Below are 72,089 nucleotides of genomic sequence, written 5' to 3'. Positions count from 1 at the left end.
CAATCCTTAGTCCTTACCTTTTCTTTTAGCCATTTTGTTATAATTAGTGGATTTTAATCTACATTGTATGTGTTTTTCTCTTGATAGATTGATACCCTTTTTAGTTTCATTGTGTTTGTCTATTGATTTTTTTTATGCAGAAAATTTTGTATAATTTGGGTATTATAGTTTGTATTATGTATTTAGCTATTTTCTAGATTGCCGACACGACTACGCTGACGACTCTATACCAGAGGTCTATATAAATAGACTTATGAATTTAGTAGGAATAACTTAATTATAATCTTGTGATTTGTTCCATGTCTGATCCACTCCTAAGATTCACTCGACATGCCCCCAGTTATGTGTAATTAAAATTTTATTAGACTGTTGATCCTAATGAGTCTACCCTAAGTCCACAACTAAACAAGGAACATGTCAACTATGAGAAACACGCATATGGACTTGTGAGTTATTTGTAAATTGATTAGGGAAATAAAGTTTTTTTTTTTAGACATTGTTGGGTAAAATAATTGTAAAACACTTGTTGGGCCATGGTTAGGAGTGTTGGGCACCTTTTGGGCTTTCCATGGTTACTAAATGTGAAACATGTAGCACTTGCGTGGGCCCCCACAAAACTAAGTTTTCACATTTCTTTCCCACTTCTAGGCCCATTAGGGAACTTAATAGTCCAATGAGTTGGCCATTTTGGAGTGTATCCTTTCGGATACGTTTGATAAGGTCGGGTATTTTGATGGCTCAAAAGTAATGTGAATGACGCGCTTTGGCCTATAGGTTTGGGAACTCTCGCCTTTGGTCCCCAGATAAGCAAACTGGTCCCTCGGTTGATTGGGATGTATACGAATGCTTACCTAGTCAGGACTTTCGGGCTACCGACACCTCCCCCTTCCAGTTACTACGCGTCCATTACTATGATCCTACCTAACTAGAGTGGATGACTTTGAATTTCCTATGAGCTCTAAGGAATACATATATGTATATACATTTTGTTAAACAACTTGAGTATGTGTGTGATTTTCAGAGAAAGTGGAGAATATTCACAAGTGTATGCACACATATAAGTGTCAGGAGTAATACGTATGCACATAAGGGAGCAATTAACACACAAAGTTATTCCTAGGATTTTCTAAGTGCGAATTGCATGCAGTTGTGTGTGCATTTTATAAACTAGCATACGAGAGGACCCTAGAGGCTATAGACTAGGTCAAGGCAATTAACCTAATTCCCTATAGTCAAGGGCTCTGATACCAATCTGTCACACCCCGATCCTTTTCGGAATCGATCGAGGCGTGATATATTGTTCAAAGTCTCATGACAACTATGTTATAATATGATTAGATTCAATTAAGTACTAAGTATGCAAACAAGATCCACAACATACAAATACAAATCCAAATATGAACAACATTTATTACATCAAATTTAAATAGTCTTGTGGATTTCTAAGGCACAACCTATTTTTCATCAACTTCATTCTTCAAATCTGCATCATGGGTAAAAACAGGTCAACTACGAGAGTTGGTGAGTAATCTAATTTTAGTAGAGAAAATTGTGAAGTTGAAACCTTTATAATTGGAAGTTTGTTTTCTTTTGAAGTCGGCAAACAATTGTATTTGAGATAACGGTTTATAAATCAAAAATTGATTAACAAATGATAACAACAACAATAAGTCCTCACCCTATATATACATATGTATATATATATATATATATATATATATATATATATATATATATATAAATATATCGGATGGAGCATCTAATCATCATACACACTCAACCACGTGCAATCAATCACCTTAGCGTCCCAAGGCGGGGTGGTCAACCCAATAGCGCTATTATTGTCCATAACGTATCTCAAGAATACGGGCATAGTCATGGAGATTAGACTAAAAATGATAATGCACTACAAGTACATGTAGCGTAAACAAACAATAGTTATACAATTAATGACTCACGTATAAATGTCCCAACAATGTCTCAATTGTGATAAAACAATAAAATGAAGTTGGAATATATTAGAACCACATGATACACCCCAAAAGTATTGAAAATTATAAAGTATGGGGTAGATTACTCACATTAGTCCCAAAACGAAATGCGTGTGTCGTACGATAGACGATTCGGGTTAAAATGGCGTAGAACCTAATATAATTAATAGTTTTGGTTTAGGAACTGCTAAACGAGAATGGAGTATTAATACAAATAATTAGACACATATTCTTATATTAGATGAATTAACAATAATTCATTTTGATTATAATATTAATGTATTTATTTGTTAAATGAATTTTAAATTGAATTACTTACTTTGCATAATTAATTTATATTTTCAATTTAGGCCAGATTTTAATAATTTCTTATTAAAATAATAACTTGCCCAATTATAAGTATTTACAGATTTTAACAATTATTTATATGAAATAATCATTAAAATGCATTTTTACATGCTTAAATACTTAGGAAAATAGTTTTAAATAGTAAACAGTCTTGAAAAATTATGAAATTATTAGGAAATCATTATTGCATACAATATGAATTACTGTAAAATTTGTATATTTTTCTGAACTGTTTTAGTATTTATTTAATATTTTAATGATTAAACAACACAAAATTCGGGAAAAATAGTAAATGATTCTCAAAAAATCTGTAAAATTAACCATAGTTTTATAACATGATGTAGAGCTCAGTGTATAAGTTTCAGATATTTGTGACTATGGGAAGTATTTTTTATATATTTCATTATTAATTAATCAATAAAATCATAAATAATAGTAAAAAGTAATATAAATGCATGAAACTTCATATATAATGTTTAATCAGTATACAGGTCATCCCAAAATTTTCTCAGAAGTTATTGAATGCAAAAAGTATTTTATGTGAATTATTGCCCTACTTTATTGCAATAATTATAGTAATTCAATAAAAATAAATTATTTTCTGAAAATTTCCAGAACTTCTTATTTTATTGATGGGATTCTGAGAAAAATCAGGTTTATGCATAAAATGAGTTTTAGATATTTTGGTGGATTTAATTTGTTTCTTGTATGAATATGAAACTTTTAACAACATACCTTGATGAATGCTTCAAGAGGGATGAAGATTTGAGTATAATAGATTGTTCTTGGATGGAATATGAGTATTCTTGGAGGAAATTTCGAGATTGAGAGTGAGAGAAAGAATAGAGAAGGTTTAAGTGGTGAAGAGAATAAGGTGTTGGGAGAAAAAGGAAAGGAAAGTGGATGGGAGGTGTGAGTGGGAGACCATGGGAATAATCTTTTTGCTTTTGGTGGTCTTCATAATTTCCCACTAACACAAGCATCTTTTACATAATTAATATAAGAGTTTTATAAAATTTAATGTAAATTTTATAAAAATAGAGTTTTATAAAATTTAATGTAAAGTTTATAAAAATGGAGTTTTATAAAAGATGAGTTATTATTTGATTATAACAATCTACTTTGATTTGAAGTTTAATTATAGCATTCAAGTTTGATTCTTTTAAATTTAATTAGAGCATTATACTTTGATTTGATTTTAATATGGTATCATAATTTAATTTGATTATAGTTATAACGTTGTACTATACTATGTTGCTATTAACGTCAATTTATATCGTAGTGTATGAGTTTCGATCCTATTAGCGTCAAGTAATCTTGAGTAGGGTTTGAATGAGATTGCGAGAGGTTTCGTTTGTGATCTTTTTGAGTGTCCGGCTTCGCAACGCAAGGTCCATAGACCCCGTTAAGCCATGATTTAGTGTCCTACACAATCCCGATGATTGGGCAATAGTGTTTTATCGCTTTGGTTCATTGTTTAGCACTGTTAAGGCTAAGGAAAATCAAACACATGAACTTTCCAAATGATGTTTTCTCATTAAAATAGCGAATTATACAGTGATTACATAACGTAAACCCTATCATACAAGGGTTAATGGAGTTGACCGGTTTGACTAGTTGACTTTGTTTGACTTTGACTTGACCGAAATTTGATGGTTGTCACACTCGTCAAGTCCATACTTCTCTAACCCAAACCAATCCCCGTCTTTGCTCGTCGAGTCTAGCAAGAACTCGACGGGTTCTTCTTCAATCATACCATCGGGACCATCTTCATCCGACTCGCCGAGTTCGACCTTGAACTCATCGAGTTCATCTCCCTCATAAGAATGTGTCCAGTCTATGACTCGCCGAGTTGTATGAACAACTCGTCGAGTCCATCTTCAAAGATTGGAAGATGCCTTGGACTCGCCGAGTCTGCTCAAACACTCGTCAAGGCCCATGATTCCCAAGTCTATAATCTCGTCCATCTTTGTTGAGTCCTTCTCTAGACTCAACCAGACCCCCAAAACAGCAAGGGCTGGAGAACCACTACCCGACTCGTCGAGTCCCAAGAACAACTCGCCGAGTCCACTAAAGTCCATGTCCATAAACTCGATTTCTGTCAAGCTCATCTCATCCAATGGGTAGATCTGACCTCCTAGGGCCGATATAGCACGTAAAGCCACGAACTTTACGTCCATGTATGGGTCTTTTAGCCCTAAAGGACTACAAATGATGTCTAAAAGATGCATGGGGCTCTCATGGCCATAAAGTTGGCACCTTTATGCCATGAGACCCCCCCAATGACCAAGATCTGAAGTCAATACTCCCTATAACACTTCACAACCCGAAAATGGCTTAGAAAGCCCTAAATATACCCAAATTCCAAGCCCTAAAGATGAATAAACACATGGAAGATCAAGACAGGAGCTTTTTACCTTAAATGAGCTGGAAATGGAACACAATCTCTGGATCTCCAAGCTCCAACTTGAACTCCCAAGCTCCTTTCCCCTTCTCAAGCTTCACAATCCACCAAAATGCACCAAAATGGCCTTAGAATACTCAAACAAGGCTAGGGTTTCGATATGATGTCTTCTGGGAGTATAAGGGACGATGGAGGCTGAGATAAGTTGTTTAAATAGGGTGCAAACCCTCAAATTTAGGGTTTCACTCAAACAACACCTACTCGCCGAGTCGGTCTCCCGACTCGTCGAGTAGGTCACTTAAACTCCTCGCGGATCATGACTCTACTCGACGAGTTGGGCCACCAACTCGTCGAGTCCCAGAGAAAAATACATGAAATTCTTGAATTAAATACGTACCAGGAATCAGGTGTTATAGGATGAGATGTTGCTTCTGGATCTACAATCTTCTCCTGGAGTCCTCTAGCTTCTTCTTCTTCTAAAAGCTTTAAAACACACAAATTTCACTCGAAAATGGCTCACAAACTCACACAAAGCTCTAGGGTTTCGTGGATTAGGGTTTGGGACTTGGAGGTTGTAAATGAGACTGAGGGGGTGGGGATTAAGATGCTTAAATAGGGTGCAAAACCTTGAAATTAGGGTTTCATCCTGATAGCCCTACTCGTCGAGTCGAGACTCTCAACTCGTCGAGTAGGTGACTTTAGATCCGCGTCCATTCTGATTTCTACTCGACGAGTTTGGGGCTTCCAACTCATCGAGTAGCTCTACTAAAGTGAATAAGTCATAAATAATGCGTACCAGGAACCAGACGTTACAATTCTCTCCCACTTGTCTTAGAATTCGTCCTCGAAGTCTGCTGCATCGGGAAATAACATCGGGTAGTGCTCCCTCATCTCCTCCTCGGGATCCTAAGTCCACTCTGAACCCTTGCGGTGCTGCCACTGCACCTTCACCAGCTCAACACTCTTGTTCCTTAGCTCCTTTGTCTTCTTGTTGAGAATAGGTACTGGTCTCTCGATTTAATTCAGGCTGTCATCAACCTGAATATCCTCTAGGGGTACAACCGCCGAGTCGTCTACCAAGCACTTCTGTAACTGAGAAACATGGAAAGTGATGTGGATCTGGCTGAGCTCTGATGGAAGATCCAAATGGTAAGCGACCCGGCCCACCCGAGCCAACACCCTGAACGGTCCGATGTATATGGGGACCAACTTGCCCTACTTCCTGAACTGAATGACACCTTCCCACGGTGAAACCTTCAGAAGGACCATGTCGCCCACCTGAAACTCCAAGTCTGAATGCCGCTTGTCAGCATAACTCTTCTGTCGACTCTGAGCAGTAGGAGCCTGCTCCGGACCTGCTGGATCCTCTCAGTAGTCTTGAGTACTACTTCAGTACTCCCCATGACTCTATGACCGACCTCGCCCCAACAGATTGGGGTCCTACACTTCCTTTCGTATAACATCTTGAAGGGAGGTAGGTCTATGCTGTCGTGGTAACTGTTGTTATACGAAAATTCCGCTAACGGAAGACACGTATCCCAAATGCCACCGAAATCCAAGACACATGCGTGTAGCATGTCCTCGAGAGTGTGTATCGTCCTCTTGCTCTGTCCGTCCGTTTGAGGGTGGAAAATGGTGCTGAGGTGGAGACGAGTACCCATCTCGTCGTGAAACCGCTTCCAAAATCTGGAAGTGAAACGGACATCTCGGTGTGACACCACTGAGACAAGCACTCCATGTCGTGCCACTATCTCACGCACGCAGATCTCGGCCAACTTCTCGACCGAGATACTCTCCTGGATCGGGATAAAATAAGCACTCTTGGTCAACCGATGCACGATGACCCATATCGAATCTACTCCACGTGTGGTCCTAGGAAGCTTTGTAATGAAGTCCATAGTGATATCTTCCTATTTCCACACGGAAATATCTAGCGGCTGTATCTTTCCATGTGGCCTCTGGTGCTCGGCCTTGACCTTTCTGCAGGTCAAGCACCGCTCTACATACCATGCTACGTCCCGCTTCATACAGGGCCACCAGTAATCAGGGCAAAGATCCCGATACATCTTCGTCGCCCCGGGATGGATGGAGAACCCCGACTTGTGGGCCTCATCCACCAGAACCTGTTGTAATCCGACCCAATACGAAACCCAGACCCTCCAATGCAGGGTCAACAACCCACGACTGTCATAATCAAAGGAGGCCACCTGGCCTGTGATTCACTCGCACTTCCGATGCTCCTCCTTCAGGCCCTCGACCTATGCCTCCCGTATATGCTCTAGCAATGGGGTAATCACTGTCATCCGCAGACAGATGTCTCGAATCGTGGCCCCTACAACCTTGCGACTCAGTGCATCGGCCACCACATTGGCCTTTCCCGGGTGGTAAAGGATCTCACAGTCGTAATCCTTCACTATATCTAACCACCGACGCTGCCTCATGTTCAGATTCAGCTGATCCATCAGGTACCTCAAGCTATTATGGTCCGTGTAAATGGTACAACGAGCACCACAGAGGTAATGCCACCAAATCTTGAGGGCGAAAAACACAGACCCCAGATCTAAAACATGCGTCGGATAGTTAGCCTCATGAGGCTTCAACTGCCTTGAAGCGTAAGCTATCACGTGACCCCGCTGCATCAATACCGCACCCATGTCTGTGATCGAAGCTTCACAGTAAACCATGAAGTCAGAATCGGTGCCTCACATAACCGCTGTCTGAGAGTCTCGAAGGCTGCCTGCTGCTTAGGCCCCCAGCGGAATGTCATCGACTTCTTAGTCAGTCGGGTCAGCGGAACAGCGATCTTGGAGAAATCCTGGATGAATCTCCGATAATAACACACTAACCCCAGGAAACTCCGAATCTTAGTTGGAGACCTTGGAATCTCCCACTGCATCACAAACTGAATCTTGGCTGGATCGACTAGAATACGCTTCTGGTTGACAAGGTTCCCCATAAACTGCACCTCGCGCAACCAGAACTCACACTTGGAGAACTTTGCGAAAAGTGTCTCCCTCTTCAGTGTCTCCAGCACCTCCCTCAGGTGCTCATCATGCTGCTCCTGAGTCTTGGATTAAACCAAGTTGTCATCGATGAAAACTATCACAGACCGATCCATGAACGCGGCAGGAGCATTGGTGAGCCCAAACGGCATCACCACAAACTCATAGTGACTATAGAGAGTCCTAAAAGCCATCTTCTGCACATCGTCGTCTCTGACTCACATCTGATGATAACCCGACCGTAAATCAATCTTGGAGAACCAAGAAGCACCCTGTAGCTAATCAAACAAATCATCAATCCTCGGGAGAGGATAATGGTTCTTCACCGTTACCTTATTCAGCTCCCGATAGTCTATACACATGCGATGTGACCCGTCCTTCTTCTTCACAAACAGGATCGGGGCTCCCTATGGCGAACTGCTCGGCCTGATAAATCCCTTGTCTAGCAGCTCTTGCAGCTGCATAGACAACTCCTGCATCTCGGGAGGAGCCAACCAATATGGTGCCTTGGCTATCGGAGCCGCACAAGGGACTAGGTCAATCCTGAACTCAACCTGTCTCTCCGGAGGTATCCCAGACAAATCCTCTGGGAATACATCCGGGTACTATCGCATGACTGGTACATCATCCACTATCGCCTTACCCTTATCCCGGGTATCCATAACATACGCGATATAACCTACGCAACCCTGTTGGAGGTAGCACCTCACTCTCGCTGTTGAACATAGAGTCGGTCCACCCTGCAACTTCTCTCCCTGAATCACTAACCCTCCCCCACTAGGAGTCTGAACCCTCACTTGCTGCTGCTCACAGTCGATCACTGCCCCATTGTGGCTCAACCAGTCCATACCAACTATAACCTTATTCCCTCGCAGGGGAATATGAACTAGATCCATGGAAAACTGCTCATCAAACAACTGCAGTGTACATCCTCGATGAACCCTCACGACCCGAACGATCCTATCATCTGCTATCTTTACGTCAAGTGGGCAATCCAGATCCCCTGGAGCCCCTACAAATCGCTTGCTGAGTGCGAGCGACACAAAAGATCGGGTAGAACCCGAATCAAACAGCACCAAGGCTGATATACCGTTCACTAAGAATGATCCCGTCACCACGTCGGAAGCTGCTCGTGCCTCCTATGCTATCAATTGAAACGCCTTGCTCTTCGCCACAGGCACCTCTCCTCGGCCATGGCGGCCGTCTGTAATCCTCAACGTAGCAGGAGCGGGTGCTGCCACCTGCCCTGCCGCTGCTAAACTCGAGCACTGGGACCACTTGTGTCCCCTCTGATTGCACTGAAAACAAATCAAGTTTGATAATGTCATGGTGGTGGTGGTAGCTGTACAATCTCTGTTCAAATGTCCAGTTCGGCCACACTTAAATCAGCCCGAACTACCTGCCCTGCATACTGTAGCACCTGGTTCTTGGTACGCATTCTTTATTTAATTCCTTAAAGATTTTACAATTTTGGCCTCGGACTCGGCGAGTCAAAGGACCGACTCGCCGAGTAGAAGCAGGAAGGGACACGGGGCTTAAGTCGTGGACTCGCCGAGTCGGGTCCCGGACTCGGCGAGTAGCCGCTGTCTGGACAAAAACCCTAAACCGGGTGTTTGCACCCTATTTAAACACTCTAACTCGGCCTCCCTTGTCCCTAACACTTCCAGAGAGCTGTAGAGCGAAGCCCTAGCCCCCATATTGTTCTTGTGAGTGATTTTTGGCTTGTGAAGGAAGTTTGGAGCTAAGAAGAAGAAGGAGGAGGTTGAAGAGTGCAAGGAGGGGAAGTAGATCCGAAATCTACACTGTGAGAAGCTTCCATTCAGGTAGAAAAGTTCCTACCTTGATCACTAGTTCATTAGAACCCCTTTTTGTCCCTAATTTGTGGTTTTCAAACCCTAAAACCTCAAACTCCATGTGTTTATGCTCTATGTTCTGAAAGGACTTCAGATATGGACCTTATGGACATCTTAGAAGTGTAAAGTCTCTGTGGTTGAAGTGATTGAGGTCCCTATTGAATCTTTGACCTCATAAAGAGCTTGGAATTGCCTTTTTAAGTTCATAGGGCCATGCATGCACGTAAAGTTTGCAACTTTACGTGATAAGCATGCCCTAGGAGCTTAGATCTATGGTTTGGAACCGTTGCATGTCGCAGATTTGGTCTGTATGGGAGGAGGGTTGAAGGGACTCGGCGAGTTCCAAAGTGCACTCGGCGAGTTCTATGAAGATGGTCTTAGACTCTACGAGTTGGATAAACAACTCGGCGAGTCCTATGAAGATTGCATGGAACTCGACGAGTTGTTCTTCAACTCTGCGAGTCATATGAACTGTTACTGAGTTAAGAGGGGTTTAAGTGTAGAAGGTCCAACCCTTCGTAGCTGCATGCGGAATTAGCAATTTATCGAGCAGCAATAGTCCCAGAAACCCAAATCCTCAAGATGGATGCTTTGGTGAGGATTTGGAAACGAGTAGGAGATCTGCTCGTGGGGCTCGGCGAGTTGTTCTCGGACTCGGCGAGTCGGATCGCGAGTCGGTCGAATCGTCCCAAGTAGTGAGTTAAGGGTGACTCAGTGAGTGGGAAGAGGGACTTGATGAGTTAGTACTGGGATAGTAGGAGAGGGACTCGGCGAGTCTGTGCCATGACTCGGCGAGTCCAGTCAACTGGAAGTTGACTTTGACCAAGAAGTTGACCTTGGACCAGGGGTATGGCAGTCATTTGACCTAAGGGTATTTATGAGTGTCTAATCTATGTTTATGGATTTATAGCCGGAGGATTACCGGTGCAGCAGTCAGACGTCTAGCAAGCAGACTTTCATCAGCTACTTTTTGAGGTGAGTTACCTTCTAGTAGGGGTGGGTCTAAGGCCATAATGCTGGCCCACCAATGAGGAGTATTTAGAAGATGATTGTCTTTGTGATAATTATCTTGGTCTGGTATGTGTTTGGTTATGAGTTATATATGTATGATATGTTGCATGATAGGGATAGTCTCCCTGATAGTGGTCCTTAGGACCAATGGGTAGGTCAGTACCTGGATATGCCTGACTATATGCTTATATCTTGTTATTGTATGCTAGTGGTAGGGGGCGGAATAGTCCCCAGTTACCGGTTGAAAGATACCGATGATGATTACTGGTTGAAAGCTACCGATGACGATTACCGGTTGAAAGATACCGATGATGATTACCGATTGAAAGATACCGATGGTATTGTATGGTATGTGGTATGATGGGGGAACTCACTAAGCTTTGTGCTTACGGTTTCAGTTTTTGGTTTCAGGTACCTCTTCGTCTAAGGGGAAGGAGCCGGCGGCGTAGCATGACATCACACACACATCTGATTTTCCGCACGGTGTTTTCTGGGATTGTACTCTGATATGATATTTGTTTATGTTGTGGGTTTCAAACATGATACTTGGTTTTATGAAGTGACGTGTTTATACAATATTTTCTAATGAATGTTTTATGAGCTAATTAATGAAAAATGAAATTTTTGGGCTTGATTTTGGGATGTTACAAGTTGGTATCAGAGCCCTGGTTTGAGGGATTCGGACACACCCTCGGGGGTGTCTGGACTCAAACTGAGGGGCTAAGAGATTTTTGCAATAAAATGGTTTTCTAAAAATCTAAACGGAAGGATTTTAAAAAAGACAAGGTGTGTGATGCATGCGACCGGCCGGGCTCAAGTAAGTTTTCCCCAAGATACCCATATACATGTTATGTTATGCTATATGGCTTTGATTCAGAACTGCATGCTAGAATTGGACTAAGGATCTAGGAAGATGCCTTGTGTGCCTAATATATGATTTTGATAATTGCATGCTAGTTAGGGCTAAGGATCTAGGAGGATGCCTTATATGCCTGTTGTATGAGCTGTATGCTAGGACTGTTTAGTCAGCAGTAGGATGGCCTGTATAGGTTATGCCTGATTTGGTTACTCGATGCACGAATGCTGCTTGCTTTGTGCTATGGGGGTCCTGGCTATCTCCAACTAACTGAGGAGCGGATATGTAACAGTACTTGCAAGTTAGTTAGGGGGAAGTAGTAGGGGCTCCTAGTGCAGCTGATGGTGGAGGGTAGGTCGGAGAGTGCCCTAGGTGAGCCTAGGATGAGGTCAGTGGAAAGGGTATCGGTAAAAGGGACTTGGTGAAGTCGAAGCAATCCCTGAGGAAAGTACAGGTAGATGTGGAAGGTAGTATGGGCCCGTACTACTGAAAGCAGAGGACCTGTACTCGAATCAAGGAGGGTCTAGATGGAACCAGGGACCTTGGAGAGTGTGTATGATCCTGACATTTATGCGTGTATTTTCAGCATGGTGACCACACGACATGGAGCAGGAGGTTCCGGATCATGATCGGGACCAGGCTCGGGTGCAGGATCCGAGCAGGTCGATGACGGGCTGCGCGAGTTCATCGCGTCTGAGATCACGAGAGGCATCCTTCAGTCGACCCCTATCATCTTCGGGTCAATCAAGGAGGGGATTGTTGAGCTGATGGAGGATCGCCTCCGAGCATTCAGGATTGATATGGCGTCTAGCCAGGTGGGTACGCACACACTGTCCTTCAAAGACTTTCGTGGGAGTGGTGCGTCGGATTTCCATGGGGTGAAAGACCCCATTGCTGCTAGGAGATGGATCGCAGACATTGAGTCTGTGCAGCTGACGAGCTTCTGCCCAGAGGGTTCGAAGGTGAGGTATGCAGCAGGATGCTTGCGAGACAGGGCTAGAGATTGGTGGGAGTCTGTTGGTGACTCATTGGGAGCCTCGGCTGTTGAGGCTATGACATGGTCAGACTTTGTGACCAGATTCAGGGCGGAGTTTGCGCCAGCTGTGGAGCTTCAGCGGCTGGCCAGGGAGTTCTTGGATATGAGGCAGACTACGGAGACTGTGGCAGAGATCACCGCCAAGTTCCGGGAGAGGGCATTGCTGGTGCCCCAGTATGCGGGAGATGAGGATATGAGGAGGACCCGCTACCACGACATGCTACGAGATGACATTCGGGAGCATGTTAGTTTTTCAGCTTGCCCTACCTTGGATTCCATGATTGCCAGGGCTAGGGAGAGGGAGATTGATATGGAGCATGTCCAGAAGAGGAAGGCAGTGGAGGGGCTGACGACTGGGGCTTCGGGGAAGAACCCCAAGGGATCTGATGGTAGGCCGAAAGGCCAGGCAGGACGGGACCGCTGTGGAAAATACAGTCGGTCACATGAGGGAGCTTGTCGCACTGGGCAGGGTTCGGGCTGCTATAAGTGTGGTAAGGTGGGTCATTTTGGCAGGGATTGTACCACCCCCGCCCCTGCGGTATAGATGACAGACCTGATTTGCTTCCATTGCAATCAGAGGGGCCACAAAAGGGCCAATTGCCCGAGGTTGACAGCAGCGTCAGTAGCAGTGCCAGCAGCGACGCTGGTCTCAGGGACGGCGCGAGTTACAGATGGCCGGAAGGTCAAGGCAGAGGCTCTAGTGGTGCGGAGCCGAGCATTTCAGCTGACAGCTGAGGAGGCACGCGCTACACCTGATGTGGTGACGGGTATGATTCTTTCCCTCTGATTTATTTTTATGATGTTTGTGATATTGATATGTGCTCTGTTTAGGATCGTTCCATGTGAACGGTATCCCATTTCAGGTGTTGTTTGATTCGGGCGCTACCCGATCGTTTGTTTCTCTTGCGCTCAGCAAGAGATTTTCCGAGTCTTCAGGCATGTTGGATTGCCCTCTAGAGGTAGAGATTGCAGACGACCGATCGGTGCGAGCATCGACGGTATTCCGAGATTGTGTGCTAAGATTATTCGAGGAGCGCTACCTGGTAGATCTGGTTCCCATACCTTTGCGAGGGAACAAAGTTATTATTGGTATGGATTGGCTAAGCCCCAATGGGGCAGTGATCGACTGCGCGCAGCAGTTGGTGCGGGTCAGGACCCCAAGTGGGGGAGAGCTGGTAATTTCAGGCGAGAGGCCGCAGCGAGGACCAGCTTTATGTTTAGCAGCGAGAGCTAGACGTTATCTGCAGCAGGGTTGCGCAGGTTATGTCGCCTATGTTACGGATACCCGGGAGGTGGGTAGGGCGACGGCGGGCGATGTGCCCGTGGTACGAGAGTTTGCGGACGTATTCCCCGAGGAGTTTCCTGGGATACCTCCGGAGCGACAGGTGGAGTTCAGGATCGACCTAGTCCCTGGTGCGGCTCCGATAGCCAAGGCACCGTATCGGTTGGCTCCTCCTGAGATGCAGGAGTTGTCTACACAGCTGCAGGAGCTGTTAGACAAGGGTTTCATTAGACCGAGCGGTTCACCCTGGGGATCCCCGATTCTGTTTGTGAGGAAGAAGGACGGGTCGCATCGGATGTGTATAGATTATCGGGAGCTGAATAAGGTAACGGTGAAGAACCGCTACCCACTCCCGAGGATTGATGACCTCTTTGACCAGCTACAGGGAGCATCTTGGTTCTCGAAGATTGATTTGCGTTCAGGGTATCACCAGATGAGGGTCAGAGAGGAGGATGTGCAGAAGACTGCGTTTCGGACGCGTTATGGCCACTATGAGTTTGTGGTGATGCCTTTCGGGCCCACCAATGCTCCTGCCGCGTTCATGGACCTCATGAACCGCGTATGTAGACCGATGTTAGACCGGTCTGTGATAGTGTTTATCGACGATATCTTGGTTTACTCCAAGACGCGAGAGCAGCATGAGGAGCATCTGCGGGAGGTTCTGGAGACTTTGAGGAGGGAGAACCTATATGCTAAGTTCTCCAAGTGTGACTTCTGGTTGCGCGAGGTGCAGTTTCTTGGGCACCTTGTCAACCAGAACTGGATTTCGGTAGATCCGACCAAAGTGGAGGCCGTGATGAGTTGGGAGGTTCCGAGGTCTCCATCTGAGATTCGGAGCTTTCTGGGATTGGCAGGCTACTATCGGAGATTCATTCAGGACTTCTCCAAGATAGCAGTTCCGCTCACCCGACTGACTAAGAAGTCGGTGGTGTATCCCTGGGGGCCTGAGCAGCAGGCCGCGTTCGAGGCACTGAGACAGAGAGTGTGCGAGGCGCCAATCTTAGCCCTGCCAGAGGGCATGGAGGATTTTGTTGTGTACTGCGATGCATCCATCGCAGGTTTGGGCGCGGTATTGATGCAGAGAGGGTATGTCATCGCCTATGCGTCGAGGCAGCTGAAGCCTCACGAGGCGAATTACCCGACGCATGATTTGGAGTTGGGGGCTGTTGTATTCGCCCTCAATATTTGGCGTCATTACCTCTATGGGGTTCGTTGTACGATTTACACGGACCACAAGAGTTTCAGGTATCTCATGGATCAGCCAAATCTGAATATGAGACAGCGTCGGTGGCTTGATGTGGTAAAGGATTATGATTGTGAGATCCTTTACCATCCGGGGAAGGCCAATGTCGTGGCCGATGCGCTTAGCCGCAAGGCAGCGCCGATCAGGGATATCTGTCTGAGGATGACAGTGGTGACTCCACTTCTGGAGCGGATCCGGGAGGCTCAGCAGGAGGCTATGAAGGAGGAACATCGGAAGAGTGAGCGGATTGTGGGGCAGGTTTCCTCCTTCGACTATGATAGCCGAGGGTTATTGACTCTTCACCATAGAGTGTGGGTCCCTTATCATGGAGGCGTGCGCCAGGTCCTGATGGAGGAGGTGCACAAATCCCGGTTCTCCATTCATCCCGGGGCGACGAAGATGTATAGGGATCTTCGTCTGGACTATTGGTGGCCCTGCATGAAGCAGGATGTGGCATGGTACGTGGAGCGGTGCTTGACCTGCAGGAAGGTCAAGGCCGAGCATCAGAGACCACACGGCAAGATGCAGCCGTTGGATATTCCGCTGTGGAAATGGGAAGACATCACGATGGATTTTATCACAAGCTTCCCAGGACCGCACGGGGAGTGGATTCGATCTGGGTCATTGTCGATCGATTGACCAAGAGCGCCCACTTTATCCCGATTCAGGAGAGCATCTCGGCCGAGAAATTGGCCGATATCTATATCAGGGAGGTGGTGGCGCGGCACGGAGTGCCCGTTTCGGTGATTTCAGACAGAGATGTGTGGTTTACTTCCAGGCTTTGGAAGAAGTTTCATGACGAGCTGGGTACTCGTCTACATTTTAGCACCGCTTTTCACCCGCAGACGGACGGTCAGAGCGAGCGGACCATCCAGACTCTGGAGGATATGCTGCGGGCATGTGTTTTAGACTTCGGAGGTAGCTGGGATACCTACCTTCCGTTGGCGGAGTTCTCGTATAATAATAGCTATCATGCGAGTATCGACCGTCCTCCCTTCGAGATGTTGTATAAGAGGAGGTGCAGGACCCCGATATGCTGGGGCGAGGTTGGTCAGAGGGTCATGGGGAGCACCGAAGTAGTGCTCAAGACGACAGAGAAGATTCAGCAGGTCCGGAGCAGGCTTCAGACTGCTCAGAGTCGGCAGAAAAGTTATGCCGATAAGCGTCGATCAGACCTGGAGTTCCAAGTCGGGGATATGGTTCTCCTGAAGGTGTCGCCTTGGAAGGGCGTCATCCGATTCAGGAAACAGGGCAAGTTGGGACCCAGGTATATTGGACCGTTCAGGGTTGTAGCCCGGGTGGGCAAGGTGGCGTACCGGTTGGATCTGCCAGCCGAGCTCAGTCAGATCCACAACACTTTCCACGTCTCTCAGCTGCGGAAGTGCCTGGTGGACGACTCAACAGTGGTACCTTTGGAAGACATTCAGGTTGATGACAGCCAGAATTACATCGAGCGGCCTGTAGCGATCCTCGACCGGAAGTCGAAGGATCTGAGGAACAAGAAAGTGGAACTCGTGAAGGTGCAATAGCAGCACCGGAAGGGGTCGGAATGGACATGGGAGCCGATGGATGAGATGATGGAGCATTACCCAGAGCTGTTCCAGGATTGAGCAGCAGACTTCGAGGACGAAGTCTAAAATAAGTGGGGGAGATTTGTAGCACCTGGTTCTTGGTACGCATTCTTTATTTAATTCCTTAAAGATTTTACAATTTTGGCCTCGGACTCGGCGAGTCAAAGGACCGACTCGCCGAGTAGATGCGGGAAGGGACACGGGGTTTAAGTCGTGGACTCGCCGAGTCGGGTCCCGGACTCGACGAGTAGCCGCTGTCTGGACAAAAACCCTAAACCGGGTGTTTGCACCCTATTTAAACACTCTAACTCGGCCTCCCTTGTCCCTAACACTTCCAGAGAGCTGTAGAGCGAAGCCCTAGCCCCCATATTGTTCTTGTAAGTGATTTTTGGCTTGTGAAGGAAGTTTGGAGCTAAGAAGAAGAAGGAGGAGGTTGAAGAGTGCAAGGAGGGGAAGTAGATCCGAAATCTACACTGTGAGAAGCTTCCATTCAGGTAGAAAAGTTCCTACCTTGATCACTAGTTCATTAGATCCCCTTTTTGTCCCTAATTTGTGGTTTTCAAGCCCTAAAACCTCAAACTCCATGTGTTTATGCTCTATGTTCTAAAAGGACTTCAGATCTGGACCTTATGGACATCTTAGAAGTGTAAAGTCTCTGTGGTTGAAGTGATTGAGGTCCCTATTGAATGTTTGACCTCATAAAGAGCTTGGAATTGCCTTTTTGAGCTCATAGGGCCATGCATGCACGTAAAGTTTGCAACTTTACGTGATAAGCATGCCCTAGGAGCTTAGATCTATGGTTTGGAACCGTTGCATGTCGCAGATTTGGTCCGTATGGGAGGAGGGTTGAAGGGACTCGGCGAGTTCCAAAGTGCACTCGGCGAGTTCTATGAAGATGGTCTTAGACTCGACGAGTTGGATGAACAACTCGGCGAGTCCTATGAAGATTGCCTGGAACTCGACGAGTTGTTCTTCAATTCGGCGAGTCATATGAACTGTTACTGAGTTAAGAGGGGTTTAAGTGTAGAAGGTCCAACCCTTCGTAGCTGCACGCGGAATTAGCAATTTATCGAGCAGCAATAGTCCCAGAAACCCAAATCCTCAAGATGGATGCTCTGGTGAGGATTTGGAAACGAGTAGGAGATCTGCTCGTGGGACTCGACGAGTTGTTCTCGGACTCGGCGAGTCGGATCGCGAGTCGGTCTAATCGTCCCAAGTAGTGAGTTAAGGGTGACTCAGTGAGTGGGAAGAGGGACTTGATGAGTTAGTACTGGGATAGTAGGGGAGGGACTCGGCGAGTCTATGCCATGACTCGGCGAGTCCAGTCAACTGGAAGTTGACTTTGACCAAGGAGTTGACCTTGGACCAGGGGTAGGGCAGTCATTTGACCTAAGGGTATTTATGAGTGTCTAATCTATGTTTATGGATTTATAGCCAGAGGATTACCGGTGCAGCAGTCAGACGTCTAGAAAGCAGACTTTCAGCAGCTACTTTTCGAGGTGAGTTACCTTCCAGTAGGGGTGGGTCTAAGGCCACAATGTCGGCCCACCATTGAGTAGTATTTAGAAGATGATTGTCTTTGTGATAATTATCTTGGTCTGGTATGTGTTTGGTTATGAGTTATATCTGTATGATATGTTGCATGATAGGGATAGTCTCCCTGATAGTGGTCCTTAGGACCAAGGGGTAGGTCAATACCTGGATATGCCTGACTATATGCTTATATCTTGTTATTGTATGCTAGTGGTAGGGGGTGGAATAGTCCCCAGTTACCGGTTGAAAGATACCGATGACGATTACCGGTTGAAAGATACCGATGATGATTACCGGTTGAAAGATACCGATGGTATTGTATGGTATGTGGTATGATGGGGGAACTCACTAAGCTTTGTGCTTACGGTTTCAGTTTTTGGTTTCAGGTACCTCTGCGTCTAAGGGGAAGGAGCCAGCGGCGTAGCATGACATCACACACACATCTGATTTTCCGCACGGTGTTTTCTGGGATTGTACTCTGATATGATATTTTTTTATGTTGTGGGTTTCAAACATGATACTTGGTTTTATGAAGTGACGTGTTTATACAATATTTTCTAATGAATGTTTTATGAGCTAATTAATGAAAAATGAAATTTTTGGGCTTGATTTTGGGATGTTACACATACCCCATCATGTGCTCTGCCACACTTGCCACAACGGCCTCGACCCTGCTGGCCCTTCCCTCAGGAATCTACCTTGGGCTTCTTGCCCGCACTCCCTGACTGTACCCCTTCTGGTTTCCTCTTCCTCTCCTTCTCTAAATCTAACTCTCTCTCTCTCTCTCTCTCTCGCCCTAGCAATCATGTCCTCCAGCGTCTTGCAGCTGGATCAGCTCACAAACTGGCGGATATCACTCTGCAACATCTCATGATATCTGGTCTTCTTCATCTCCTCGTCTGCCACATACTGCGGAACGAGAAGGGCCCTCTCCCTGAACTTGGCGGTAATGTCCGCCACTGTCACAGTTGTCTGCTGGAGATCCTGGAACTCCCTAGCAAGCTACTGCACCTCAATCCCAGGTGCAAACTCGGCCCTGAACCTGGCCGAGAAATCACTCCAAGTCATCACATCTAGAACTATATCATCTGCAATTTCTCGTTCGATCTCCTCCCACCAATCACGTGCTCTGTCCTTCAGGCGATAGGAAGCAATTCGGACCTTGTCACCCTCAGGACATCTGCTGTTACGGAAAGCATTGGCGACATCAGCCAACCATCTATTGCTAGAAATAGGGTCCCGAGCCCCATGGTAATTAGGAGTTCCACAAGCCCTGAACTCCCTGAATGTCAGTGTGCGCGATCCCATCATGGCCACCACCTCGGTGTGGAAAGCACTCAGTCTCTCAACCATAAGCTCTAAAATGCCCTCCTTGATCGTACCGAAGATCACAGGAGTCTGATCCAGAATACTATGCGTGATCTCTGAGGAGATGAACTCGTTCGTCTGGTCATCTAGCTGCTTGGCTCCAGAGCCCGAGCCTGATCCCTCACCAGCGCCTGAACTGCCGACTGGTCTAGTGCGTAGCGTCACCATACTGAAAATACACCATAACAAATGTAACACCCCGAATCTCAGGTATAAACTTTATAGTCTTTTATTTATTTTGAAAGGTCTACTCGACGGGTTGGATGCCCTGAATCGTCGAGTAGGAACGAATTTGGCTGCGTGTCTTAAGTGACCAACGCGACGAGTTGGAGGACACAACTCGATGAGTTGGAGCTGGAGGATGAAACCCTAATTTCCAGGGTTTTGCACCCTATTTAAAGGGTCATTAGCCTCCCATAGCCTCCCTTACAGCCCCCTTGAGCTCATAAACCCTAAATCATATTTACTATCCATATTTGTGTGTTATTAAGCTTGGAAGGTGGATCTTGGTGAGAAGAGCTTGAAGAGCAAGGAGCTTGGAGCAAGGAAAAGTTGTGGATCTGAATTCTACTCCATCTTAGCATCACTTTGAAGGTAACAAATTGTTACCTTGACTTCCTTCTAGCTAGATCTCTCCATGCTTGAGATTAGGGCCATTTTAGCATGTTGGTGATTCATTTCGGGTGTTGGGCATGATCTGAAGTTGCAACTTCAGATCTAGGCTCATCTTGGTCCTTATAGTCATAATGCTTCATCCTTTAGCAAGATAATGCCTTTTTCCTCATCTAGAACCTCTTCTTTAGCTTGATTTTGGCCCTTATCACCTTGCATGTACATAACATTTGCAACTTTACGTAGGAAGTATGCCCTAGGAGCTTAGATCTGCAATATGGAGCTTTAGGGTGGCTTATAAACATCTGAATGAAGAAAGGACTGAAGGGACTCGATGAGTTGCATGGCCAACTTGGCGAGTCCGATGAAGATTAGCCTTCGAGTGTTTCTGCATGAACTCGGCGAGTCAACAAGATGACTCGACGAGTCTGTTAGGGTTTTCTCGACTTGTGTACACGCATGGACTCGACGAGTTGTCTGGAAACTCGATGAGTCAACTGGGGGTTTCACGACTTCTCGAGTTATGGAAGGACTCGACGAGTCACTGAGCTGCACTCGACGAGTTGGGTCAACATGGACCGTTGACCTTGACTTTGACCAAGGATTGACCAGTTCGACTTCTGGGGGTATTTTAGTAAATTGGAAATTTATGGAAGTGGTCTTATGGTAAATATAGGTGGTGGAGTCCGTGGCTGTGATTCGAGAGTTTGAGCTTATCACTTCAGTTCGACATTTGTGAGGTGAGTTTTTCCTCACTATACTCAGGGGTCGAAGGCACCAAGGCCAGCCTTTTTGGATTGTTATCCTGATATGTTATGCTAGTATGATCTGTTAAATCAATATCCTGGTAGATAGGATGGTATTATGCTATTATGATATGTTAGATCAGTATCCTGGTAGATAGGATGTTATTATGTTGTTATGATCCGTTAGATCGGTTTGTCTGTCTATAGACTGTTATGTGATTATCTATTATATGTGCACATGTTTGATTGGTGGTTGAGGCTTATCTGCTTTGTGCGAAAGCTAATAGACCTGGGCATTCCAACCCGATGGTTGTGGGCCGTGAGTATTCCATCCTGAGGATGATTGGACTCATAGTATGTGGGCATTCCAACCTGATGGTTGTGGGCATGGGGTATTCCATCCCGAGGATGATTGGACCCATAGTATATTGGCATTCCAACCTGATGGTTGAGGGCCTGGGGTATTTCAACCCGATGGTTGACTGGACCCATAGTATGCTATTTGTGATTATATGTATATTGTTGTGTCTATGGGTATTTTGGGGGAACTCACTAAGCTTCAGGCTTACAGTTTCAGTTTTGGTTTCAGGTACCTCCGATGATCGCGGGAAGGCAAAGGCGTGATCTTACAGCTCCTCACATTTTCTAACTTTGTTTCTGGGATTCTCTTATGTAGAACCATTTTGAAAACAAAATTGTAATAATTGACAGTTTTTAAATGTTTCAAAAAGTTTAAATTTGGCATGATTTTTATGGATGTTACAACAAACATCAGAATACTCATCATATCTCTAGGGATCACACATACTACAAGTTTCCTAGATTCATCTCATCCTTCCTTGATTCGAGTACGAATCCTCTGCTTTCAGTAGTACGGGCCCATACTACCTTTCACATCTATCCGTACTTTCCTCAAGAACTGCCTTGACTCCACCAAGTCCCTTCTACTACTACTGCTTCACGCGCTAATCTCATCCTAGGCTTTCCCTAGGGTAATCACCGACCCACTCTCCGCTATCAGCTACATAAGAAGTCCCTGCTATCTCCCCCTAACTAGCTCGTGAATACTATTACATATCAGTAAGACTAGATAATTCTTCGAATGATAGGTCCTACCCTACAACGGTTGGACTCAGACAAGAGTTGCGAAATAGAGCTAGACCTAACCTTCTGAAATTATTTAGTCCTTGCAATAGTAACTTAACATATTCGTTTACTAGTTAGTAAAAGATAACTAGAACTCCTAAAATCACAAAGAAAACTACATTCGAGCATTGAGTGAACATCATCAAGCATATCTCATTCAGGCCATCCTTGCCTAATCTGTACAAGCATGCAGTTTATAAAGCTGAGATACATATAACAGGCATATAAGGCATCCTTCTTAGATCCTTAGCCCTAATCTAGCATGCAGTTCTCATAAAGCTGATACACATATAACACGCACATAAGGCATCCTTCCTAGATCCTTAGCCATAATCTAGCATGTAATTCCCTTAAACATATCATAACATAACTTGTATGGGTAATTTGGGGGTACTTACTTGAGCTCGGCTGATTGTATGCACCACACCCTTTTCTCTTTTCAAAGTTCTTTTATAAAAATGATTATCTTTATAAAATTTTCATACCAATTCCTTAGTTTAAGTTCAGACACACCTGAGAGTGTGCCCGAATCCCTCAAACCAAGGCTCAGATACCAACTTGAAACATCCCAAAAATACGGTCCAAAAATTTCGTTTTAAATAATTTATGAAAAACCATAATTCATAAAACATCATAATAAAATCACAAGTCATGTGTCCCAAAACATCATATGGAAATACTGTGTCAAAATCATGTGTCAAAATATCAGAGTCTAAACATCCCAAGATAAAAGCTGTGGTGTGTGCCATGCAGTCATCCCGAGCTCTTCCCTTTGCTAGCGGAAGTACCTGAAACGAAAACTGAAAACTGTAAGCACGAAGCTTAGTGAGTCTCCCCAAACTACCCATACCATACACATAAAACATAACATGTAGCTAGGAGATACGAGCCTTACCCACACTCAAGGAGATACGTGCCCTCGCCCATACTCGACTAACTATGAGATACAGGCCTCGCCCACACTCAGTTATCTCAGAGATACATGCCTCACCCATACTCTGCTAACTAGGAGATATGAGCCTCGCCCATACTCAGCTGGCTAGGAGGTACGTGCCTTGCCCACGCTCCACTATCCGGGAGATACGAGCCCCCGCCCACACTCCGCTAACGACACATACATACAAGTATCACGCAGACAACAAGCATAACCATAATCCACTAGTTCATAAACATACTCAGATACTACTAAGATATGGGTCCTGCCTACACTTAGCTACTAATCATAAACAAGTCTAAGATACGGGCCCAACCTACACTTAGCTACTAAACATAAATAATTCTAAGATACGGGCCCGACCCACACTTAGCTACTAAACATAAATAATTCTAAGATACGGGACCAACCCACACTTAGCTACTCTACAAGGGACGGCCTTGGTTCCTTTGACCCGTTCCTACTGAAGGAAACTCACCTCTCAAGCTGGCTGCTGAAATCTCATGTGAGGAATCTCTGATGGCTGCTCCAATGACTCCCCGACTATCATTATCACAATAAACACTTAGTCAAGAATCTGATAATCCTTCTTAGGGTAAAATGACCATTTTACCCCTAATCAAAGTCAACACTCTGGTCAAGGTCAACGTCCTGGGGTTGACTTAACTCGCCGAGTTGACTCATTAACTCGCCGAGTTGACTCATCAACTCGCCGAGTTGACTCATCAACTCGCCGAGTTCTATAACTCAAAAATCCTGAAATCGCGATCCAACTCGTCGAATCATCCCTCTGACTCGCCGAGTTCCCTGGCTGCTCATAGTCGCGATAAAGCGAGTCAACTCGTCGAGTCCCTTCGCAGACTCCTCGAGTTCTACCTTAAACTGGATCGAGACATAACGACTCAAATCGTCGAGTTCCTCTATGTACTCGACAAGTTCCTCTATCTGTTTGGGCCATCGTAATAGATTAAGCCCCTATACTTCAGATCTAGGTTCCTTGCTTCTCACATACACTGTAAACGTCCTTTTAAGGGTAAAGTTTCCAACCTTACCCACTAATACCCCCATAAGACGAGTTTGGCTCAAACCCTAAACCTTGGGTACATAGATCTTGGTCCAAAAGCCATAATACTCCAAACTAAAGCATACTAACATAGATCTAGGCCTTGGACACCATTTGATCACGTAAAGCTCCTAACTTTCCTTCCATGCATGGCCTTTTGGGGCTTAGTAGGCCAAAATAACACCTTAGAGCTTGCATGGGGGTTCCAATGGCATAAAGTTTGCACCTTTATGCCATAACAACCCTTAATGATTCTAGATCTGATGGTAAACCCACTTGGGACGTCCATGTCCCAATGATCATGTTTCTTGGACCAAAAACCCCATAAAGTGAAGATAATAAGATCTAAGAAAATAAAGCTTCTCTTGGAGTCCTCTAGCTTCTTCTTCTTCTAAAAGCTTCAAAACACAAAAAGTTCACTCAAAAATGGCTCACAAACTCACACAAAGATATAGGTTTTCATGGATTAGGGTTTGGGACTTGGAGGCTGTAAATGAGACAGAAGGGTGGGGATTAAGATGCTTAAATAGGGTGCAAAACCCCAAAATTAGGGTTTCATCCTGACATCCCCACTTGTCGAGTTGAGGCTCTCAACTCGTCGAGTAGGTGACTTTAGATCCCGCGTCCATTCTGATTTCTACTCGACGTGTTTGGGTTTTCCAACTCGTCGAGTAGCTCTACTAAAGTGAATAAATCATAAATAATACGTACCAGGAACCGGGCGTTACAGAATGCTAAGCGATGACTGTGAGATGAGTGTATGCTATATTTAGGACGTATATGCCTAAATAGACACGAGCACTAGCTTATTTAGGGAAGATGCCTGAATTGCTTATATGTGTTAAATGATTTATGGTATAAAATGTCTTATATGCTTTATGATGTTATCGTTTGATCAGATCTATGGCCTATTTCTGACCAGATCTGGAAATTTTATGTGCTCAGGTTTGTAAATGTTTAATGATGGTATTAGAACTGGCAGGTAACTTTTTAGAGTAATATGGAAGATTACGCGTCTAAACCTTCTCTATCTTAAATGTCTTGTCTCGAATAAATATTACAGTGTATGGAACGTCATGATAAGGACTCCTACCAGACTGAGTAAATAGAGGAAATAAGAAAGTTGATGATAGTGAATGATACCTATCGGAAGATACCGTAAGAGAGGTATCTTGCCTTTAGAATTCGTCTAATAAATAATATGTATAGTACTGGAGAAGTACACTTTATATTAGCAGAAAGAAAGATTTTTGGTACAATCCATGAAGTTATCCCATCATCTGGAATTTCCACCACCAAGTGAGTTGAAGCAATATTGATGATTGATGATAGTGAATGATAGCTATCGGAAGATACCGGAAGCACATGACTCGCACTTGGATCAGGGAAAGTCACAAGGTTAACAAGGTGCAAGTAATTGATTTTGTTTTGTTCGTATCTGTCGTTATCATTGTTTTGGTAATGACTAAGAAGATGATTGATATTCCGACCCTAGTGATCATATCAAATCGAGTCCGACTAATATAAGTATGTTACATGGTTCGAAGAACCAAGTTCGATGTAACATCCGACTTAAGCCAGAAGATTGAAGTGAAAGATAATCGAAGCGATCAATACAAGTATCACGGTTCTTGTTAATGTAAGAAACTTGTAGCTAGAAGTGTAGCATGCTAGAATGTGATTATATCACATTAGAACATGAAGGAAGGTATATTCCATTTTGGAATTTGGCTCTAAAAGACCCGAGTCTAAGCATTGCATCATACGATAAGAGATCCTTAGGACATGACCCATCGGTTTGTTACGATAATCGAAGTAAAGAACTTATCTTAAGTTAAGTCTGTTTAAGAAAGTGCAGGAGTCTCCAATAAAGATCGAGCTCATAACTCGAAGGTTATCATTGAAAGTCCAACATAGTACGAAGAGCGGGTGTAAGATTGAGCACCGCCAATAGTTAAGAAGTCCACGGGTTAGATACTCATTTGAAAGGACATAAGAATTATAGTTATTACCTAGGATGAAGAAAAGAAGTATGGAGTCATTATACAAGCCCTGTCTCGTTGATGATTCCGGGACGTAATCATCCTAATGGGGAGATAATTGTAACGACCGTAGATTCAGGCTGATCATTTTAGAGATAATAAGCGTTAAAAATGACTTTTTGATAGAACATTATTTAGAATAAATAATCCTAACCAAAGTATAGTATATGTCACAGGGATTTCGTACATATAAAGAACGCTGAAATCCGACATATAACGAAGAAGTTATGACTCGTCGAAGTTTTGCGACAAAACCGGCACGGCTTCGCGTATCGTAAAAAGTAAATTTTTGACAAAATAATTTTTAGCCTTAGCGATCTATAGAAATTCGTAGTATTTGTTAAACCGAGAGCGTGCATATAGAGAATGTCCAAATCTGACTTAATTTAAGGAAGTTATGAATTTTCTAAGACTTTGCATAGTAGTATACAACCCGGAAATTGAATTTTAGATCGATCAATTTTAGCCGACACAACCTAAACGAGAATCGAAGATCTCGTTATTAGGAGCTCAACGATATAAAGACAGTCGAAAATGGACGTCGGATGACAATGTTATGAATTTTTAACGGACTTTAACTATCTAAGCCTGTTAAAATATATAACTTTAAAAATAAATTCAAAACTAGCCGACAGAGTCTAAATGAAATTTGTAGATCCCGTCGATACCTACGAGTGGATATAAAGAACATCAAAAACAAATCTCATATGCGAAAGTTACGGATTTTAGAAGATAACTAGTTTTTGGAGTAACCAGCAAGTGACACGTGGTGTGAGCCATATCTTCTGACTGTCAAACCGAATCAGAATCTCATCATAGATCTGGAGCCTTGAAAATATGAGCTATATCTTCTGCCGATGATCGAGTGTCTCAAATAATCTCTGCTGGTTCATGCTCTAACAAAAATGGAGGATGTTCCAATGTCCATTCTATCCAGGGCGTATTCTTCCGCAAGCTACATCAAGGAGGAAAACAAGATTATATTCGATATCCACGATCAGAAAACATCAATCACCAAAGCCAGATTCTGTTCTCTCCTAGGGCTTCCTCAATTAGAAGATATGATCAACCCTGAAACGATATCCAATGCTGCTCTCTTGGAGATGTTTTATCAGATGGGGTACAAGGAGACTCTATCCACGCTCTCAAATTTCGCAAACCCAATCTACCCCCACAATGGAATGCTTTATTCACTCTTCTGTTCAAAGGGTTTTCTGAAAGGATTACAGGGTCAGACTGTGCTAGTAAGTTGTTCATGACTCTTCTTTATGGCCTCTATACAGGATTGAATATGGATTTTGGAGCTGCTCTCTAGGCTCAGGTGATACAAAGTACTCTATCAACAATTCGTCACAATGAGATATCTTGTGCAAGATTCTGATCCTTGATTATTCGCAGGGCTATTGTCAATCACAACATTCCGACGATGAAGGATGCTCTTGCTTTCTCTGTTTCAACTTTCCACACCACAGGGATAATCGTCGCAGATAACTCTAAATTCTCATTTATTGGATCTATACCAGAGGTCATGTGTCGTGATGTGCCTGCTTCAAGCAAAATTTTGGAATGGTTTCGTAAACTTACCCCTTCGGGGTTCCGTCCACTAACTCCAGAAATGCAAGCAACCATTGATGTTGCCGATAAACCAAAGAAGGGAGCAAGGGTTCTAAGAAAGGTGAGACGAAGACTGCTGCCAAAGAAGGTCCATATGGTGCTGCGAAACCTTCTCCTAAAAAGTGAAAGGCACCAGCAACATCTTCTACTTATGTTCCGAAAAGATGGAAACAACCTGCTCGCAAAAGAAAAACTCTTACACCATCTGCGAGTGAAGGATCATATTCTGAGACTGAATCCGACATTCGGATTGATGAAAATCAACATGTTCGTAATTAGGAGGAAGAGCCAGTTCGTAATGAGGAAGGAGAGCATGCTCGCAATGATGAGCCTCCAACTCGCAATGAAGAAGAGACTACGAATCTAGAGGTAAAAAAATCTTTCAATGACTCTGTTCCTTCCCCTCCTCCTTCACCAAAAACTAATTCAACCCCTATCACAATTGCACCCTGTCCACCTCTTGTTTCTTCATCTCAAACAACAAGTATTCCTCTCTCCACTCCCATCTTAACTGATTCAACTAAACCACCCATTTCTTCAACGAACCATGAAGTCACAGTCAACGTATCTGATACGGGGGCTAACACTTCAGTCTTCACCACCCATGTTTCTCCACTATTCGCAAAGATGATCCAGAAATGATTTTTTGGGGATGATGATGATGATGATGATGATGACCTTAGCGGATTCACATATAGTCCATTTCAGATAAGGATTGAAAGTGAAGATGAAGCCATAGTTATGAAAGGGCAGCTTAAGTCCCTTGATGAGAAAATAGACCAACTGCTTCTTGCCTCCAAGGCGTCCTCTTCTGAAGCTTACTCAAAAGCAAAGGTTGAGTCTTTGTTCGAACGAATCACGAAGGAACATGCAGAGAATGTTGCGAAAATGAACAGGGAAGTGTCCGAGTCTGCTGATGTCTACAAATCTACGACCGAAAAAGTCGATAAACTAATCTATGAAACAACCACTTTCATGGAGAATTACCGAACCACCTACAACAACAACACGACATCTGCGAATGAAGCTCTTCAGAACTTGGGTGCTATGTTCAAAACTGAGAAGACAAACTTAGAGAAGATTCGCACTGGCTTGCATCAGGATCATGCCTCATTTCAAACATCCCTCACCTCGCAAATTACAAAGCTTCAGGATGATTTGGCGATGGAAAGTAAGGTTATGGACGCTCTTGCCAGAAAAACAGAGAAGGTCAAGGTGTTAGATCTCAAGCTTCAACATTCTGAGAAACAGGTCAAGGATCTGGTATCTGAGTGGGCAGTTGTGCGAAGCTGCATTTCCGATGTCACTGGCTTGCTCTCAGATATCATTGAGACCAGGGACTCAATGATTTCTATCACTGTCCAGACGCACTTGGCTGACAAATTAAGCCCCGTATTAGCTATGTTGCACCTTCTGCAGGGTGTTTCTCCTTAAAGTTCTGATCAGAAACAAAGGGGAGAAGGTGTATCTAGAAATGATGAACCTCCCAAAATCCCTGCCAAGCCCATTGTCAAGAAAGAACCTAAGGGCAAGGAAAAATTGATTGAAGACGAGCCCATAATTGATGATGACAAAGACGAAGAGCCTGATGAAGCTGAACTTAAAAGGTGGAAGGCTCGTGATGCTGAGCTGAATGAAACTCAATGAATCGTCAAGGAGGCTGAGGAAAAGGAAAGGGCAGAAAAGGAAGCTTAGGCCACATTCAAAAGCAAAATGTTATTATTTCCGAAGTGGACCCTGAAGCGAATCCAACATGATATTGAGGAGTTGCCCAACCAGTATTGGTTGGATCCTGTTGCATCCTTTGATCGTCAAAATTCTCAGGATTCGCAGCTCGATCTTCCCATTACTCCAAAAGCTTTCAGGTTTCGTGAAGGTTGCGAATGCTCCTTTAATAGACAGTGGAGCTGATCAACTGCTGTTCTCCTTCTACTTGAAGCACATGAGGCCCCAATATGAAACTTGGATTGCGCACAAGATAGTTGCCGTGAAGGTCACTGGGCCAATCGAGACTGAAAGCTTCCCCAATGCGAAGTTCAAAGTAGCGAGAGGTTCGACTTGTCAAGCCTACAAATTCACCCTCGCATACTTGCCCTGTTTGAATCCTAATGACTGTATCGTGCATTACAACATGTTCCTGAGAGAGAAAGAGAAGTACGAACCTATTATGTCCCATCTCCAACTGATGCTCAAGTCTTATATTCAAGAAGTTGGATTGATGGATGTGGATATTGCTGCAGTTCTGAAGAAGAAGCCGACTATCGTTCCCAAGGAAGCTCCGAAAGACTTCGAGAAATTAAAGCCAGGGAAGATATACAAGGAAGGATGGTTCGTAGTGTACCAGTCTAGAGAACAAACAGGAGCTGACTTTTGCAAGTCTTACTTCTATCTCGAAGACAAACATCTGTACAATACTACCTGTATGGAATTTATATTGGACTTGATTACCAAATTCAAGGGCAACCACAAGGATGACGTCAAGTTCTTTTCAGATATGATTCTGTGGTATATCTAGGTTCGCAAGATGTTGCTATGCTTTATTCCCGAAATCTATGAAGTGCAGAAGCGAATCACTGGCTGATGGGCTATAGCCTCAATTGACGCAAAGGGGGAGATTGTTGAGTATTTAGTTGTTGCGTCATTAGGCTTTGTAATTAGTTTGTTTTGTAAATGGGTTGGGCTTGTCCTCCCGTATTTAATTCTAGGGTTAGAGTATATATGGTGCATGCATGCATCTTATTTTGGTTAACTCTTTTATTCGTCTTGTAACCCTAGCTCGCCTCTACAGTTGAAATTCTTCACCGAGTTCAGCTGAGGTGTGACTTTTAATCATTCAACATCTATTTGATTATTAATGTGTTATTTCCATACCTGTTTGAATCTTATCAATCTTTAAGATTTTAATCTCAACAGATCCGAGAGCATGGATTAGACATAGTCATTCATCCTTAATCAGAGAGTATGGAAAGGGCATAGTCATTTAGCATTTATCCGAGAGCATGGATTACACATAGTCATTCATCCCAAGTCCGAGAGTATGGAGTGGGCATAGTCATTTGTCATTGATCCAAGAGCTTAGATTTGACATACCTGATCCGGGAGTATGGATTAGGTAAAGCTGTTAATTTTTTATCTGAGAGTATGGATCGTGTCGTTGTGAGGATCGACGGGGTGGGGTAAAATTTCTTATATGAGGGGACATTGCATAATGCGAGTTCTATTATATATATACATATATATATATATATATATATATATATATATATATATATATATATATATATATATATATATATATATAATATAATATAATATAATACAATATTGTGGGATTGAAATCTCTATGTACTCACTAGGTTTCCCAACCTGACCCACTCAATTTATTGTATCACAGGTGACTATATGAAAGATACATTCTGCTGAGAGATTCAAGGAATATTAGGCCACTAGTTTAATTACTGTAAGGCTTGTAAGATTTCGTTATGCTTATGTTTCATTATTAACGATGACATGCTAATGTTTTAATATAAATAAAATACATTTCTTAGGAAATGATATGGTAATATAATTATCATGTTTTCTGGGAACAAATTCTGCAATACTACTTTTCAAAAAGGATTCTCTGATTTTTAAATAAGCATAAACGAATCGTCTTTTCTGGCCGTGAAATTGGGGATGTCACAGTTGGTATCAGAGTATTAGTTTAAGCGAACTAGGAATTTCAGAAAATTTCTAGACTTAAACTTTAAATGCTAAGTGATGATTATGAGATGAGTGTCTGCTATATTTAGGAAGTATATGCCTGAATAGACACGAGCACTAGCTTATTTAGGGAAGATGCCTAAATTGCTTTTATATGCTAAATGATTTATGCTATAAGATGCCTTATATGCTTTATGATGCTATCGCTTGATCAGATCTATGGCCTATTTCCGACCAGATCTGGAAATTTTATGTGCTCAGGTTTTTAATGTTTAATGATGGTATTAGAACTGACATGTTACTTTTCAGAGTAATAAGGAGGCTTACGCGTCTAAACCTTCTCTATCTTAAATTTCTCGTCTTGAATAACTATTACGGTGTATAGAACGTCATGATAAGGACTGGTACCCGACTGAGCAAATAGTGGAAATAAGAAAACTGATGATAGTGAATGATACCTATCGGAAGATACCGTAACAGAGGTATCTTGCCTTTAGAATTCGTCTAATAAATAATACGTCTAGTACTGGAGAAGTACACTTTAGATTAGCAGAAAGAAAGATTTTTGGTACAATCCATGAAGTTATCCCATCATCTGGCATTTCCACCACCAAGCGAGTTGAAGCAAAATTGATGATTGAAGATACGCATGGAAGAAGTCCTAGTAGAGTCTACAGAAAATTTTATGATTGTTTAGACACATTGGTATGTGTTAGAAATTGTTTTTGTGATAATGACTTGGTGAACTGAGAGGGAATACTTGGGACGAGTATGAGTAGGTGGGAAAGGTAGTAGAGGCCTATACTACCGGAAGCACAGGGCTCGCACTTTGATCAGGGAAAGTTACAAGGTTAACAATGCACTAGTAATTAATTTTGTTTTGTTCATACGTGTCGTTATCATCGTTTCGAAAATGACTAAGAAGATGATTGATATTCCGACCCTAGTAATCATATCAAATCGAGTCCAACTAATATAAGTATGTTACATGGTTCGAAGAACCAAGTTTGATGTAATATCCGACTTAAGCCAGAAGATTGAAGTGAAAGATAATCGAAGCGATCAATAGAAGTATCGCGATCCTTGTTAAACCAAGAGCATGCATATAGAGAATGTCCAAATCTGACGATGACATCCCAATGTTTTAATATAAATAAAATACATTTTTCGAAAATGATTTGATAATATCATTATCGTGTTTTCTGGGAACAAATTTCGCAATACTACTTTTCAAATAGGATACTCTGATTTTTAAATAAGAATAAATGAATCGGTCTTTTCTGACTGTGAAATTGGGGATGTCACAGTTTTGTAAACAATTATGGTTTTTGGTTGTTTTTGAAAAGTTAAAATTTATTGTGATTTTTGGGATGTAACATGGACGCTGATGAAAGGTAGAAGATATAAAGTTAAGGATGTTTAAATAGGGTCCAAACCCTAAATATTAGGGTTTGGGACTTATGCACGTACACCCAACGTACCAATCTGTACATGCAGCGTACTCAAGGTCTGCCTAATATTACGCAAATGCCATTGTGGGCCAATTTTGCAAGTAATTCACATCAAAGGGCTAAAATGCAATAAATTCTCATACTTAGGGTTTAAAATGGAAATACCTCAATATCAAGATGTTACATATGCGTTCAACGAAGTTTACCTAAGAGGGTGTCCATTTAGGGATGAGTGGACGAGGTGATTCTAGTACTTTTTTGAGAAGGAGTTGTTGTGGAAACAAACTTATCCCCTTTTACTATTGAGACACTTCCTTCGTGATGAGGCAAAAAAATGTATTTAGGTTTTCCTGACCCGACGGGAGGTCTTTTATCACCCTGGACTATTTAGAGTCCGTGGTGTGCAATATGATATGCCTTTTGGGTGTATGAGAGGGAATGGTTGAATCTTTTTGTTTCCTGTCTTTCTTCTTCTTCTTCTTCTTTGATATGTGGTTTCCTTTTGGAGGAGTTTTTTCGACTTCGGACCTAGAGGATTTCTGGATAGTTTGTCGAGGATGGTGTAGGACGTTCCGGTACTGGTTCATATGTATCCTTCATATGTTGGGAAAGAATAGATGAATCTCTTGGAAATAGATCCAGAAGAGCAGTGGGCGGACATTTGGTGGCTCCAAAGACAACTTAATCCGGAACAAAAATCCTTTTCATTTAACGAGTTTGAAACATATCCAAAGATTCATCAACATGAATCTTGGAGGGATTATAGAGTGATTCAAGGCAAACAGCTCATAATCTCGCCTGTCGAATCTCTATCTTTTTGGTGCCAATGTATTCCTTGAAATCGTTCCATAGACACGTTCGGCAGTCGACTGACCAGCTGATTGAAGTCATGCAATGCTTAGTTGATCAATTCCTCTAGTTTTCCTAGTAAGTCAACAAATGATCAGATGAACAAGAAAGTTCCATGTGACTAGAAGCTTTGACTTCTTGATTTGCTAGTGGTTTCAAGTGGTGTTTTATGGCATATTTCAAGAATTTTGCAGAAGACTTGAGTGGTCGAGGGTTTTTCATACCGTGATCCAATGACAGACCTAGCAAGACTAATGGATTCAAGGAAGCCGTGCTTGTTTAGGTTGCCAATATCATCATTGATCAGTTGGAATCTAATTTTATCAAGATTATCATCGACTTTAGCAGAGATATGTGCTTTTACCATATTGTCGAATGGAATATTGGTTACGGTGATGGTGAGTGGAACAAAAAGAGGACGGAATTTTAAGGCTTTGACCAGGGGAACAAGGAAAACATCATAAGGAGCGGTATCAAAAACTACTTGGAGATTGCATGAAAAACTCTTGAAGACTGGTTTTGACTATGATGAAGGTCTAGGGTTTATAGAGGGGTCCACCCTTAGAGAGTAAAAAACTTCTGAGATGAACATGTGTCTTTTATTTTGAAAAAAGATTGTAGTTTTGAAGAGAGGATGATTTGAACGATTAAATGTAATCAATTGTGATTTCGAAAGCAAGATTGTTTATAAGGACAATGATTCCAAAAAAGAATAAAATTGATTAAGAATTTAAGACAAATCATAAGAACTCTATTTATTTTACATTTCAACACCTGGAAACGACTTCTTCTGATGGGATGAACTAAGTAACACTTGAGGACAAATTTTTTCAAGAGAAGAAGGTTATATTAAACAAAAATTATATCTTTGGTTCGAAGAGAGAATCTGAGGACAAATTGATAGCACTAAAGTGAGAGTCACACCTTTACTTTCTCCTCCCACCACTCATACGATGCATCTATTATGTTTCTTGTCCCACCAATTCCGGTTTCAAAGGCTTATTAGGCGGTCATAAACCTTTCAATCTTATTTCATGTTGTCCCATTTATTTTTAAGTTGTTTTTTAAAAGATTTTGCCTGTTTTTTCCTTCATGTGTTTTCCTAAATTCTCCCACCCAACCTTGATGAAGTGAGTACCAGTTTTATGCCATTTTTTTTCTTTCTAAATTCAATCCTTCGCGTATTCTCGGTTACAATTACACTTCTATATATTTTGTAAAATAATGCTACTTATATGTTCTTACAAATTTATTTGTTCTTTACTCCGTTTTCAGATAGAAACTCCCAAATCTATAACATGCTTTTCTCACGTCTCAACTTAACACATAAGTGTTCTACGAATTTATCCAATCATGTTGACAAAACAACTAGATATATCTATTCGAATACACAAAAGTCGAATAAATCATCTCTTCAACTAAACATGTTAGCTACATCCATTGCTTTATCAAAATACTAAAGATCTCAAGATCAAATATTTTATTATTTTTATTCACCTCTCATCACACAATAACAAATCAATGCATAAGTAATCACTCGACTTTTTTCGTATTGTGATACAGTAAATAAAATTTGTGAATAATCAATATAAACAACACAATTATCTCTATCCCACAGTAGCTCCAGTGCTAAATCTTCACACAAGGCATTTCCACCTTCCATAGTAACTCTATTAATGATGTTGCTACATCAGAATTATTCTCTGTAAGTCGTTGAAAATGATCGATTAATCAAAGAAACTATGAATCTTATAACTTTCATGACAAATTCGATACTCAACTCGGTGTATTAAGCCCATGAAATCTTTTTTCGTCCAACATCATTATTAATATTTGTAACACCTATAATGGTTGCAAAAGAAATCTTTGGACTATCACAACCAATAATTGTGTTTGTTAGTATCCTAACTCTTAATTCAACTTTATAAGGAACAACGTTCATTAATTAAAGATCAAATACATCTTTAATTCTCAACAAGAATATCGATCATCTAATGATATCTTTGTCAACTTTCAATAATTAACGCACATACGTTTTAACTTATCCGTCTTTCTTACAACAATATAAGTGTACCCCTAGAAGACGATTGGGTTTAAATAAATTATAACCCACCCACTCTTGTATTGGTGTAGTGTACAAACAATAGAATCAACTTCTACATTGATCAACTTTTTCGCTTGAGTAGTAATCCGATAAGTTTATCGAAAAGTACATTAAGATCTCTTTTTACAATTTTTATATCTTTCACTAATAAGTTCCTTAATTCTATTTGTGCTACCAAATATACCCCTTTTACTAGCCTCAACTCAAGTTTTTAGCCATAGGATTTATAGTATTTCCATATAACACCATTTATCCTACACTAATACCTAGTATTTTTTAAAACTTCAATTGCAATAATATCTTTATCAAAACTAATTTAGGCGTTATCTCCAATAGTTAATCCACTGTCACCATTATATTTGGCCTTTTACAGTAGTGATATATTTCAAATCGAAAGGGAAACGATCCCCTTGATTTCAATCTAACACCTCTGTTTTTTCTCTTCATTCATAACATTACTTCTCTAAGTCAAGTCCATCACAATACTCTCGAACAAGAAAGTCAAAAGAGAGGTTTGTTTTTGTGTTTAAATTAGTGGTCAATTTCTAGAAGGTTTTACCGTACATGACAATTGTTATACAACTAGATAAGTGTACCCAGTAGTATAAGAATATAGCTATGGTAAGATTGGGTTGTCGAAGTCAGGGGTAAAATGTATGATTTATTAAAGATTTATAAATTTTAATTAAACTAAGAATAATTAATTAAGTAGGGATCAATTTTGTTTGAATAAAACCAAAAAAACTAGATAAAACGAAACAAAACTAAAGAATTGATTTGAAAACAATAATAAAAAGATAACTTCTCCTGTTCCGGCACACGTCATTCATAAATCTTTGGATTCTATGGAATTCGGGAAGTTCTTGATGTAAATAGAATGCATATTAGACTTTAGGGAGTGGATCATGTCATGTCATGACGACACGTTAGCTTTGAAGCCACAGACTATTTGTCATGTCCTATTTGTTATGTCATTTACATATCATTTTGTCATACAACATAAATGACATGCCATTTCGAGAGGTGAGTAACTTGGTAAAATAAAAGAACAAAGAAATAAAGAAAACAAAAAAAAAATAAATCTCTCTCTCTCTCTCTCTCTCTCTCTCTCTCTCTCTCTCTCTCTCTCTCTCTCTCTCTCTCTCTCTCTCTCTCTCTCTCTCTCTCTCTCTCTCTCTCTCTCTCTCTCTCTCTCTCTCCTGCACAAACATGCAATTTACATTTGCCATTTTGTCATGCCATGTTTGAGGGGTAGTGTATGCAACCCACGCCATGCAAATGGCAAGCAAATGCCACCCCCACTCCCCCAATCCTTTTAAGTATATTTATGGTGCAATTTAACTTTGGCGTCCGATTTTTACCCAAGTTGGAATCATGAGGAGATGAATCTGCCTTGTATCGAACCCTTTTCCAAGACTCCCCCCCCCCCCTTCGTGTCGTACTCATGGCAATAGCCGATCAAACTGATGTAGTCACACTGTGGGAATATTCAAATTTCTCCCCTCCCCGACGTCTAATGTAACTGTAGGGTTTAGTCAGAATTCGCTATAGTAGCCATTATAGTCTCTATAGCCGTCGTAGGGTTTAGCCGGAAGTTGCCATTGTCACTATAGTCGTCGTAGTGGCCTTAGTAGTCGTTGTAGTTGTATCTTCCCATCTCTACGTGAAATAATTAATTAAAAGAAAACATATATATGACATTTAAAATAATAAAACAAATAAACTAATAAACAATGATTATTGTAAGTGGTTTATATTCGAGTATCATGCATTTCGACCATTTTTCATCGACTGGCACACATGCATGTATATACATACATGTCTATGTGTGTATGTTTCTTTTGTTTAGACTAGAAGAAAAGTTCATTTTCTCCTTCCTTCATGATATTTCTATCATTTCATTTTCGTTCTTGTGTAAACATGCATACTTAATATTGAAGAACCTGATACGTTAAATGTTTTTTTTTTTTCTGGAAAAACTACGCACAAAATTGTACCGGTGGTCACAAACATTACCAGGTAGTAACTACGCAACTTATCTGACTTATTTAAAGTATATTCTAGATGTTAGACACGATCACTTATGCAAGTTAAAAAAAGGGCAAATCGCATAGCAGTCTATGTCAGCCCACCCCAAGTTTTATATGGAAGGTTAATCGTGAAACACTAGTGATATTTTGGACTTGCCAACATTTGAACCATTGACCTTCCGCTGAGAATTCTGCACCTTAACCGATAAGCTCCCATCGAGGAGGCAAAAAAGTGTTATCCACCTCAACCGATAAGCTTCCATTGGGGGGCAAAAAAAAGTTAAATGATCTAAGTGAATTAAATTGATTTGATTGGATTGAAATAAATTACTTCGACAATCCCAAAAGTTTTATGATGTGAATGTTTACGTAATGTGTATAGTTGATGAATATCATACGTAATCGAAATATGCCCTAAAAAGGAAAAGTTTTAATTTAACGGTACGAAGTCAGCGTAGTAGTATTTGAGTTGTGATGCACCTTGCCCACAAAGAATCGCAACTTCAAAGTTAGATCTATTATGAATAATTCAAAGATGAATTTTCATATTCTTATATCATCTTTCTAATATATTTGATATTTGGTATTTTGTTTTGTTTTATACGTTGAAACAATAATTCCAACAATTGCATCGATATTCATAAAATTGAGCATATGATATCGGATAATTAAAATAAATAATATCATTTTAGCGTATGGTTATAATTAATGAATTAAAGTAAATAATATCATTTTTGGAATTAATGGAAATTACCATAATAGAAAATAAATTGTTTCCTAAAATTTATTTCTACAAATATTCATACGCACTAAAATCAAGAGATTTGTTACCATTTTTCCATCTCATCAAATTATATTTGATATCCCCAAACTACCTTTAATGAAACAATTAAAAAAAAATCACATATAAATCCCCATTGCGTCTCTAACGTCTCCAAGCCCCTCTTCTCATAAAATTAAGCATATGATTATGGATAATTAAAATAAGAGAAATTAAATAATTCTTAGAAATCTTTTTAGGAAATTAAATAGTGACATGTGTAACATTTAATAAAATTTAATGATATTTTATTATAATAATATGATACATGTCATTATTTAAATGGATTTAAATGGATAGAAGTATTGGTAGCAAAAAAAATATATTTAATTTCTCTTCAACTTGCAATCAGGGTCATATTGGTAGAATGGGTGTTACACATATAACACACATATATTCCAAGCACGTGTAAATAACAACTTTCCATTAGAGAAAAACACAAGAACTAGGATAAGTTATTGCATGGGTAAATTTTCGAAAAGTGGTATGCATGTGTACATGACACAAATCAAACACTTTCGAAAAAACATAACAAAATGTAAAATATTTCGATATTTATTAGTTTTTCTATAATGAAATCAAAATGAAAAAGAAAAATCTTTTAGGGTGTTCTTGATTGACGAAAATAACAAAAAGATAGATAATCTTTTGAGATTATAATATTTGAAAAAAATATATATATAAAGAAAAAAAGTAGTCTTTTTGTATTTTAAAATTTTAACAATAAATCACATAAAACAAATGAAGCATAACAAATTTGATTTTAGTAAAAGAAATATGCTAGAATTATAGAGAGGCAAAATCTTTTAGTAATTTTGTGATTTTTTTAATAAACGATAAAAAGTAAGAATATACTTTTGTGATACGTTTTTTAATAAAATTCGAAATTGTTTCTGAAAATTAGTTAAACGACCACGTCAAAATAAGTCATGATCCCCTTATTATACTATGTTTCTTATTTAGATATTCAAGACTATGATAAAAGTTCTCTAAACAAGATTTTTCAACAGTTCTATAAAACCATAATTCTAATAGTATTTTGAACATATGACCAATATTGTACCCAAATAATAAAATGTGTGCAAAACTTCTAGAATTGTATATTTCAAAAATATCGTTTGGAGTTATTAAGATTTCACATGTAATCCTCAAAGAAACTAAACTACATTTCAACATTATCTCATGCATCAACTACCATTTAGCTCATGAGATTTGTTTGCAGGATTGCAACAAATTTATTTACCATAATCATATGAACCACAAATTTCTTTTTTGAATTGCAACTAAATTAAATCGAAGTGTGACTTATAGAATTTCCCATATGAATTGTTTCACTATTGTGACAAATTAAGCCGTATTGAGACTTATAGAATGTGAAGAACCATGAAATGCCATAAATTAATGAATAAATCAATGGACTATCATTGTAAGATCAAAGATTTGAGATTTGCATATTGCATGTATTCATTTCTTCCGGTATAATCTTTAAGTACGAAATGCCCCGTATTATCAATCCAAATTTTATATTCGTAAACAATCAAAAATTAAAAATAAAATGAAAAGATGAATAGATGTACGATTTAATGATCATTGACAAGGAATCACAAAATAATGAATGATTTTAGACATATTTGTCACTGTATCTTTAAAAACTTCGAATATTAAAATATTAATTTTGAGGAAATCATTGATTGCTACCGTGTCTCATTTTGCAAAGAGAATTATTGAAAATAATCATAAATGTCTAGATAAAAAAAAAATTACATTTATTACATATATTTATTTATTAAGGTGATCTAAAAAAGTTTCGAAAATATTCAAAAGTTTCAAATATCATTTAAAAGTAAAAATGAATGAAACATAAAAAGAATAAAAGAAACATAAGGGAGAGAAGAAAAAAATTATCAAAGCTTCGTAAATGAACAGTAAATTTGAAAGAATACAAGAAGTGATATTTCAAAAAAGAACTTATCTGATTTGCATCTGCATTATACCTGCATCTGCATTATACCAAGCCCATTAAAAAGTCAAAGAAAGGTTGTTCCATCGAGAAATGTATCTTGAAATTTCATTTCTGGATGTGATCTTTAATGGAAGGATATCGAAGGTATATATGTCTTGTCTTCAAATGTTGAATTGGATTATGATGTATTTGAATTGTACTGTGTGAGTAATAGAACAACAATATTATTTTCTAATTGTATCCATAACATTTTAGTTGGCTTTGCATCTATATTACTTTTGAACATGTCACAACCGAAATGTATTCATCTTTAGCAGTCAAAATGAATACACTACTTTGTTTCTTCGGCTGCCAACAAACAAGTATGCGTCTAAGAAATTGACAAACACCGGTTATGCTCTTTCGGCCAAGATCACATCCTCCAAGATCAACATCATAACAGGTATGACTAAATAAATTCAAAGTATGTTGGAGAGCAAATGACTAATAAAAGTGTTTTGTCCAAATATCTAAAGACATTCCTTACAATTTTCAAATGTGGTTACCATATATATATATATATATATATATATATATATATATATATATATATATATATATATATATATATATATATATATATATATATATATTATACCTTAATATAAATATTTGGTCAAAGGCTGAAATTTAAGAGGTACAAGACATTATGCAATTTGTACAATAAATTTATGCATTAAAAAGAGTATCGTGGCTTATCTGGTCAACATTTACTCAATTCATTTGTTTTTGACTTGGTAATGAATGAAACAGTCAAAACCTAATTCATAGGAAAATATTATAAACGTGACAAAAAAAATTTGAAATCAAAATTTTGTTAATTTTTCCGATATCTCTACCTAACTATTTATATCAAGCATCTAAAACCCTAATTTATCAAATATATCTGTATTCCTGCAAAAAAAAAAATATGAAACGTGATTAAAGGTTTGTGTGTATGTGTGTGTGTGTTTACATACATACACAAACTCACTCTGTATCTCCCTCTTTAATACAACAGAAAAAAATTGCAAATTAAACACATAAATTCAGTCTCTTTAATTGTTTTTTTTTTTGTTTTTTTTTTGTCTACAGGACACGAAACAGCCAACAATACATGGTGAGTCAGCCAGTACTACACCACCCAATCAACCAGCGACAATCATCATATCATCTTCTGTTCCTACATAAAAAAAGCACAAAATACTTTATCAGCTAGCAATCCAACTTATATTTTAAAAAACTTTATCTAATATAATGTAAATAAAGAAACTATATCTAATATAATGTTGTGTGTGTGTGTTTTGTGTTTACAGATCTTGAAGAAACTAGCAATCCAGCTTATATTCCTGCATAAAATAATAAATTTCAGGTCCAATCAGGTAAATCAAAAAAAATTATCTTAATATAACATAATATTGTACAAAACTTTAACCGCATCTAATATAATGTTTTGTGTGTGTGTGTGTTTTGTGTTTACAGATCCTGAAGAAACTAGCAATCCAGCTTATATTCCTGCATAAAATAATAAATTTCAGGTCCAATCAGGTAAATCAAATATAACATAATATTGTACAAAACTTTAACTGTATCTAATATAGTGTTGTGTGTGTGTGTGTTTTGTGTTTACAGATCCTGAAGAAACTAGCAATCCAGCTTATATTCCTGCATAAAATAATAAATTTCAAGTCTAGTCAGGTAAATCAAAAAAAAATATCTTAATATAACATAATATTGTACAAAACTTTATCTAATATAATATAAGACAAAAAAAATAGTTAATATAATGGTGTGTGTGTGTGTAATTTTTGTTTATGTTAATATAACATAATTTTTGTTTATGTAATATAATGTAAGTCAAAAAACGGTATATAATACTTTCATTTGCATTTTTGAAACACCATGTATTTTCTAGGTACAAAATTTTTGTTTTTTTGCAGGTTAGATCAACACTGTAATGGATGTTGAGGTTGTTGATGACCAGTTGTGTGATGTGATTGTGTGTGATATTTGTGGAGATGTAGGCTATGAGCATTTACTTGCTATATGTAGTAGATGCAAGGATGGTGCTGAGCACACATATTATATGCAAAACATTATAGATCAAGTACCCAAACATGATTGGTTATGTGAAGAATGCAAATTTAGTGTGGTCATGCATACAGAAATTCCAAAATTACCCTTACCATTGGAACAAGAAGATATTATTCATTCAAATGATAAAGTTATGAATGAACAACAGAAATGGTGGATTACTTATGGCCAATGGATGATAGTCGACACCAATAGCTTACTCTTGGGTGAATACAAAAAATTAGATGAAGACCTTTACACCCCAACAATCTAATATAAATTAGAATCATAGATAAGGTTGTTTATTTTGGCATCAATATGAAGGTTTAAATTTAAATAATAGCATTTTACTTTGTATTGGTTGATTATTATAACACCCATTTTTTGTTTTAATCGTTGTACTTTCATTTTTATTTATGTAGTTGTTTGGCATTTATTATACTCAAGTTCAATTTTTTTTATGATAATAAACCATTGTATTGAAAGTACATTACCATAATATTATAACATCATAAGTTTTTTCTGTTGGTGGTATTTTAAATATGGATTGCTATTAATTACAAAACTTGAAAATATTAGACCTAATTTACCTAAGAGTTACTCAAATTTCCACATATGACTTTTAAAAAGGTATTTCCTGTTTCAAAATATTAGTAACTTGAGAAAAGAATATGATCTAATAAAAAAAACATATTTTGAAAGATGATGGAAGACTAGAAATACGAAACGTGCAGAAAATAACATTTTCCAAACTAATTGAAAAACTTGAAATTCAAACTTTAGATAATGGATATAGCTATTAATACGATAGTTATAATTTATGCTGACTTTTTCTTACCCTCCAAAACAACATATATATTCAAATATTACTCTGATCCTTTTAATTTATCCAAACTAATTATAATATTTAAATTTTAAAATTTAATCATATTTATCTATCCAAACTATCTATAAAACTTTAAATTCAAACTTTAGATAATCGATATAACTATTATTACGATAGTTATAATTTATGTTGACTTTTTCTTACCCTCCAAAAAAACATATATTCAAATATTACTCTTATCCTTTTTATTTATCCAAACTAAGTATAATATTTAAAATTTAAAATCTGATCATATTTATCTATCCAAACTAATTACAAAACTTGAAAATCAAACTTTATTCACTAAAATATTACTATAACCAACATATTTTTTAATTTTCAGATTAAATACATGAAAAATCAGATATATCAGTTGCGAATGGAATTTCTTGAAATGCATTAATATAGTTTAGGCGGGAAAAGTGGATTGGAGGCTGGTGGATTTAATGACATGTGACAAACAAGATTAGGATTGGGATTTAAAATTCAAAATTTAAACGATACCTATTTTCTCCCTTAATAACAAACAAAGTTTATCAAGAATATCATTATATATACTAATGCCGCCAAATGCCAACCCATTTCTCAGTCAAATTGAATATTCCAACTATCAACAAGTATGTTCATCTATTCTTTATTGTTTTGGGTTTCATTTTGAAGTTATGTTTACTTATATTAATTAATAATGTTAACTTTCTTGACAGCCATCATGCAGGCCTTTAACAATGATGTGGATACAACAACACATGAATCTGGTGAAAAACAACATTATCTCCAAAGAAAGAAAAAACGTGATTTAGCACTTGAATCTTGGAAATGGAATGAAGTTATTGATCTTGTAAGTTCTGATAATCAACATCAGTTGACTGATGAAGATGATACAACAGATACAGCTGAGTCAGTAAAACCGTTCAAAATCCCCCGACTCACGATCCAGACCCGAAACAGGTTCTTTAAGCTTCGTCATCTACCGAATGACGAAGATTACAGGTATGTCATGATATTATCATTTGTATTTAAACAATTATTTCATAATTTCATAAAAGTAACTTAGTTTATATATTATATTCTTGAATTTTAATCACTTTAATGCTAAATTGATTATTTCTATTGTTTTTAAATTGTAGGTGTTTATTAATATTATTTTTAAATTACCTTTTGCAGAAATTGGTTGGAGTCACCTGTAGATATGAACCAACCAATACAAGAATATGATGCGCCACGTCAGGCTGAAGATGATGTAGGTGTGATCCAGCAAAATCCGGTTGGAAATGATGTACATATTCCAACAGGAGCTGTTGTGGCTTGGCCGGATGAAGAATGAGCCTAACAAGAAAGATCGTCAATTTTATTTTATCAATAATTTGAATGACTTTTTGTAGTACATTCAAGTCGTAAATTTGGTATTTTATATTTAGTACTATATGCTTTTAGCTACTAGGATATTGGGATTTTATGTTTTCTCTTATGATTATTATTGAATTTATGGTTTTTGAATCATATTTTTCCATAGTATATTTGTTTATTTCTTATTGTTTATTATAGCATCCTACTTTCATTTCTTATTACAACATTATACAAATAATTTAAGTACAATGCCTGATTGAGAATAACATTGAAAGTAGAATCTATATTATAAAGAAATGAAAGTAAGATGTTGTGGTTTTCGGATACCTCATCCGATATCCACTTTCTAAAACCAGATACGAAAAACAAAAGTATATTCGAGTCGAAGACTAGAAAATGCTCTTACATGAACATTTCTTTTCCAAATGAAATGTGATTTAAATAATACAATGAAAGTACAACGTTATAATTTAGCCTTTTCAAAGTAAAATTCTTACATAAAAAAAAAATATGTATTAATGGGTTGTGTGGTATTAATTTTTAAATCAAGGGTTGTTTTGGTATATAATTATATATTCATGGGTTGTAATGTATTATAGTTTAGATCATGGGATGTTATGGTAAAAAAATATATCATTCGGTAACCTGATAAACAGATTCAACAAGACAATATTTCATAATCATAAATAATTTCATAAGCACTCATGAAAATATATCTTTATATTCTTTTATTATCTGCGAATTTTATTTTAAAAAGTGAACAGAAAATGCATCTCAATAACCTTAGGGTCATATTTGGTAAAAATGAGCTATAAAATAAGATAAGAACAAATCCCGTCATTCCCATTAAAATTTGTTAAAATAATATATTGACTAATTCACGATAAGGTACTAAAAAGTTTAAATAATTTCATTCCTAAATTTTAGGGATAGTATCGTGCTTTAGTGGGAAAATGAGTTATAAATAGTCTCAATTAAGCTTTAGTAATACTCAATTTTTAACACCAATATTAATACACCTAAGAGATAAAATGAGGATTTTTACCGATGATGAGGTTAACGAACAAGTTGAATGTGTTAAAATCATGTTGCATGAATGGAATGTTGCAAAACAAAAGAAAAGAGAGTTGGCATTGGCAAACTGGAAATGGGACGAAGTTATTGATATTTCAAGTTCTAAAGATGAACAGTTGAATAATGAAGCAAAGGAAACAACCGATACAACCGATTCAACAATGGTTACACGACCAATCAAGAAACCCCGAGTCACGATTCGTACGCGAAGCAAGGGTTATCAGCGTCGTGACGAGGAAGACGATACAATTGTGGACACCTAAGTTTTTTTATTATAATTGTTTTCTAAGGTGCAAATTTTATGTTTTTTCCTTCCCTAGATTGTTTAAATAAAGTTTGACATTTTCTAATGTTGTTATTTTAAGTTGTTTTTTTATGATTATCATTGCTATTTCTTGATTTTTCACCATAAATAACATTGTTGTAGTTAATACATAAATTTTGATTATTTAGCAGATAAAAAGATAATGTATATCCAAAAAGATTACGCATTTTCAAAACAATATTTTAAATATACAAGCACATATATATGAACTGTATCTTATCCATTCATAACAAACTTTAAACAGATTTATTAGAATATATATATATATATATATATATATATATATATATATATATATATATATATACTATTTATATATTTATATAGATACGTCATTTGCAAACAGAATTTGTAATTCATATTAACAGAGAAAACTTTCACCAGTTCCACAATCTGCTCATACGTATGTTTTCAATATTTTTTAACTATATTGTTTTACTTCCTCACGTATACATCATATTCAATAACTATGTTTTTCTTTATACATGCATAGACGACGTTTGTTCTTCATAACAACCATCTATTCTATCGACATCATCAAAATAAAACAGGTATGTTTATTTTCCTTAAGATTATCTCTTATTTAAGTAATATGTATTGGAATACTATGTTTTATTACTTTATTGATTATATCAATGAAGAACTGCATAGTTGGTTGTAAATGCTGTTAAGTTTAAATAGTATTTAATCAGAGATTAAAAAGTATTATTACTCTTATACTATTAATTAATTAATTACATCTGATTGACTAAGAAATTTAAGATTGAGTTTTTGAAACCAAGAAATTGACACTTACTTGGAAACATAGGTTTGTTGCAGATAGTTTCTTGAGCTCATTAACCAATAGAACCCTTACAAAGCTAATATTTCTCCCTGAAAAATCATATATAATATAAATATCAAACAAATTGTATGTAATATATGTCTATGTATGATTGGTAACATGATCCTCAACATATTTTATATATTAGGAGAATCCATAGTCCAATTCCAATATTGATTCATAAAAAAAAAATAACCATAAAATCCATAAAGCTAAAGAACAATATTTTTTCATTTAAACAACTTCATAAATTTAGTTACCTCTCCATATAGCTTTTTTCATCTAAGAAATGAAATATCGGACAATCAAGATCTGTCGGCAACCTATGCAGTCTTGATACATCATATGAACACCAAAAATTGTTAAAAAAATGTCAATATGTCAACATATATACCAAAATCATGTTCAATAAAAATAATTACACATATATAACTTATCTCAGAACCAATTAAGGAGCCATCAGCAGTAAATAAGACCTATGTGTGAGGAAGAACCGATTTTGAGTTAAAAAAACACTTTCTGATGGTTTCTCTTAAGATTTTTCTGAAAAAAAAATACAAAAATTGATTAGTTTATGAATGTGATTTAGGCCTTTATTTTTCATTCTATATCATCAAAACAAGGATAATGTAATACACATTATTTGATGTTAACTGAGATGACACAAACATAGCCCAGGGGCGGAACTATAAATATATATTAGGTGTAGCACCAAAAAAATTCCCGAACAAAAACATGTAAAGGGCCTGAGGTTTTCATTGTGCCCTTGGAGTCAGGAAGTCTACTCCCTTGCGGTCCTAAGGTTTTCAATGATCTGGACAAAATGACATAATAATGCCCTTTTATCATACAAATTTACAGGGTATACCTGATTTTATAAAGGAACAATATAACAAACTTTTTTATTTAAAAATTTATAATTCCCACAAACTCAAATTTAGAAACTTCACTTAAAACATGGGCTTCTTGAAGCAAACATATTTAAACAAGATATGTTATTAAACAAAAACTAAATATCAAAACATAAAACCTGCAATAAATTTTGGAGTCAGGAAGTCTACTCCATTCCCCCGATTAATTTTTAATCATATAACGTATAACAATATTCAATAAAACCTTGTAAAATAAGTCCTGCCTTTTTAACAAATTCTAAATTACAAAGGACATCAGAACCAAAGAGCATAAAACCTTTATGATCCAAAGTAGAATAGATATGGAAAGGCAAAAAAAAGGCAAGAAAAGTCCATAAGGATTGAGTCAATAGTCAACAGATTAACAAAAAGAAAGAAATGACTGAAAGGAGGAGAAGGCATCTATGAAGCTTCTCAAAAAGCCAATCAAAATAATAAACCATCTCATTTTGGGGTAACCTAAAATTAGACAACAATATTAATTAAAAGGAAACACACCTACAATCAATTAATAGTCAACGAATTAACCAATTTGTTTTACCTTTTTATGTTAATCACCGGTAATGGAACTGAAGATGGAGAAACAACGAGAGTGAAAGCACTGAGGATTGAGTAATCAGTGGATAATTTATTTCATATCTTCATCTCTGTCCCAACTTTCTTCAATTGTTAATGCTTCGTACATTAAATCCTTAAACTGTACAATCTGTGAATGGATATTCAAAACCCACATTGAAATCCAAATAGATAAATTTAAGTGATGTTAAGGTATAGAACTAAAAAGTTCAAAATTAGGGATTTGATACATACGTTCTATGAAGAATTGATTGCATCGGAGGCGTGAATATTAGTATTTCTAGGGTTCGTCGATCTATGAAATTAAACCAACTGAACCCTAACCACTTTCGAATACGGATGCAAATATGAATAAACAAGAACTTCCTGCTGATCTCTCCTTCAAATTTCTGAAAATTATACAATAAATCTTTGGGTTAGGGGTTTTCTGTTAGGTATATGGTAGAGAGATAGATATAGAGGATGAAAATTTAACTAGAAGAAAGATTCAAAACCTGTAAATTCAGAAGCAGACGCGTTTCAGCAACAAGAGAAGCAGCAACCAATAAGAACCGACACATCCTCAACATAACCCTGTTGGGTTTCTCCAATCGTCGTGTAGATCCAAATGAGGGATAGGGGGTTGTAGATCAGAAGGATTCGGTGGTCGTGATGGTCGCTGATGGTTTCTATTGATGAAGGTTGTACGCGTGGATGTTGCGTTTGGATGTTAAACAGATCATCTAAGGACGACATATCTCTTCTTCAGTTTGTAGGAGGTTATCAATTATGAGAAATAGTATATGCGTTTGTGAGAGAAAGAGTGGTAGATGAGTGTCGGCTTCTTTAGGGTTAGACAAAGGAAGGAGAGTGTCGGCATCTTTAGGATTAGAAAAAGGAAGGAGAGTGTCGTTAAAAAAAGGAAGTCATAACTTTATTTTTCTAAAAATAAAAATATATTTACCAGATTAAATGTATGAATGTATTTATTCTGAAGAATGTTTAAAATATATACTGAATTGATTTTATTTGGTATTTAAATAACGATCCAACTTTTCCATAACTCATTTGTATTTTCAAGAAGCCTTTTTTTTACTATTTATTTTATTGTCTTCCATATGATAAAAAATATATATATGATAAAAAATGTAAACATTTAAATTTTTATTATTTTCAATAAGTTGATGATTTATTTTGTTAAACAAAATATAAGAAATTGTTATGTGAAATATAACTTTAATTGAAAAATATTTCAGTGATGGATGGTCATATTACTGTTCAAAAGTTTTCGACATTGCGAAGCGTTTACATATGGTGGAACATATTAGCTGTTCGGGTTTTATATGTGTGGGACGACGTTGAAAATAACCGAGTCCTGATTTGGTTGATTGATCGTAACGTAAGTATGAATACAATAAAATAAATATGACATTTTTTTTGGCTAATGTTCATTTTATTATTTACATAATTGTTAATATATTACATATCCAGAGAGACAAAATGATCGCCATCGTCCCACAATGTTTGAGGCAAACAGTTTTGAACATGAATTTGGTTGGACGTGTATTGTCCTTAAATCATTTCCAAGTTGAGCAGTTTTACGAAGATCACCCCACGTATCAAAGTTATAGAATTTTTTTTGGTGATTGGGCAATACTAATAAAAATTAACACAATATTTACTCGATTGGGAAATGATGTCGCCAATTCATTTCCACATTATCAATTATGTTCTTCTATCACAAGCCTCGCAAGAGATTTTAGCCGTCGAAGAATGATGATCGGTACATTTATATATTTAATTATATATATTTTGTTTTTATCAATTGCATACAACAAATTAAATTTATAGTAATTTTAATATGCTTTAGATGTTATTGGAAAAATCGTTTGGGGAAGACAAATCACGCCATTCTATGCATTTGAACTATTTATCCAAAATGAGATGTAAGTATATTTAAATATATTAACCAATTTTCATTGTTATTATGTGTTTTAACAACATTTTGTTTAAATGAATAGGGGACATATTATCAAGTTGATGTTCAATCACGTACCGATGAGCCTTATGATACCATTGTATCTTGCAATATTCAATCAATCCATAATTTATGTCTCTAGGGTCAAGTTGGTCCACTTAAATTTGTGTAAGTTAACCGTGGGCAACATTATATATAGTTTCATTCTTTACATATTATTTATTTTAATATACCTTACTAACTATATATTACATGTCCATACAGACAATATTTTGGTTTCTACTATATTAACTGATGTCACGTTGGATCCAAGGACACCGGAAGCTGAGCGAATTAGGATTAGAGATAGAGAGAATAATTAATTTTTCTTTAGTTATTTGTTAGCAGATTATGTAGTAGTTATTTGTTTGCGGATTATGTGGTAGTTATGTGTTTGCGGATTTTTAGAAGGTTGTTTGCTTGCGTACTTTTTATATTTATTTTTTGCTGAATTTGTGACATGGATTTTTAGTATTTTATAATGATTTAAAACTTTTAAGTTTATAAATTTTAGTTTCTTTGTCTGACTATTTTGTTTATGTTATTTAGTTTTCTTCTTTCTGTTTATGAGATATTTATACAGTTGTATAATAAGTAAAACAAATAATCTACCAAATAAAAATTACAAATATCATTTAAATATAAATCAATCAATATGCATTCTTTCAACTATTGAAAAAAACTATCAAAACATGAAAGAAATATTTACCGAAAAAAACTAATGAAACTTGAAATAAATATATATTAACAAAAAACACAAATTGTTAAAACATTACTTCAAGTATTAAAAAAAACAGTATAATTTAATGTAAGTATCAATCTCACATATAAATAATTAGTTCAACTCAATCAGTGTTCAATTAATACGGTTATAAGTATTGTATATAAAAATTATTTTTTATTACAATGTGTTATAAAAAAATAAAATTCTATATTATTAATTTCATGTTTTGACAGTTGGCATGGTGATTGTAGATAAGGAAAATAGGCCTAATGAGGCTATCCAACTTGATGTAAATGCACAAAAGGGTATGTTTCATATGTGCAACATGATTAATACGTTATCTTTATGCATAATTCATCCAAAAAAATTATTGCAGAAAAAAAAAATTATATAATAAAACATGTTATGAACGACTAAAGGAGAAGAAGAAAATGAGACAAACAGCTAATGGAGAAGTAAGTAGTCAAAACATGACACCTATGACAAATGTGTCTACAGCACAGAGGACCCTGGCTGATATTACTAATGTAACTCCTACAAGTGTATTGGATTTTGCTCAAAGGAAATCGATTAAGAACAGAAATGCATATCAACGACGCAAGGAACGAAACTCACCGACAACACCTATTGAAATTAGTCACCAAGATCCATATAGCTTTGTTTATAATGGTATCCCTAAAGAACATCGTGTTTTGAAGGTACATCAACCATGTGTTCATTGTGGAGCAAAACGATTTCAGTTTGAATTCCCTACCTTTTGTTGCATGGATGGTAAGACAAAGTTATCACATTCCTCTATTCCTGAAGAATTACTCAACCTCTTCACATCCAGAAACGAATTAGGTAGGACATTTAGACAAATGATACGTTGCTACAACACCAACTTTTCTTTCACATCAATAGGCGTTGATTATGACAAAACATTGACAAATATGACATCTGGAGTATACACCTTTTGTGTGAATGGAGGAATATATCATAGAATCGATCAGTTAATTCCAAGAGATGGAATACCTCGGTACTTACAGTTGTATTTTTACGACGCTGATTATGAGATGTCACATAGACTCCAAAGGAAGAATATTGATAAAGAAATTGCTGGAAAGTTGATTCGTGTTCTTTCTACAAACCCATACGTGAAGACATTTCGAAGACTTGCTGATCTAGGGCCGCTTGACAATTACAGAGTCACTTTAAATGCATCGGTAGAACTTGATCAAAGGGTATACAACCGACCAACCACATCTGAGGTACCATAATAATTATTTTCTACTAATTATAAAATAAATATACCACATATGAAATACAACAGTGCATATTACACACCATATTTAATCATGTCGTTTGTATCATAAAAACCTCAGGTCGCTGGTATTTGGGTTGAAGGTAACGACAACATAGCCGCATATAAACGAAGTATTATCGTTTATGGAAAATCCGAGAAACCACAAACAATTCAATCTTATTGGGGATGTTATGATCCATTGTGTTATCCTTTATTTTTTCCTAACGGTGAGTCTGGATGGCATTCAAAAATCCAAAGACATGGATTTTCCATCAATGATATTATTAATGACGACGAAGACATCGGGGATGATTTAGAAGGTACACATATCATAACTTTTAAAATTTTAGTTAACTTAACAAACATTACATTTTGTACACATCATTAATTCTTAATTTTTTTTCACGACATCAACATTGTGTAGACTCTAATACAAAAAAAGGGCGGAATACTGTATCTATGCGAGAGTACTACTGCCATAAGTTTCAAATTCGGCCAAATTATAATGTAATTTTGTTGGGAGGGAGATTGCTACAACAGTTTGTAGTAGATATCTACATCAAGCTTGAGACTTCACGTTTGGATTTTTGTAGAAAATACCAGTCCAAAATAAGAGAAGATTTATACCAAGGTGTTGTGGATTGTGTTAATGCCGGTGAGGTTCGACCGACTATGATAGGGCAACGTGTCGTGTTGCCTGCAAGTTTCATCGGAGGCCCCCGTGACATGCGGCGACGATTTCTTGACGCCATGACTTTAGTTCAAGATGACGGGAAGCCTGACATATTTCTTACAGTAACATGCAATCCAAATTGGCCAGAAATAAAAAATGAGTTACTACCTTGGCAGACGGCCCAAGATCGACCAGACCTTGTGTCAAGAGTTTTTCGTGCTAAGTTAGAGGATCTTAAGAAACAACTCTTCACTAAGCATGTACTTGGTGTAGTGGGTTCGTACGTTTATGTCATTGAGTTTCAAAAGCGTGGTTTGCCGCATGCGCATTTCCTCTTGATAATGATGCCTCCATACAAGCTTACTAATGCAGACCATTACGACAAAATAGTATGTGCTGAAATTCTAGACCCAATAAGGTATCCTAAAATGCATGAATTGGTCGTCTCACACATGATACATGGTCCTTGCGGTAGCTTAAACTCTGATTGTCCTTGTATGAATAATGAGCAAAAGAAATGTCGTTTTAGATACCCTCGACAATTCAATGAAACAACGTTACAAGGAAAGGACTCATATCCTGTGTACCGAAGAAGAGATAATGGTATAGAGGTGGACATACGAGGCAATAAGATGGATAAAAGATGGGTTGTCCTGTATAACCCAAAGTTGTTAATGATGTTTAACTGCCATATGAATGTTGAGGTATGCTCGAGTATAACCTCTGTGAAATATGTGTTTAAGTATATTTACAAGGGTCATGACAAACAAGTTATCAATATTGATCCGGATGGACAACCAGTTGTTATCAATGAGATAAAACGGTATCAGGATGCACGATATGTCTCACCTCCTGAGGCAATATGGAGGATTTTTAGCTTCCCCCTTTCTCAGATATACCCTTGTGTGATGGCTTTGCAGGTGCATCTCCCAAATCAACAGTTGGTTAGGTTCAGTGAGGATGATACACTGACTAGCGTTGTTGAAAAGGAGAGAGATAATAGATCAATGTTGACTGCGTTTTTTCTAAAAAATAAAGAAGATATTCATGCAAGAGAATATAAATACAAAGATTTTCCTAAAAAGTTTACGTGGGATCCGAAGTCACGTCGTTGGAATCATCGAAAACTAGGATTAATGCGAGGTCGTTTGGTTTCTGCTAATCCAGCTGAAGGGGAGCGATACTACCTTCGCCTACTTTTATTGCATATTAGTGGCCCTACGTGTTTTGAAGATCTCTATACGGTCAACAATATAAAATACCCAACATTTCGGAAAGCAGCTCTTGAAAGAGGCTTAATAGAGTCCAATGATGGTTTGTCTCAATGTCTTACAGAGGCATCTTTGTTTCAATTTCCCAATGCTCTTAGAAGGTTGTTTGTAACGATATTGAGTTTTTGTGAGCCAGGAGATGTTCGTAAGTTATGGCATGAGCACTACAATGGTCTTTCAGAAGATTATAGGCGGCAATACGGAAGTGTTGAGAGAGTCCAGAACATGGTCCTCACTAAAATCATGGTATTCCTACAATCTATGGGTGACCGTATTGATGATTTTGATCTTCCAAAAATAAATCAAAATGTCGATTTAGAATTTGGAGTTTTTCGTGAGGTACAAGAAGAATGCTCTATTGTTTTAGAACCTGAACATTTACAAGCCCGAGATTCTCTCAATCCCGAAAAAAAGTTTGCGTATGATGAGATCATGCGGCATGTCCATAATGATATTCCAGGAGTGTTCTTCATAGACGGTCCTGGTGGAACAGGAAAAACATTTTTATACAAAGCTTTACTTGCTAATATTCGTTCGTGTGGTCATATTGCACTCGCGACTGCTTCATCTGGTGTTGCGGCTAATAACATGCCCGAGGGAAGAACAGCTCACTCTCGCTTTAAGATTCCTATCAATCTTGAAAATAACTCGGTCTGTAAGATTTCAAGACAAAGTGGTACTGCACAACTACTTCGGACTGCAAAAGTAATCATTTGGGACGAAGCGTCGATGGCTAAAAGACATGCATTGGAGGCGGTTGACCGTACAATGAAAGATATCACTGGGGTGATGCTCCCATTTGGTGGAAAGATAATGGTTTTGGGAGGTGATTTCAGACAAGTGTTACCGGTCGTTAGACGTGGAACACGAGCACAGACTGTGGATTCTAGCATACGGATGTCACCTCTTTGGTCTTCGATTATCAAGTTGCGGTTAACTATAAATATGAGATCACTAACCGATCCATGGTTCTCAGACTTTCTATTACGTGTCGGTGATGGAGTTGAAGAAACGGTGCACGGAAACTTTATTCGCATCCCTGATGATATGGTAATTCCCTTCACTAAAAAAGAAAAGTCATTGCATGCTTTGATTGATGCAATCTTTCCATCTTTTGAAATTAATAGATCTGAACCAAATTATATAATTTCGCGTGCAATATTATCCACAAGAAATGATAGTGTCGATGAGATTAATGATTATTTGATCGGCCGATTCCATGGAGAAGAGAGAATTTACTATAGTTTTGATGAAGCCGTGGACGATATAAATAACTTCTATCCTGTGGAATTCTTGAACACGCTCAGTGTTAGTGGTTTGCCCCCTCATTACTTAAGACTGAAAGTTGGATGCCCGATAATACTGTTATGGAATCTCGATCCGTCAAATGGATTATGTAACGGCACCCGATTGATATGTAAAAGTTTTCAGCACAATGTCATTGATGCCGAAATAGCTGTTGGTCAACATGCTGGAAAGAGGGTATTTTTGCCAAGGATTCCTCTAAGTCCGTCTGAAGATGACATGTTCCCGTTCAAGCTGAAGAGAAAGCAATTTCCAATTCGATTATGTTTTGCAATGACAATAAATAAAGCTCAGGGACAAACAATTCCAAATGTAGGAATTTATCTTCCAGAATCGGTTTTCTCGCATGGCCAACTTTATGTGGCATTATCCAGAGGGATATCACGTGCCACTACAAAAGTATTGGTGAAACCCGATGAACAATTCAACGGCAGTGAAGTCTATACGTCAAATGTCGTGTATAAAGAAGTGTTGCATGATAAATAATGACTAGCCAATCATGTGTTCATATTCATTTTTAAAGAATCACAACTTTTAATTTTTAATTATTTCTGATTTCGTTTCTGGTAGCATGACTCTTATTGATAATTGTTTATGTGTAGTAAACTATTTGTGCAAAAACACTAATCCTATATACGAACTAATATCTAAAATAAAGAAAAATCGCACCCGGCGCTTGGCGCGGGTAGACGGCTAGTATATATATATATATATATATATATATATATATATATATATATATATATATATATATATATATATATATAGGGAAGGGTTCTTTGGAAAACAAAAAAAACCCTAAAAATCATAAAAATGCATAAAAAAAATACTTAGAGATCACAAAACTTTTTTTTGAAAAAATCGCAACTTTTTATACAAAATCGGTGAAAAAATTTTTGAAAAAAAAATTTTTTTTTACAAAAAAAAAAAAAAATTGATTTTTTATTTATTTTTTCAGCGAATTTTAACAAAAACCTGCGATTTTTTATAAAAAAATTCAAAAAAAAAAAATGTGATCTCTAAGTATTTTTTTATGCATTTTTGTGATTTTTAGGGTTTTTTTGTTTTCCATAGAACATAAACCTATATACACACACACACATATGTATATATATATATGATGAGGTTCAATAGAAAACCATAATTAACAAGGAACCAAGGAACCAATTATGAGCGTCGGAAATCATAATGATCAATGGCCAAGAAAATAGATGTACACTTTTACATTGGATGCACAAATACCAGATTATACCAAAAAATCCACCTCCTTACCAAATAACCCACCTCTTTTTTTCGTTTTAAATTTTTTTAAGCCACATTTTTTATCAAAAAAAAAAAAAACGAATAAACCATTGTTCTCGATTTTTCGTTCTCTTTCCATAGAGATCCATGTTGATATATAAAAAATAAACTTTTTTTTTCGAAAAAACCCACTTCGTTTTGTTAGTTTTTTCAATATTTAAGTTTATTTTTATCAAAAAAAAAATAGTTATACCAAAAATATTAATTTTTTGTACTCTATTAATAAACATCAACACCGATTTAAAAAAAAAACCTCGAACAGTGTAGATTCACGCTGTGAATCTAAACTGTAGATATTTCAATTTTTAACATTCACAATGTGAAAAAGCTCGAACAGTTTAGATTCACATTGTGAATCTGACTTACTATTATGCACACTATGAATCTGAGAAGTTCACAAAAAAAAACCCTCGATCAGTGTAGATTCACACTGTGAATCTAAACTGTAAATATTTGAAATTTTAACATTCACAATGTGAAAAAGCTCCGATCAATTCAGATTCACACTGTGAATCTGAGAGAATCTGAACAGGTTCATAATATGAATCTGAACAGGTCCACAATGTGAATCAGAACTGAAATATTGTTTTTTTTACATGAATATGAATCTATGTTTAAAAAGTACAAAAAAACATGAATTTTGATATATTTATTAATTTTTTTCAATAAAAAAATAGACCTTAACTTTTCTACAAAGAAAATAAAGTGAGTTTTTTTCGAAAAAAAAGTTCGTTTTTTATATATCATCATTGATCTCTTTGGAAAGAGGACGAAAAATCGTGAACAATGGTATACTCGGTTTTTTTTTTCGATAAAAAACATGACCTAAAAAAAATTTAAACGAAAAAAAAGTGAGTTTGTTATAATCCGGTGCATATGCGTCCATTGTAAAAGTCTACAACCCTTCATTTTGTCGTTGATTGCTCTAAATTTCGACGTTTTGGATTGGTTCCTTGGTTCCTTGATTAATAATGGTTATCTATTGAACTTTTCTATATATATATATATATATATATATATATATATATATATATATATATATATATATATATATATATATATATATATATATATAATTGATACCTCACATAGTAACACACATAAACATGATATCATGCCTACTTGTAAGATAAAATAACAGACCTATCATATTTCGATAGACATGTTTATCAACCGTATGTTTATGCAATGAAGGACTTAGCATGGTGCCGGTAGTATAAGGGTATTCACATTTGAACAATTTTCCATACTAAAACATGATTATATTTTACTAGTATAAGATTATTGGCTAATAAAAATTCATTCCCTATTTCATATATTTAAACCTTGAAAAAATATTATTTTTCCCGTCATGCTCGTTTCAATTTTTTTCATGAGATCTTCAAATTCTTTTGATAAACTAGGATGTATAGAACCAAATTTGATATCATCAACAAAAATTTAAACAAGAATAAGATGGTCGAGCCTTCTTACGAAAAAGAGTTGCATCTTTCGAATCTTGCTTGATATTAGACATCTTAATAAATTTATTATGAGTTTCATATCATGCATGTGGAGCTTGTTTAAGTCCATAAACAAACTTGGCCAAAATATAAAAATGATTTTGAAAATTATATTTTGCGAACCCAAAGTATGTTCCGTGTTATTAATTTCATCAAATTCACTATTCAAGTATACCCATTTGACATTTATGTGGTAAATTTTGAAATTCATATGAGCCGTTGAAACACTCATTTTTTAGATTTATAGTTTAAATCAATTTAACTTTTTAAAATCGTATTTTTTAGAGAAAATATGGTCCCATAGTCTTTTGTAATTACTCAAAACAAAATATGGTCCCATAGTCTTTTATAACTAATAAAAAGTTTAGCAATTCAAAGTTATGTAGTAGGAGGGTGGATCAATACTATATCATTACACAAGTTCAAGTAAACCATTAGAACAATCGTAGGCTTCTAAAATCCAGGTCATCCTCTAAAGTCTTCATTCACTTATATCACTTGAATACATGTAAAAATATAAGTTACATATTAGTAATTCCTAATGTGTAATACTAAGATTTCACACCCTTGAAGTCAAGAAATTGGCACATTACTCTAACTAGTGAGAAATCCCCAAAATCTTTTTAAAAATTCTTTGATAAAAGTATGTTTTTATTCATAGGTAAAAGATAGTCTTTGATTCATTGTAAATTCTTTAATCCTTAGTCAGCGGTAAGCCATAAGTTGTAGCACCTATTTTCCTGGATGAATCGAATTGGGGCTTCAAGGAGTCAAAAGGATATGTTTTGGAAAAAAAGGAGCCTCACGACGTGAGACATAATGGCTCAAAACATAAGATGGGATGCATGAAGATTTCTGTCCGAGACTGAGCGCACGACGTGATCAATATGAGCTCACGACGTGAGGAGCGCTGCAGCCCAATCCCACGGACTTTTAGGGTTTCCCACGTATTTAAGCTCCCTTAACTCGGTTTTAGGGTTCATTTCTCAGCCTCCACCTCCCTCCAACTCAGAAAACCATAACCCTCATCCCTCATGGAGGTTTTGGATCCATATTGGTGTTTTAGTGGCTAGAAGAAGAAGAAGATGGTGTTCTAGAGTATTGGTCCAACAAAGAGGCTTTACCATCATCATCTTGTGTACATTCTGGACCATTGTAAGTGTCAAAGATTCAACCTTTCTGAGTTTAAGTTGCTAGATCTAGGATTTTGTCCCTTTTCCTTCATGATTATGAAATTTTTGATGGAGGAAACCCATAAAGTTGGCAACTTTATGGCCTTTAAGGGTCCCTTGAGCATCATATCTTATGGATCTGAAGTTTAGTTGACATTTCTTGTCATTTTGACATAAGATAGGTTTAGGACATGCATGGGGCATGCATGTTCATCAAGTAATCAATTTTATTGACCTTTGGAGTCATATTTAGCTTCTGGAAGAATTGGGGTCGAAGGCTTAATGGAGCGTTTGGTCCCGTTTCTAATGAGCTTGTTGGGGCTCACGACATGAGGATAGGCTGCTCACGTCGTGAGGCCAACTCAAGTGTTATTTCTTGACTGAATTGGCTAGGTTGAGTCGGTATGAGTGGGATCTGATCGAGTGAACTCTCACGACGTGACCAAGGACTGGTCACGACGTGAGATGTGGTTTTGGGCCTTGTTGGGCCCTAGTTTTCTGTCTGTGGGCCTTCTTGTGATTGGGCCCATTTGGAGCTTTGGGTATCTCTTAGGAATTTAGGCCTTCTCTCATTAGGTCCATGATGGGTTTTGGACCGAATTAGGAAGATGGGCCATATTGGGTTTTTGATGTTACTGGTTAGGGCCTCAAATTTTGGGCCAAGTGAGGAAAGGGTAAAATGGACTTTTACCCTTAGTGTTGGACAATCAAACTTGGATTCCAGCTATGGGTTGTGGACCAATTATTAATCTGGTATTATTAATGATGTTAGCACGAGGATTTTCCGGATTGGCAGTCCGAGCTTTGATTTGGGATATTTAGCAGCTAGAGGCGACCCTCCTCACTATACTGTAGGCTGAAGGCACCAATGCCGGCCCATTGGCTTATGTTATATAGGAAGACCAGGGGTGGCCCTTGGCATTTGTATGAAAGATCCGGAGGTGGCTCCTGGCAAATTGTATGCAAGACCAGGGATCAGACCCTGGCAGATAAGTATATAGTTGTATTTATGGATAGTATGCTAGTTGTCTTTGTGATAGTTGCATGGAAGACCTAGAGGAGGCTCTTGGCACTTATTGATGGGTTTTGAGCATTCTAACACTTCCTAAGTGTACATGCAACCCTAATAACCTTGGATCTATGTTTGTCTAATTATCATGCAAAGTTGAATTCCAAGGTTATATTCCTATCTAGCATACATGGGGAACAAATTTTAACTTGCATGAAAGATAGAATAACTTACCTTGTTGTTGCTTATGATCCTTGAAACCTTGTGAGCCTAGCACCCCAAGTGTGATGCCTCAAATGCTTCACACAACACCAAATGCTTTTGGAATGACTTTAGAGAGAATACACACTTCTAAAATCGGCCTAGCCCTCTTGTTTCTTATGTGTAGCCGATTTTGGTGGAGAATGGGTTTCTTATATAGTGTTGACACATCTAGGGTTACACCATGTAAACCCTAATGTGTCATGACTCTTCATTTCCATGACCCATGGGTTTGTAACTCCCATGGAGCATCCTATGGGTGGAACCCAACTTGATAATCCATGGAGCCTCTTAGCCCACTATATAAGATATGGAAGATTTACATAATCTACCCATATATTTAATTAGTTATCTTTTGATCACTTAATTAATTCTAAATTAATTCTTGATCAAACTAATTAAATAATATTATTAATATATTAGAACTTATAATATATTAATAAACCATAAGTGTTATTTCTCTCATTTTAGTTTATCCAATTGCATGGTGCCATGCAACCCAAATGGACCATGCCGGGTCGGGTCAAGTACATACCAGAAATAGTTATGGACTTAGACACCTTATCCAACAGTCTCCCACTTGGATAAGTCTAATAACTATAACTGCAATACTTCAGGAACCGATCGGCAATCGTAGCTCTTTCAAGGTCTCTCGGAACTGAGAAGATGATGATACACCATTTAAGATAAGTGATCATATAATCCTCTATTCGAGATATCAGCCGGACAAATACATGGAACAATGTCTTACTTATTGTCCAGCAGTTTGTTTCCCGATTTCCGATTTGTTTGACAAAGAACTTAATTGAACACATCAACTTAGTTCTGACCGGGCCCGATACATAGGTCAAAACAAAATCATCGAGGGGCCCAGATATCAGCTTCTAATCCAAGAAGGAATAGATAAACTTCGACTCATATGTTTGTTCTACCACTCATTCAATTATACACAAGAGCACGTTTTATAACATCGAGTTACCAATGCGTTTTCGTACAATCAATGCATAACCAACTCATAAGTAACAAATCATATCTCTAGGTTTGAAGACTCATATGATATTACCGTCTCACGATCACTTGAGATAAATTCCATGAAGTGATACAAGTGAGCGTGGGTTGAATCCAATGCTCAGAACTTATGAGCACTCAAGATTGTTGTAGCCATGTCCAACACCTTAGACCTCTGCAATCAATCATGACAGTCTTGATTCATACCTACTTCCGACATATGACCGACTGTGGAGGTTCGAATAATATGATATACCAAACATAATTATTCTGGAAGTCAAAACATGCAAAAGAAATATAGTAAACGATCGACAAGAGATAGCAACACTTTACTCATAAATAAAACACCTTTTATTCATCATCTAATGTCAATTACACTTTACAAATTTCGAGGTTATCTGACTACTAAATCTAATATCGTCCTTCAGCCCTATGCTCCGAGCATGCTGGAGATGCTTAACCCGAGTCAGTCCCTTCGTGAGGGGATCTGCTGGGTTCTCATCCGATGATACCCTCTTTGCCACGAGGAGTCCTTCTTCTATTCGATGTCTGATGAAATGGTATTTTCTGTCGATGTGTCTGGATCTCCCGTGATCCCTTGGTTCCTTGGCTAAGGCAACTGCACTTTCACTATCACAGAAAATTTCCATTGGCTCTTTAATAGCTGGTACAACTCCAAGGTCTCCAATGAAGTTCTTCAGCCATATCGCCTCCTTTGCTGCCTCGCTAGCTGCTATATACTCTGATTCGCAAGTTGAATCAACCACTGTCTCTTGCTTGGAACTCTTCCAAGAAATTGCTCCTCCGTTTAAGGTAAAGACCCAGCCTGACTGAGAGCGGAAATTATCCCTATCGGTCTGAAAGCTAGCATTACTATACCCTACAACTCTCAAGTCTTCACTCCCACCGAGGGTAAGGACCCAGTCCTTAGTCCTCCATAGGTACTTGAGGATATTCTTTACCGCAGTCCAGTGTGCCTTGCCAGGGTTCCCCTGATACCTGCTAACCATGCTCAAGGCAAAGGCTACATCAGGTCGAGTACACGTCATAGCATACATGATCGATCCTACAGCCGAAGCATAAGGTATTCGACTCATTTCTGCTATCTCAGCCTCAGTACTAGGGCTTTGTGTCTTACTCAATCTGGCTTTACTCTGGATGGGTAACTGTCCTTTCTTGGAGTCCTGCATGCCGAATCTCTTCAGCACCTTATCCAAGTAGGTACTCTGACTAAGTTCAATTAGTCTTTTACTCCGGTCTCTCAAGATCCTTATCCCTAGAATATAGGCAGCTTCTCCTAGGTCCTTCATAGAGAAACACTTCCCAAGCCAGGACTTAACTTCCTGCAGAGTTGGGATGTCATTTCCTATGAGTAGTATGTCATCCACATACAATACCAAAAAACTAACTATACTCCCACTAGCCTTGACATATACACAAGATTCATCTTCACTCCTAGAAACGCCAAATTCTTTGACTTTCTCATCAAAGCAAAGATTCCATCTGCGAGGTGCTTGCTTTAACCCATAAATGGATTTCTCAAGCTTACACACTCTATTAGGGTACTCTGTATTGACAAAACCCTCTGGCTGACTCATGTAAACATCCTCAGCCAACTTTCCATTAAGGAAAGCGGTTTTGACATCCATTTGCCATATTTCATAGTCATGAAATGCGGCTATGGCTAACAGAACCCTAATAGACTTAATCTTGGCCACTGGAGAAAAGGTCTCATCATAATCAACTCCCGGAGTTTGTGAGAAACCCTTTGCAACCAGTCGTGCCTTATAAGTGTGTACCTTACCATCCATGTCGGTCTTCTTCTTGAAGATCTATTTGCACCCTACAGTCTTACGACCTGATACATTCTCAACCAAGTTCGAAACTTGATTGTCATACATGGACTGTATCTCGCTGTCCATTGCCTCTTTCCACTTGGCTGACTCAGGGCCTGCCATGGCTTCCGCGTAACTGTTAGGTTCATCCAGACTTATCAGTGTCTCATCACTGATAAGTGTATCACCTTCCGCAGTAATATGGAATCCATAGTAATGCTCAGGTGCATTCCTAACCCTTGTGGAACGCCTTAGAGGTACAGACTTGTCAATTGGCTCAACAGGAGTTTCCTTCTCAAGTTGAGTGTTAGGGTTTGAAGTTCCTTCACCACTTGACTCTTGAATTTCTTCAAGGTCAACTTGCCTCCCACTGTCTCCTTGGCTTATGAACTCTCTCTCTCGAAAGACAGCCCTCCTAGCTACAAAGACCACATTTTCACTAGGTCTATAGAAGAGGTAACCAAATGATTGTTGTGGGTAACCGATGAAAATACACCTCTCGCTTCGAGGTTCGAGCTTATCATGAGTCTCGCGTCTCACGAAAGCCTTGCAACCCCAAATCTTGATGTGGTCTAGTTTGGGTACTTTACCAGTCCACATCTCATGAGGAGTTTTGGCAACTTTCTTTGTAGGGACTAGATTAAGGATATGGGCGGCAGTCTCTAAGGCATACCCCCAAAATGAGATTGGTAGCGAAGCTCGACTCATCATGGAACGAACCATATCCAACAAGGTTCGATTACGCCTCTCAGCTACACCGTTCAACTGCGGTGTCCTGGGAGGTGTCAATTATGAGACAATCCCACATTCCCTAAGATAGTCGAGGAACTCTGAACTAAGATACTCACCACCTCAATCGGATCGAAGCATCTTAATGTTCCTGCCCAATTGATTCTCGACTTCCTGTTTAAATTCTTTAAACCTTTCAAAAGTCTCTGACTTATGCTTGATTAAGTAGACATATCCATATCTACTGTAATCATCAGTAAAAGTCAAATAATAACGATTAGCATCCCTTGTGGCATGTTTGAAGGGTCCACACACATCCGTGTGTATAAGATCCAACAAACCTTCACCCCTCTCACAAGAACCTGTGAAGGGTGACTTTGTCATTTTTCCAAGTAAGCATGATTCACAACTATCATCTGGCTTTAGGTCAAATGACTCCAAGACTCCATCCTTTTGGAGTTGGCCTATGCGTTTCTTGCTTATATGTCCAAGACGACAATGCCATAATGATGCTTTATCCAAGTTATTATTATTAACAGAATCAATACACAATACATTATTTCCTAAGTTATCAACCACAGATATAGGTTCATACACGCCATCACAAGGTAATGCTTTAAAATAAAGAACATTATTAAAGAAAGCATTAATCGAACCAACTTCATTATCAAATGAAAAGGTGAAACCTTGTTTATACAATGCATGAAAGGAAATAATGTTTCTTGCCATTTCTGGCGAATAACAACACTTATTCAAATCTAAACTAAACCCACTACTTAGCGATAAAGTATAAACTCCAATCTTGGTGACAGGTAAAGCTTTCCTATTCCCCATGATTAAGTTTATTCTTCCATGCTCCACATTCTCACTTCTTCTTAGTCCCTGCAAATCAGAACAGATATGAATACCACAACCGGTATCAAGGACCCAAGAGTTAGAATGGGGTGAGTTATTAGATAAGATAGTGTAAATACCTGCATGGTTGGGTTTAACTTTCCCATCCTTCACATCTTGTTGGTACTTTGGGCAGTTCCGCTTCCAATGTGACTTTTCATTGCAATAGAAGCATTCAGCCTCTTTAGGGTCAGAAGAAGGAGTGACGAAACCTTTCTTGGTTCCACTTGAAGAAGAGCCATCAAGGGTCCTAGCCTTGGTACCCTTCGAAGAGCTCTTCCTCTTCTTCCCTCGACTTTTCCCGATTGCCAAAACCGGGGCGGAGTTTAGAGTAGGAGTGTTAACAACTGACTTACCCTTAAGACCTGTTTCTGCGGTCTTGAGGAGTCCCTGAAGTTTGCTGAGTGTGACCTCTTCCTTATTCATGTGATATGTCATGCGGAATTGATCATAGCACTATGGTAAGGAGTGCAAAATGATATCTATTGCAAGCTCCTCAGGGAAGTTCACATTAAGCTTCAGCAACCGATCCACATACCTTTGCATTTTCTGCATGTGGCTCGTGACGGATTCCCCGTCCTTCATCATGGTTGTTATGATAGAGCATATGATTTCATACATCTCTTGACGTGCACTTTGATGGTATCTTTCCATCAGATCTTGGTGCATTTCAAAAGGGTAGAAATCCTCATAGGACTTTTGGAGTTCCGCTGTCATGGTGGCCAACATGATGCATGCTACTTTTGTAGCATCCCTTTCATGTGCCCGGAAGTCAGCGATCTCCTAGGGAGTTGCAGTGGTCTCATCAATCTCCTTAAGCTCCTTGTCAAGGACATATTCTTTGTCCTCGTAGCGGGTAATCATCCTGATGTTTCTGATCCATTCATTGAAGTTGGATCCATCAAAAGTGACTTTCCCACACAAGTTCATAAGGGTAAAGGAGCCATTAGGATTAGAGCCAGAAGCAGCATTGTTTGAAGACATCTGAAAGAAGAGGACAAGATTAGTTTAGATATTAAGAGAGTCCTTAATAAAACACCCAAATGTAATATTAAGGTTAGGATCCAATCACAATATATTATAACTTAGAAGAGGTATGTCGTAATCCAAGCTATAACATATTTGAAACGTAGGTGAATGACGATTCACCAATTTCCACCATGAAAAACAAAATATAAATATTAGGTTTTTAATTGGTTCTTAGAAATTCCTAGATTCTTTTGAGATTCAATGAACTTTTCAAAGGCATGTTTCAATCTCGAGTGTGCCCTCCAAGTTTTGTGACTGGGATACCGAGGATCACAAAACGAGGTGTGAAGTAACCATGCAAATCACTTGGTACCCTCAAAGTTTATCACTCAATCGATGTGCCGGTAAACCACACACGCTTCACCGATGCTATGGTAAACCTTAAGTCACCCTTTACCTACCTTGTTAAGTCCAAGTTAGTGTGCCGGTTAACCACACACGCTCCACCAACGACTTAAACAAAGTGTAAAGTGTAATTTCATGGATTAGCACCTTATTCACATTTTTCCTAAAGTAACTAAAATTGGGAATTTAATAAAAGCATTTAGTTACTTTATAATATTCATCATACTTTTAATGAGAATTTATAAGTCCTTGTCCTACCAGTTCGGCTAACGGCCCTCCACCGATCAAGGAAGCGGTGGGTGAGAGTGGACACCCATTAAGTTGCCATTTTATAGGCAACAACCTTATACCCCCCTTATAGACCGGCTTCGTGAATGAGGCGTACTAGCGGTAAGACGACTTGATCTTATACATATATATATTAGTAACTTATAATATTATAAAGTATAAGGGTTGAATTTTAACTTTTAAAATTCTAAGGGTTGGAACTAAAGTTTTAATCAAGACTTTACTTGTTCCAAAACTTGAGGGCAACTTTTGTAAACTTCAAAAACTTTTCATTTCTTATAACTTATGAATTAATTGAGTAATAAAAATGAAGACTCTTCATTTTTATAACTCTTGTGTTCTTTTAATGGCTTTAATAAAAGTGAGACTTTTGGTTTTCCATAACTTGAGAACAAGTTATGGACTCCATTAAAACACATTATAATCATGAATTAAACTACCATGAAGGTTACAAACAATTCCTATGATCGTCTAATCTTCATAAGTTCAAGAACATGAATATGAACACTTTCAAGAATCAAAAATTACACTTAAAAAAACTTGTAATTTTGATAATTGCCATTGTAAATGGATTAGCATAAACATTACACCATCTAAAACAAGTTTTAAAACATCAAAACAGTTTAGGGTAATGTTTCTAGTCCATTTCCAGCAACAAATGTGCAAACTTTCATACGAGCAGAAAACAAAAAAATGATTTTTTTCAAGCAGTTTGCACAAAAAAAAAAAAAAAACAACAAACAAACCTAGGCTCTGATACCACTGATGGGTTTTGAGCATTCTAACACTTCCTAAGTGTACATGCAACCCTAATAACCTTGGATCTATGTTTGTCTAATTATCATGCAAAGTTGAATTCCAAGGTTATATTCCTATCTAGCATACATGGGGATCAAATTTTAACTTGCATGAAAGATAGAATAACTTACCTTGTTGTTGCTTATGATCCTTGAAACCTTGTGAGCCTAGCACCCCAAGTGTGATGCCTCAAATGCTTCACACAACACCAAATGCTTTTGGAATGACTTTAGAGAGAATACACACTTCTAAAATCGGCCTAGCCCTCTTGTTTCTTATGTGTAGCCGATTTTGGTGGAGAATGAGTTTCTTATATAGTGTTGACACATCTAGGGTTACACCATGTAAACCCTAATGTGTCATGACTCTTCATTTCCATGACCCATGGGTTTGTAACTCCCATAGAGCATCCATGGAGCATCCTATGGGTGGAACCCAACTTGATAATCCATGGAGCCTCTTAGCCCACTATATAAGATATGGAAGATTTACATAATCTACCCATATATTTAATTAGTTATCTTTTGATCACTTAATTAATTCTAAATTAATTATTGATCAAACTAATTAAATAATATTATTAATATATTAGAACTTATAATATATTAATAAACCATAAGTGTTATTTCTCTCATTTTAGTTTATCCAATTGCATGGTGCCATGCAACCCAAATGGACCATGCCGGGTCGGGTCAAGTACATACCAGAAATAGTTATGGACTTAGACACCTTATCCAACACTTATTTGTAAGACCCAGGGTATTGGCCCCTGACCTGGTAAAGAAAGCCCATGATACGGCTCATGGCATAATCGCAAGACTATGGTTGGCACATAACATTCTCTATTTTATGTATGGTATGTGGTATTTTGGGGGACTCACTAAGCTTTATGCTTACAGTTTATTGTTTATGGTTTCAGGTACTTCCGGTACAAAATGGATGGGTCCGGCGTGATGGCACTGTGACGTACCCATTTTTCTCAGCCAGAAAAGACCGATTTAGTTTATGCTTTTAAAATAAAATCAGAGTAATCTTCCAAAAGATGTTGCGAAATTTATTTCCAAAACAAAATATAATAAAAATTTGTCCAAGTATTTCTTAAAGAAATATATTTTCATTATATAACAAAACCTCGGGATGTCATGTTCCGATACAAACCAAAAGCATAAACAGTACATTATATGCCTTACAACAATTATTACAACTACTGGCCTATAATCCAAAAATCCCTCGTCATCATCCAACTATGCTCTGGGTCCACTACCTGTAATATAAAAAGCTGAGTGGGTCAGGCTTGGGAGGCTGGTGAGCATATAGGGTTTTCAACCCACAAATAATAATAGATTTATTAATTTCATTAACCAATAATAAATTTATTAATTTCATCAACCAACAATAACCCTAATTACCCGTTCCCGTTATCCTCACTTTTAGTCCCTAAACACCTATCACAAGGGACCTAGCCTAAGGATCATCATCGGGATGGACACTACTGCTAAGGGGACTCCTCAGCCATACATATCCTTAAGGCAACCATGAGGGGGATGGAGTACACTAATGAACATATAGTTCACCAACACCTACAGGTTGCGAGCCTGCTAGCGTTCCACTGGAGTGTCTAGAAAGGTTTGTGGTCGTCATCTATACTCCGCTAGATGACAACAACAACAACAACATCGAGACCTCTCATCATTTTAACACACATCAATTATTTCATCTACCCATGTTTTACCCAACATAGTTTTAGATAAAAATACATATACAGTTTAAAACTTTTATAAAATATTTACTCAACACCCATCTCAAATAAACAAACAATATAATTACACATAGCACGTATTTTATAGAAAATACTTCATATCTATGTGTAAGAGGAAAGTGACTATACACTCACTTGTTAAGACGATAATCGGGCAGCACCTCGTCTATTAAAATAATATTCTTCGATGAAACCGGGATGTTTTCCCAAAAACCGGGCTCCACACGGGCAGAGTTTTGGCTCGATAACTCTTTTTCTCGGGATCTTCGGGGCTTCGGGACTTGCTTCGGGTGTCGGGGATGATACCGAGACTTCGGGGGTTAAAAGTAGGCTAGAGAGGGGTTTTAGAGTGAAAGGAATAGAAAAATGGCAACCAAAATACGGGCAGCCTCGCATCCCTTTTATAGGGTCCGAAGTAGCTTACTACGAAGGGCGTACGAGGCTACATGTCCGATTCTCGGAAGGGAGGGCACGTGGCTCGGACGTGTCTGCTACGTGGCCATCATGCGAAGACCGGCGACGTGGTCAATACGAGGTCCTGCCATGCGAACGTTGGGCGTACCTCCTCAGACTAGTCTCGATATTTGGGCCATAAACTTCAAAAAATTGTATCTTTTGCATACGAGCTCCTTTTTTGACGTTCTTTATATCCACGCGTAGGTGAGATTATACTCTACAACTTTCGTTTAGACTTCGTTGGCTAATTTTGACTTTATTTTTAAAGTTATATTTTTAACAGGACGGGACAGGAAAAGTCTGTTAAAAATTCATAACTTCTTCATCCGACGTTCGCTTTCGTCTGTCTTTTTATTGTTAAACTACTAACGACGAGATCTTCGATTCTCGTTTATGTTATTTCAGCTAAAAATCACTCGATCTAAAATTCAAGTCTCGGGCTGCATACTACTACGCTGAAACTTAGAAAAATCATAACTTCCTCATACGAAGTCAGATTTGGGCGTTCTTTTTATGCACGCTCTCGGTTTAACGAATACTACAAATTTCATTTAGATCGCTAAGGCTAAAAAGCACTTTATCGTAAATTCACTTTTTACGTCATACAACGTTGTATCGGTTCTGTCGTGAAACTTCGACATGTCATAACTTCTTCGTTATAACTCGGATTTCGGTATTCTTTATATCTCCGGAATCCTTGTTTCAACCACTACAACTTCCTTCATAGATATCGGGTTTATCTAACGTTTATTTTCGACGCTTATTTTTATTCGTAACTTATTAAATCATAATAATTAAGTAAATAAGCACATAATTCACATAATATTCACATAATTCCTCTTTATTATTTTAAAACGAGTCACAAAGGTTGACCTAGACTATTACATCATCATTTATGCTTTGGCCCAGAAACACGGGCGTTACATGCACTACATCCACCCATGTTTCCTCAACTTTATGATTTTTGGGATTATACTCTAATAACTATTTTTACATTAATACACTTTTGAATGATTGGTAATGCTAAATGGTGTTTTATGGTTAAATTAAAAGTAAAATATTACCTTGAAATTTTGGTGTTACAAGGTGGTATCAGAGCCTTGGTTTGAGGGATTCGGGCATACTCTCGGGTGTGTCTAAAATCAAACTGAGGGTTTGGTGAAATATTCATAAAATAAATGTTTTATTAAAGGATTTTATAATAAAAGAAAGAGGTGTGATGCGTGCAATCGGCCTAGCTCAAGTAAATGATTCCTAGAATGCTGATACATGTTTATTATGTTATATATTATGAGAATTGCATGCTAGATTAGGGCTAAGGATCTGCTCATGATTTCATGCTAGGAGAGATGCCTTTATATGCCTGATTGTTTGAGCTTTTAGAAATTGCATGCTAGTATGGTTTTCAGATAATTAGATTGAATGGCTTGATTAGTTGGTATGGTGGTTAGATTTTCTGTTGCCTGAATGCTGCTTGCTTTGTGCTTTTTGGGACTCTTAGTGATGTGGGTTAGCTACTAAGTGAATATGTCAAGTCACATGTTGTGTATGTTAAACAATCTTAGAGCGATGGATTTGACCCTATTGCGTAGCTCTTGTCTGAGTCCAACCGTTCTAGGGTTGAGTCTTTTACTCGAAGGATTATCTGAGCTTTGTTTCATGTGACTATATTCATGAGGTAGTTAGCTGACATTAGTGGTTGTTTTTTAGCAACTGATGGGAGCGTGAGGTCGGGAACCTAGGAGAGCCTAGGAAGTGCTTTTAGTGGGTTGGTTGTGCTGTGTAGCGAGTATTTGGAGTGTTAGTTTGGGAAGGTGACTTAAAGGATTTGGGATGATTCTTGAGGAAAGTATGGATAGGTG

The 72,089-nt window shown here is 38.1% G+C and overlaps 1 protein-coding gene across 1 annotated transcript; it reads left to right on the top strand.

Annotated features, from left to right (window-relative positions):
• The first annotated feature begins 45,908 nt into the window (after window positions 1–45,908).
• Window positions 45,909–56,326, top strand: LOC145106695 (uncharacterized). Its single transcript, XM_079043636.1, has 9 exons — window positions 45,909–46,115; window positions 46,770–46,827; window positions 49,822–49,964; window positions 50,057–50,128; window positions 50,436–50,511; window positions 51,540–51,595; window positions 51,726–52,556; window positions 52,671–52,911; window positions 53,016–56,326. The coding sequence occupies exons 1-9, from the start codon at window positions 45,909–45,911 to the stop codon at window positions 56,324–56,326; spliced, it is 4,995 nt and encodes a 1,664-aa protein (XP_078899762.1).
• Window positions 56,327–72,089: the final 15,763 nt, after the last annotated feature.

Source organism: Lactuca virosa, chromosome 4, assembly GCF_052849685.1.
Source record: "Lactuca virosa cultivar CGN04683 chromosome 4, Lactuca_virosa_CGN04683_v6, whole genome shotgun sequence".
NCBI lineage: Eukaryota > Viridiplantae > Streptophyta > Magnoliopsida > Asterales > Asteraceae > Lactuca > Lactuca virosa.
This window is presented reverse-complemented; position numbering and strand designations above follow the sequence as displayed.

Excerpts from the sequence above, each read along its gene's own strand:
- LOC145106695 (XM_079043636.1), top strand. The coding sequence starts at position 45,909 with ATGAGGATTTTTACCGATGATGAGGTTAACGAACAAGTTGAATGTGTT. Across the intron at positions 46,116-46,769 it reads ATACAACCGATTCAACAATG|ACGACGTTTGTTCTTCATAA; the intron begins GTTACACGACCA and ends ATACATGCATAG. Across the intron at positions 52,912-53,015 it reads CATCGGGGATGATTTAGAAG|ACTCTAATACAAAAAAAGGG; the intron begins GTACACATATCA and ends AACATTGTGTAG.